General features: G+C 39.1%; 3 protein-coding genes across 3 annotated transcripts; 1 reads left to right on the forward strand and 2 right to left on the reverse strand.

Annotated features, from left to right (window-relative positions):
* Positions 1-36854: 36854 nt before the first annotated feature.
* On the reverse strand, positions 36855-40170 carry LOC126695082 (uncharacterized protein At4g28440-like). Its single transcript, XM_050391695.1, has 2 exons — positions 39739-40170; positions 36855-37345 (listed from the first exon to the last, which is right to left on the reverse strand). The coding sequence occupies exons 1-2, from the start codon at positions 40004-40006 to the stop codon at positions 37155-37157; spliced, it is 459 nt and encodes a 152-aa protein (XP_050247652.1). The 5' UTR covers positions 40007-40170; the 3' UTR covers positions 36855-37154.
* Positions 40171-42977: 2807 nt separating this feature from the next.
* LOC126696083 (uncharacterized) lies at positions 42978-45179 on the forward strand. The gene is made up of 7 exons (XM_050392863.1): positions 42978-43032; positions 43127-43464; positions 43609-43868; positions 44001-44136; positions 44241-44327; positions 44472-44666; positions 44826-45179. Exons 1-7 carry the CDS (start codon positions 42978-42980, stop codon positions 45177-45179), a joined length of 1425 nt encoding a protein of 474 aa, XP_050248820.1.
* A 5072-nt stretch (positions 45180-50251) lies between these two features.
* On the reverse strand, positions 50252-51139 carry LOC126696084 (uncharacterized). Its single transcript, XM_050392864.1, has one exon. The coding sequence runs from the start codon at positions 51137-51139 to the stop codon at positions 50252-50254; it is 888 nt and encodes a 295-aa protein (XP_050248821.1).
* Positions 51140-60987: the final 9848 nt, after the last annotated feature.

A 60987-nucleotide genomic window follows, 5' to 3' on the forward strand; every position in this document is an offset into this window, starting at 1 on the left:
GGTCTAACATTGAAAAGATTAATAATATGAAGAAGGAATTGTCAAAATAGTTTGCAATGAAGGATTTGGGAGTTGCAAAACAAATCCTTGGTATTAGAATCATTAGAGACAAGGCAAATGGTACATTTAAGCTTTCACAGGAAAAATATGTGAAGAAGATTCTCAGCAGGTTCAACATGAATGAAGCTAAACCAGTGAATACACCATTGGGTAGTCATTTCAAACTAAGTAAAGAACAATCACCAAAGACAAAAAAAGAAAGGGACCATATGAACAAGGTGTCTTATGCCTCATCTATTGGTAGCTTGATGTATACTATGGTATGTACAAGGCTATTACACATGCAGTGGGAGTTGTGAGTAGATATATGAGTAGGCCAGGAAAGCATCATTGGGAGGCAGTTAAGTGGATTTTGAGGTATCTGAGAGGCTCAATAGATACATGTCTTTACTTCACAGGTGCAAGTTTGAAACTACAGGGTTATGTAGATACTGATTTAGTAAGTGTTATTGATAGTAGAAAGAGTACTACTAAGTTTGTATTTACTCTGGGTGGTACAACTATATCTTGGGCTTCAAATTTACAAAAGATTGTTACTCTTTCTACTATAGAAGCTGAATATGTTGCAGCAACTGAAGTTAGAAAGGAAATGATTTGGCTACATAGCTTCTTGGATGAATTGGGTAAGAAGAAGGAGTTGGGCATTCTATATAGTGATAGTCAAAGTGCAATTTTTCTTACTAAAAATTCAGATTTTCATTCAAAGATGAAGCATATACAGATGAGATACCATTTTATCCGTTACCTTGTTGAAGATAAACTGGTAATACTTGAGAAGATTTGTGGATCTAAGAACTCGACAGACATGTTGACTAAGGGTGTCACTACTGAGAAGCTAAAGCTGTGTGCAGCTTCAGTTGGTCTTCTAGCTTGAGGACAGGAGGATGAGTTGCAGTGATGAGGGATTGTCTTTGGAGGATTGCCGTTGATGTTGGTGATTGAATTAGTCTCCAAGTGGGAGATTTGTTGGGCTTTGTGGAGCTTAGTTGTGTTTGATCCAGATTATAACTCGACCTGAAATAATGTTGTTACATTTTTTAATATGAGATTTTCTGACCTGACCCGAAATAATGTTGTTCCATAATTTTGGCTCGTTTTTGCAGCCCATTGTGAATCTTGTGCGCAGGATATAAAAACTGTTGTTTTGGAGATTAGGGTTTTGATGTCATTTTTGAGAGAGAAAAACTGTACTGCTGCACTTTGTATTTTTCCCTGAGAATAGTGAAATCCATTAAACTTCGTAGATGTAGGCAAATTGCCGAATTATGTAAATATTGTCTTGTGTGTGATTATTTCTCTTTGGCGTGTATTTCTCTATTTTTGCATCTCACAGGTCTGGGAATTTCATACATATTCCCATCATAAAAGACTATCACTTCCTTGCTTGAAATCCCTTTCACATGGCCTAAGTATGAATGCATGCAAGGACACACGCGTGCGCGCATATATATATATATATATATATATATAATGGACCATAAATATAATTTGACATTTTAAGGAATGTTTACCTGTTTTCTTTAAAAAGAGGGTTTTGAATTCAATCCGCCTTTAGGTCTTAACAATTAAAATTTGACCATTACTTGTATATATGAGTTTAGTGATGTCATAGCCTATGGAAATTGAGAAGTGTGGGACTCACATGAGGTACTGATTTGAAGAAGAAGAGAAGTAGAAACAACAAGAGCTCTTTCCATATTCGAAAAGTATGGTAAAATGGAAAAAGAAAAAGATAAATTTTTGCTACAAACTTGGTTGTAGCCTAACACTACAACTTCCACTAAAAAAATTAACATGACTATATATTTTGAAAACATAACCGTTAAATTGCATGTTCTTTATGTTCTTAATACACATGTCAAATTTCATACCAATCAGATGCTATTGACTATTCAATCCATAAACTTAATTTTTATATAAAATTTTAAACTATATAAACATGAAAGCATTTGATTGATGGCATAATTATTGATCTTTGATCTTTTGGAAATTTCGCAAGAATAAAGAATATAAGAAGAAAATGTAATCTAATCGTGGATTTGTTAAAATTCAAATTTAATAAAATAATATTGAGTAGGGTTGTAATCATATGCTACAACAAAATTTGTTGCCACTCTTTGTCCAAAGAAAATGTAGAGTTTAATAGCCCTCCTAGATCTTGGTAACTAGAATTTTTGACTTACTTTTTTATGTGTGATCACTGATGTCATAATCTCTGAAAACTAAGAAGTTTGGCAGCCCCCTCTGACCTAACAAGTTGGAGGGCATGGGAAAGAGAAGTTTGGAATACTGAACCCGTTTACACCTCTCTACTGTTTCACCACAACCAGTGATACAAATGCAGGATTGAAACTATGTACCCAACAGCTCTAGTAGGAAACCCATATTGGCTTAAGGTTTGTTTGGTGGTGCTGATGTTAGTGCTATTGGATAAGTGCTTTAAAGGAGAAAAAGCTCTTTTAGGTTGAGTTTGGATTGCACTGAAAAATGAAACTCTCTGCGTTTGGCATTTTTTCTGTGGGTCCCGTGCACTGTTCACGGGACCTACAAGTACAGATTTCAGCAAATGTTAAGTTAAAACTGGGTCCCACGACACTATTCACATATTTAAAAATTATTTTACTACAGTGTTTTCAGTTTTCAGCAATAAGCGGTATCCAAATAAACCCTTAATAGAAATGGTCAAACATTTCGTGCCAGGAAGTGGAACATCAGAACATGCCCCCATCTACGGATGGACGTATTCTACAAACCCAATCACGGAGAATTGTTGACATTGTGGGGTAGGTAGGAAAAATCCTATATGTATGTTCATCCTTGTATATGCACTTCGAACTTTGAAGCTGTATAAGAAACATTTGGCTGGGTTCGAAACATCTTGCCAGCATTTTGGGGCCACTTCCATAAAATTTCTCTATGTAATAACTCAGTGTGTGTGGGACGGAGAGATTGTACATGCCCAAGAGATTAGTCATATACTCGAAAAGGTTTGGATATCCTTATTTGTCAAAAAAAAAAAAAAAAACACTTGGAAATTATAAAACACCTGATATTGATATTATTGTCTCTCACCCATGTGAGTGCTGTTTTAATTAACTTTTAAACATCAGAGTAGCTATGGTTGACACTACCTTTCTTGTGTTTTGTTTGGCAAGCCTTGAAGTGCACGATTGGGATATGTAATTACTATTGTTGGACATCATCAGAGGTTATAATTGAAATTTGAAGCTTTTACCAAACATTCAAAAGCTTTCAATTAGGAAAATTATTGAATACTCCAGTAGTACCATAAATGCGTACTCTCCCCTCTCAAATGAATTGTGAGTCCCACCATAAATTTAATTAGTGGGACTCACAGTCATAGTTTTCAGAACCGAACCGGACCGGGAGGTCGGACCGTGAAAACCGGGAACCGGGATGAAAACCGGTTTTTTAAGCATAAAGAACCGGATTTTTGTTAATTCCGTGAACCGTTAAAACCGGGGTTGGACCGCACGAACTGGTGAGAACCGTGCGGTCCAACCCCTTAGCAAATTAAAAAAAAAAAAAAAAAAACAACTTAACACAATTTTATTCTACTTAATTAAATTATCCATCTCTTACAAGGAATAAAAAAAATTATAATTAAAATCCTTCAAAGATATTCAACTTTACTTCAAAAATTAATCATAAATTTTAATGTTTTCATGGTTATTATTTTATTTTATTAACTTTCTTATTTAATTATTAAATATATGCTTGAAAATCATTAAATTTCCCTCACATATATAGATATATTGTCAATTTTTCTAGTTTTATAAATTTAATATCTATATTTAGGCTTTAATTAATTATTAAATTAATTATGACGTCATCACGGTTCGACCTTGGTTCAACCTCAGTTCAACCTCAAAAACCTTGAACCTTTCCCTTTTACGGTTCAATGAACGGTCTGGGTCTGAAAACATTGCTCACAGTTATGAGAGATGGGGGAGTACACATTTATAGTACTCTGAGAGTACTTAATAATTACCCTTTCAGTTAAACCTCTACATTCCAAAACTCTATATATAGTTAAAACTCTTCTTATAATAGAAAATTCCAAATGGTCACCTAACCCTAAAATATATAGGGGAAAGAAAAAAAAAAAAAAAAAAAAACTAAAGAGAAGTAGGTAGCTAGAAGGACAGGACTCGGTATGTATCATGAAAGTCAGTAAAGCAATGCAATTTGCATTTTTCATTTTATTAGAGAAAATTAGTTTTAAAAACTTAACTAGGAAAAATTTTCAATAATATGTATCAAGCTCAGGTGTAAAAATAATTGTTAGGGTAAATTGTGGAGTTGCTTGAATTTTATATTTGAATTTTGAAAAATTGGATTTTACACATTGAAGTTTCCTCCCATTAACAAAAGCAACCCTCTGTTAATGACTTGCCTGTATGGCCGTAAAGTGACACAAAATCTAAAAAAATACCATTTATATCAATATATCACATTTGACTAAAAATTATTGGGTGTTGAAAGATTTAAATAAGAGAGGATCTTAATCCGATTGAGGAAACAATTCTATCTCGAACTAGCTAGTGGGAGCCAAGCAAAAACTAATACGTGGATCAGAAGCTCCCAGAATCCGAATTCCATAAGTTACATCAATGATATTGTGTAGTTTTGGAGGGGCACACTCTTCCCCACACTTACTTCTATAATTTGGTGGTTGGAGCCTCTGTGCATGCACCCTCTGAATTGTGATTTGGCCTGGCCTTGCATGAAGCAAAAAGATCCTAGGTTTGGATCAGGATGACTTCAATGCATTCACAGTACTGTTTAAAGTTTTTGATGGTCTTCTTCCTGTCTAAATGCATGAACTTTAACCAGTCAAAGTGGCCGGTCCTCAACTTAGCAATACATTTGAAAAAAAAAAAAAGATTAATTAGGTATATAGGGTGATGAGTTTTCAAAATACATGCAGAAGCAATAAATTGATCATGTTATTATTTGTTCATTTTGATTGATTAGTTCGTTTAAGTGTCACAGAGAAAAGGTCTGAGGGAGGCATGTGTTATTGAACCCAGGCATAGAATGTGTATCCAAAAGTTTCACCTTTCTTTAGGCTCATTGCTGGTATTGGCTTATAATTAACTCTAGCTTTATTATTTGTTTGACATAATGCCTAGCAACTTATAAAGGATGCAAGTTGTCTCAAAATAGTGAAATTTAATTGGAATTCTCTTAAACTCTCCATTCTTCTGGGTGGTTAAACTCAATTTCGGGACACATCCTAAAACAACCCAAGTATGGTGTATTAATTGTGAATTGCCTACTGATTGGTGAGCTTGTCTTTATGCGATATATATTTTTTATCAAATTAAAAATAAATAATCTATTATAAAATATTAATTATTTTAACATATATAATTGGTTTTAAGTCTATATAATATTCTGGTATTTTGTGACTTATTTTTAGGCGAAAAATAATATTTTAGTCTTTACATTAGAGCCACAATCAATTTGGCCCCTATATTTTGATAGAGTTCAATTCAATCCCTGTTAATATACAAATTACAATTAATTTGGTTCCTACCATTATCTCACAGATGAAAAACTATGTGGCTAACGGATTGCACTGATGGGATACTTGAAACTTATATTACGTGGCTAATAATGTAATAATAAAACAATTTTAATCATGGATGTTGATACCGTACCGTACCGGTCGGTATGGCCGGAATTCTTCGTACCGGTCAATGAACCGGTACCGAAACACCTTCAAAATGTACCGCTCAAGATACCGGCCTATACCGGACAATACCGGCCGTACCGGAGTATACCGGACGTTTCGGCCGGAAAAGAGAAATTCGGCCGGTACAAAAACTGAAAGGAAAAGTAGAAGAAATGCATGATTTGAACAAACCCCAGTGCAGCAAGTTGCCATCACATTGACATCGCCGATTAGATCTTCTTCTTCCTTTTTTTTTTTTTTTTTTCCTTCTTCTCGTCTGTTGTCCTTCTCCATTGCTCTGATTTCTTCTCTTTTTTTGCTGAACAATGAACATTGCTGTGGTATCTCCATCTTTGTTTTGTGCTATTTGAAATTTCTTAAGCCCTTTTACACGTGACTAGCCTTGGAAATGTTGAAAACTTATATTTTTTTAATAAAAGATGGGCTGAATGGTTCAGCCTTTTACCTTCTTTTCAGTTTTGAGCCCCACGTTATGTGATATTGTGATGCATTAATTGCATCACATCAATAGAAACTTATAGTTTTTTTTTTTTTTTTAAGTAGCAACTTTTTAGTTTTGTTTGTATGATGAATAATTAAGTTTTTTGTTTTTTATATTGTGTATTTTTTTTCCTATATATGCAATGAACAATTGAATTAATATTTTATGATAAACAGAAATTATTGAGGTAATGTTTTATGGTAAATAGAGATTTTGTATGTGTATATATTTATATATATATATATATATTAAATATATAAAATAACGGTAAACCCGAAACGGTACACCGGTATTAACCGGTATCCGAAATATATCGTACCGCTAGTCAAACCGGTACAGCCTCCGGTATGGTATTGACACCCTTGATTTTAATTACTATTGGAAAAGCACCATCAGCAATTTTTTAAGTACAGAAAAATAAACATCAGAAATTTTTTTTTTTTAAATTGAAAGATGAATTTAAAAAATATATATTAATTAAAAAAAATCAGCTTTTCTTGCACGTTCTTACTTCTTAGTATCCAAAATTGAGAGAAAGATTGCAACTTTAACAATTTTCAATAGATATCAGCACAACCCGGCCAGTTGAACAATCTCGTACATATATTCACACCGATATAATTAAAACAACATATATACAAAAGATTGCGTTAGTACAAATGCACTTTTAAGCATCTACACACACAAAAAAACAAATTAAAAAAAAAAAAAAACCCACAAAATAGGTTTTGGGCATTGCTCCGCAAATCTATTACAATTTACAATTATTCCCAAAAAAATGTAAAGAAATTCTTGATTTGTCTACCAAATCCATCATAGAAACCCCCCCCCCCCCCCCCCCCCCCCAAAAAATAATAATAATAATTCAATATCCATACGACTTTTATTTAAAAGATTTTGATTCCATTAATGCTCATTGCCAAATTTGTGAGTCCAGCACAACATGCGCAACAGGGACACAAACATGCAGCTCAAAACAGATCTGCAATTAATATTACCAAAATTGGTGAACTTATTTTATAGCAATATCTGGAGATTCCACGGTAAACATATGAACAAATAGGGAGAATACGCAAAATCAGTTTTGTTTGTTATATATAAATGGTCAATTTATCGTTTAACAAATAATATGGTCAATTTACAATGAGTAATGTTGTATAAGAAAATACAACATTTATACATCTATAATCAAATGAAAATCTAACTTAGAAGTAAAAGATCCATGTTGCCTTGAAAATCAACATACATAGACATTTCCAACTACAATGTCTTTGGTAATTATAAGAATGGCAGTATACAGGGGCTGATAATATAATAGCACGAGGGAAAAAAAATTCTGAAAACAATAAAGAAAAACTTGCTTTCAGAGACATGAATCAGAATACATAAAAAATGACATAACTAAGTCAAAACAAGAACAATCATGTAAATGGACAGAAAGGAAAAAAAAAAAAAAAAAAAATCCATCCACATGGACAGGTTAACTTTTTCTCCTTGTTAGAGATTATAAAAATACGAAAAAGAAAAGTAATGAAAAAATTAGAAAAAATATAGAGAGAAAATGGAAGAGAAAAATTCACCCAATAATCCAAACAACACATCCTACAAGAGATAAGAGCAAAGACACAAATGCAAAGGGCAGCCCTATCAAAAAACCCAACGGCCTGCACTGGCAATCTCCCATATTCTTAGTTTATCTTTCTCTTTTCTGCAACTTTTTATTATGAACCCCAAAGTCCTTTCCGGAAACAAAATCCTTTCAATTATTACTATTTTTCCTTTGTAATATAAATAACAACAGTCAACAGACTTTTTAATGGTTAGAGAGGAAGACAGAGGTTATAATAAGCAGTACTCTATTTTGGGTTCTTATCCTATTTCTGCCATGCAAACCTTTTTTTTTTTTTTTTTTTTTTGAGAAAAATTCTACCATGCAAACTTAAATTTACAGTGAATAGAATTTTGGACTAACAATATTGATGTTATCCTCTTGGATAATCTGTATGTTTCTAAAACGGTTGATATTTATTTTAATAAATCTTGTGTTTCTTTTTCCAAGAACGTACAGATTCATAAATAAATAAATAAAATGTGTTGAAGGCTAAAATTTCACATTCCATGAAAAGTAAAGAAGACCCAATTCAAGCAGCAAGAAGAATCAACATTAAGGCCCTATTTATGTTCAGATTTCCAGCAAAAAGGTCATTAAAAAGTCCAGCAAAATTCAGTGAAAGAACTGGGTTGGGATACCCAGAGGATGCCAGAGGGCCGGGATACCCAGAGACTGCCAGATGCCCGGGATCCTCAGGTAATGCAGGATAGCTACTGTAGGATTGAGACAACTCAAGAAAGGTACCACGAAATACAAGAAATGAAGAACAGAGATGTCTTTCTCAAGTACCCACTGGTGCAGCAAAGAATCAGAAAGTATAAAGCAAACATTCATGAACAAAGGAGCTGTACCACAAGGAACCAAGAATGAGAAAATCATACGTAGAAGTAACTGGAAGAGAACTTTCAACCCAGCAGTAAAAGATTCCAATTATTTGGGAATAATGACAACAAGGAAATAACACCGACAGTTAAGTCTGAAAAATGAGAAACCTTGAAAGAAGAGAGATTGAAGGCTAATTGCTGAGGACGCCTCGGAATGGAAAGTCAGCAAATGACTTTTAGAGAAACAGCAATAAAAGATGAAAACTATGAGAAAAAAGGGAAGAGACCAGCCCTTGAGCAACTGTCACAGCACGAGCTCTGAGGGGCAAAAGAGAGAAATCACTAGTACCATGGAGCCCTAGAAAACACACTATAAAAGGAAGAGAAAACCCATGTTGAAAGGGGGGAGGATTTTCAGTAGGAAGAATATCATAACAGAGTCATTAGAACTCTGTAAAATTTAAGAAAAACAGAGGAATGTCTCCCGTTATCCCAGAAACAGCCACTATAGCACATACTTGGATTCAAAAGGATTCAAACTTTGCAAGTTTTAGAGGCTTGAATAGCCATCAAAGTCTGTAATTTTTGAGCTTATTTGAACCTTGTATCACGTCTTAGTGAGCACATTTGTAATCCACAATCAAGAAAAATAATGAAATATCTCATATTGATTTGAGAATTTCTAACAATTACTTTGCATATTTCTTTACTGCTTCTTGCTGCTCAATACATATATATTCTTGCTTGTAAAGCTGAGTCCCTGCCCAAGCAAAGCCACTCAGACTTGAGTTCCAAATCCCACAAGTCTTGTGCAAAAGCATAAGTCTGTGAGAATTGGGGCCAGGATCCTCGTGGCTGAATCTTTCTTATGAAATTCATTTACATATATGTATATGTATTAATATATATATATATATATATATCCTAATCTAAGAAACTAACAATTATTTGAAGATATGTGCATTGTATAGTTGTTCTTGTGTAGGACCTATAGAGGTAAAAGGAAAGGAGAAGACTTCATTGCATAACAAGCATGGAGAAAGATTGTATAGTGCACAGAACCAGAGATTCTGTGTTCTTACAGGCCTAATACGCCCCGGGATCCCACGACAGTACGTCTCGGGATCCCACGACAGTACGCCCAGGGTACCAAGTGAAGGAATTCTTTAAAATGTTTATACGATAAAAGATAAGCCTTAAATATTCTATTTCAACCTTTTTCTCATTGTGAATATTATGAACATCTATTTTACTTATTTTGTAAGAGTAAAGGGTCATTTTATGATACTAAAACACTTATAATGGTATTTTATTGCTTAGGAGGAATCACATTTTTGCCTTGAGGAGATTAATGTGACTTGCGTACAACTTGGTTCGTAATCAGTCCCCCATTTAGCTGCGGTGAACCAAGCCCAGTCCACCAAAACACAACTATTTGGCCCAGGATCCTTGGGCCTGTGTGCTAAAGAAAAAATCACTCTCACAAAATGCAATAAGGAATTTATTAGGGGTGCATTTGGATACTGTTTATTTTGCTGAAACTGAAAACTTATTACTGAAAGTACTATAGATAAAGGTAAAAGTTAGTTGAAATAGTATAGTGGGACTCATGAATAGTACCAAAAAATATATGAACAATACTGTAGGACACACCATTTTTTCATCCCAACGCAATCCAAACGCACGCTAGATATTTAGAAATGCCAATGGTTTTTTATAATGCCAAAAACACTATGGGTATTTTAAATCTCTTCTAGCATTTGGAAAAATAATGGAAAAGAGGAAGGATAAGGATTAAATTACTATTATGTCATTATTAAAAGTGGGACGATAAAATATTATGGACAATGTAAGGACTCAATTCGTAACGACCCCAAATTGGTTTATTGGGTTCGAATGTTAAAGGTCAAAATAATAAATTTGTAGAGAGTGGGCTGAAAGGCTAGGCCTTGGTCACCGGGCAGTGGTTAGTTGTGGTGTTCATGGTGGACGCACAGAGGTGAACTATGCTTGCCCAAGAAGATCTTCTCCTCGGCGCGGCCTGGGCGGCTCTGGTTTTTGGCCCTGGTCCCAGGCCCCAAACAATAAATTTGTAGAGAGTGGGCTGAAAAGCTAGGCCTTGGTCACCGGACAGTGGTTAGTCGTGGTGTTCATGGTGGACGCACAGAGGTGAACTATGCTTGCCCAAGAAGATCTTCTCCTCGGCGCGGCTTGGGCGGCTCTAGTTCTTGGCCCTGGTCCCAGCCCCCCTTTTCCTGGATTGCTTCCTTCTCCTTTTATATTAGTCTTTACCCTCCCTCCAACGTCCACGTGTAGGCCCAGCTTTCTAGGGCTGATACTTGTCCTATCAACCCATACCCAAAGTGGTTGAGGGTGGTTGTAATGCTGAAAAACATTGCTCTGTCAGGCGTAGAGTACTTAATTGCAGTAATGACAGTCTTTCCCTTGTCCCTTGTCACCACACTGCTCAGAGGTCCTTTCCTCATTAATGCGGAAGTGTCTAACTTTTCCTTGAACTGCTCCTATACCATACTCGCCCTTTTTTCTAGGAGCGCCTTGGGATGCCGAGAAGAGAATTGTCCTCGGCTGTATCTTTAGGCCATCTGGACTTCCGTTGCACGTCCTTGGCAACGCCTATCCTCGGCGTGGGCCTTGGGCCCTAATGCAAAATGGGCCAGGATCACAAATTCTTTGGCCTCACAATAGCCCCTCAAAATCCTGCTGTCCGGCTCCTCGGACGGAGATGAGGATTTTGATGACGTCGGGCCTACGTCACGGCTTGCCAAGTCTTGTCCTTCATCAATGCTGGAGCTTTTTCGTTTACTTGGAACACGCTCCAGATTGTAAGACATTCTTTTGGTTCACCCACGCCGTGTTCCTGCCGTTTCGGTATACGAGATGCGCCTTTAATAAGGTCTCTTAACGAGGCGACGCAATTCTAATGGCTGAAGGCTGCTTTGGGAATTGAGTGAGACTTATCTTGTTTGCAGTTTTTCATGGAGATTTGTACAGATTTAAATGCCACCAGGCTTGCTCTCCATATAAGAAGCACGGTGGGAGGTCATTTCCTTTATGTACAGACCCTTCAAGCTTCTTAAATCCCTAACCCTCCAGTTGTGCTCAAAGTCCCCACTATTAGTGTGACTAAGCCCTAGGGAGTGATATGGTCAAGTCTAGGATGAGGGCAAAGGGACCACACCCTCTCTAGGAGTATTGGGCTTCTTTGGGACTCAAGATGGCCCAGTCAGGGCAAGGGAGACAAAGACTCAAGACACTTCTTGCCTTTGATAAGGCAAGAAAGGAGCCTCTTCTTCCTTCAGCCAAAATCCGAAGCAGGTGGAGGTCGCATCAGATTTTTGGTGCGACAGCACTGAGGTTTCTCATCGTCGGTACCATCTGCTTTCTCTCGAGCGCTGCTAATATGATGCCTGCTCGATTGTAGTCAGAGCTGGTACGAGAATTAGGCATCCCTGCTTCTTCCTCTCTTCCATCACTGGTGCCATCTAGGTGCCTCCGCTTTTTCTTCTCTTCCATCACTGGTGCCACCTAGTTGCCTCTGCTTATTCTTCTCTTCCATCACTGGTGCCATCCTGACGTGCTTAGTTGCTGCTACGACAAAATTTTGTAGGACTTATCGTTCCCCTGTACCTTTTTCTTTTTGCTTTTCTTTTTGTTTCTGTATTTAGCTTCTAGTATAGGCTTGTTTAAGCCCTTTATTGTACGCTGTACTACTTCTTTGTCTAATAAAAGATGACTTTATCCCATTTTGCGTGTTCTTTCTTTTCTGTCATAATTATTTTGTGAAATGGATGTGCTGGTGTCCTTTTCTTTTGAACAATACTTAGGGTCGAAACCCTTGTTAACAAAGAGCTATCACTTTGAACTTATTAAAACTGACGGGCATAATAATGCCGACTTGAAGTAGGTTAGCCACATGAGACTGTCCGAGATAACCGCTGAATGCTCTGTATTGCATATGGGGTGATCACCCGAGGATGGGTAACCTAAAATGAACTATCCGAGGGCCGCGCGGGATTTCCATTTTGTCTAGGACTTAGACCATTTTCTAGTAACTAGTTTCCCCATAGGTTTGAGTCCGAGGATCATGTAATACCTTGGTTCTGTCCAAAACTTATAGTTTTTCTTTAAAGTAGTTGGTTTCCCCATAGGTTTGAGTCTGAGGACCATGCAATACCTTGGTTTTGTCCAAAACTTATAGTTTTTCTTTAAAGTAGTTGGTTTCCCCATAGGTTTGAGTCTGAGGACCATGCAAGACCTTAGTTCTGTCAAAAACTTATAGTTTTTCTTTAAAGTAGTTGGTTTCCCCATAGGTTTGAGTCCGAGGACCATGCAAGACCTTGGTTCTGTCCAAAACTTATAGTTTTTCTTTAAAGTAGTTGGTTTCCCCATAGGTTTGAGTCCGAGGACCATGCAATACCTTGGTTCTGTCCAAAACTTATAGTTTTTCTTTAAAGTAGTTGGTTTCCCCATAAGTTTGAGTCCAAAGACCATGCAATACCTTCCAAAACTTAGATTTTCTTTAAATAGTTTTGAGGATTAGCCCTCGACCAAGGTGTGGGACGTTGACTTGATGTTGGAAGCCCCTAGAATTGCCCGTGCCACTGACGCTTCGAAGCGTAGCCCCTAGTGGAACTTTATATCAGGGCAACAACAGCGGGCTGCTGGAAATGATGGAGAGGCTTTTGCAAACCCTTGTTTGATAGGAGCTTGATCCTACCACGACTAACCACTGCCTGTGCCAACGCACAAGCCATTCCCACAGACGGCGCCAATTGTAAGGACTCAATTCGTAACGACCCCAAATTGGTTTATTGGGTTTGAATGTTAAAGGCCCAAACAATAAATTTGTAGAGAGTGGGCTGAAAGGCTAGGCCTTAGTCACCGGGCAGTGGTTAGTCGTGGTGTTCATGGTGGACGCACAGAGGTGAACTATGCTTGCCCAAGAAGATCTTCTCCTCGGCGCGGCTTGGGCGGCTCTGGTTCTTGGCCCTGGTCCCAGCCCCCAAACAATAAATTTGTAGAGAGTGGGCTGAAAGGCTAGGCCTTGGTCACCGGACAGTGGTTAGTCGTGGTGTTCATGGTGGACGCACAGAGGTGAACTATGCTTGCCCAAAAAGATCTTCTCCTCGGCGCGGCCTAGGCGGCTCTGGTTCTTGGCCCTGGTCCCAACCCCCCTTTTCCTGGATTGCTTCCTTCTCCTTTTATACTAGTCTTTACCCTCCCTCCAACGTCCACGTGTAGGCCTAGCTTTCTAGGGCTGATACTTGTCCTATCAGCTCATACCCAAAGTGGTTGGGGGTGGTTGTAAAGCTGAAAAGCATTGCTCTATCAGGCGCAGAGTACTTAATTGCAGTAATGGTAGCCTTTCCCTTGTCCCTTGTCACCACACTGCTCAGAGGTCCTTTCCCCATTAATGCGGAGGTGTCTAGCTTTTCCTTGAACTGCTCCTATACCATACTCGCCCTTTTTTCTAGGAGCGCCTTGGGATGCCGAGAACAAAATTGTCCTCGGCTGTCTCTTTAGGCCATCTGGACTTCCATTTCATGTCCTCGACAACGCCTATCCTTGGCATGGGCCTTGGGCCCTAATGCAAAGTAGGCCGGGATCACAAATTCTCTGGCCCCACAGACAATTTTTTACTTACCTTCTCATTATTATTATTTTCTCATCTTTTCTCCCCAATTTGAGAGGGAAAAAAATGATGGGCTAATATGGAAAACAACACCACATTAATTTTCACTCCTACCAAAAATGAAAAAATTATATATTTCCCTTTCTCTTTTTCTTCCTCCATTTTCCACTTTCACTAGTTTCACCCTAATCAAGTATAGTGTAAAGGTAACTATATACTTGTGCAGTTGTGCTTTTGCTGGACATTCCCTCATAATGGCCCAAAGATTATAGTGTTGAAACAAAAAAAAAAATACACATTAAAACAAATGTACCTCACCCAAAAATAAGGGTTGACACATTAAAAGGGTGAACAGTGCAAGTAGGCACAGTTCTGGCAAAGCTACAGTATTAAAAGAGTGAATAGTATTACAGAAATTATTTATTTATTATTTTCAATTTTTAACAAAATAAAGGATATCAAAACCCACACTAAAGTGAGAAAAATAAAGACTAAAGAAAGGGGCATAGCATTATCAAAAAGCAAGTCTGCCATTGTCCATTAAAAAAAAAGAAGAAAAAAAAAAGGGAGATAAAGAGTGAAAAGATGGCCATGGCAGGAGTAAATAAAATATTAAAAAAAAAATAAAAAGCTGAAAGTGGGTGATGGCATGAAAGTGAAAGAAGTTAATGGCCCCAAAAAAAAGTACTGCACTTCCCTTGCAGTTTTGGCCATGATTCGATCAGTTAACAGAAAAAAATAGGGGAAAGCGGTTTCCCGGTTCCCCTATAAATTAAAGGGGCCTTCTGCAAGCAAAAAAGAAGAAGCGAGATACACAAAAGGAGAGCAAGTACAGACACACAGCAAAGATATAGAGAGAAGCAAAAAAAAAAAAAAAAAAAAAAAAGGAAAAAAAAAATGAAAAAAAGAAGAAGAGAGACACGAACAGAGAAAGTAACATTAAGCAGAAGAGGAATACGCATCATAGGTTTGTATATGGGATTTCATCAGTCCTTTTTTTCTCTAAATCTCTCTCCCTCATTCTCAAATCTGAATTTTTGCTTGGTAATGCAATTAGGATCGGGTTTTATGGGGAGTTCCTAACTCCATGCATGAAGCTTTAGATACGAGTCTTTGACTCGTAAATCCTATGTGTACATTACCAAATAAAAATTCTCTCAAGTTGTGGTGTAATGTTTATTTTAATTGGAGTCCTTGATTCTACCCCATCAATGGAGTCCTTGACTTTATCAAATTAATTGGAGTCCTTAACTCTACCCCATTAATGGAGTCATTGACTCTACCCCATCAATGGAGTCCTTGACTCTACCAAATTAATTGGAGTCCTTAAATCTACCCCATCAATGGAGTCTTTTACCTCATTAATGGAGTCCTTTACTCTACTAAACTAATGGAGTCTTTGACTCTACTAAATTAATGGAGTTCTTGACTCTACCCCATCAATGGAGTCTTGACTCTACCAAATTAATTGGAGTATTTGACTCTACCCCATTAATGGAGTCCTTGACTCTACTAAATTAATGGAGTCCTTGACTCTACCCCTTTAATGGAGTCCTTGACTTTACCAAATTAATTAGAGTCCTTGACTCCCAAAATTATCTTAAGTGGGGATTCTAATTCCTTCAAATTCCAATATGACTAATTCTTTGGAATTCGTAATCACTTAACCAAGATTGGAATTAATAATTCTCAAAATAAATGACCATACAAATTGATTTAAGGAAATTTTCTAATTCCCAATGTTCACAAAAAATAAAATTGCTTCAAAGGAGTTTTTTTTCCCTTAATTAAATTTGGAAACCACAATCAAAATATCATTAAAATTCCTACAAAGAAGCAAATGAAAGAAAGGGAAAATTGCTTGGAACTTTAACTTCTCAAAAAGAGAATCCTTGATTCAATTTCCATAAAAACATGGTCCTTGACTTATCCTTGAGATTAAAACCAATTATCTCACCCAAAAGAAAAATTAAGTCGATGCTTAATTAAATACAAAGTATTTGACTTAAATGTCCATCATTTAAATAGGGCAAAATCAATTTGAGGATTTTGAATCTAAAACCTCAAATTAAGAATTACAAATTGGCTTGATCCCTGCCAAGGGTACGTAGGCAATCTAAATAAATTATTAGGTGCAGCCACAAATAAATAAAAACACATATTCCCTTAAACATAAAAATAAATAAATTTATGTACAAAGACAACATGATTGGAATCAAAGGGTCTTCCCTTGAAAAAAGGGATTGTAATTAAAAGATACATTTTCTTGAATGGGCACTACTCATATCAATAAAACTCATACGCCAAAAGGCCTATGGGTGAAATTATGTTTGATGAATTTGACTAATTTAACAATATTTGTTAAACATAAGTTGACAATTATTGTTAAACATTGGTTAACAATTTTTGTCAACATATAGTTAACGAGAAAAAATAGCACGATCCAACCAAACCAAAAATAAAAAAGGGAAAATTACACTTTATTACTTTAAACTATGTCTCAAATTACACTTTGCAACTAAACTTTTTAAATACCCGTTTTGCACCCTAAACTATGATATATATTCTGTGCAATTGTTTTTTCCATGCAATTGTTAGTAACCATGCTTAGGTTTTTTTTTTTTTTTGGTCTTTTTTTTGTTTTTTTTTTTTGTTTTTTTTTTTGTTTTTTTTTTTTTTTTTTTGTTTTGAGAATCAATAACCATGCTTAGTTAATTTGGTTAATCACATATATTCCGCATTAATTCCTCATTAATTGTTAGATTAGCCTTAATTTACTTTGCACTAATTAAAATTTAGTGTTAGCACGAGACTATATGGATATGGTAGTGCCAAGGATATTGTTAGTAATCAAATTTGGCCTTTGGTGAATTCCTACATAGACAAGTTCAATCTTGACACTTTAGTGTCATTTGTCGTACGTCTTGGTTGGGATTGAGCTAGTGACTTTTCATTGCAATTAAGAATGTTCTGGGAATTTTGAGCAACATCTAAGAGTGGAGGGAAGGATACTCAACGAAGTCATAGTAGGGAATTGTAAACAGAATGTCTATAATCATAATTAACATTATAGTTATTATGTTTGTTTTTATTTAAGAAATCGCTGAGCAAATCAACACTTTTAGTCTTTCACTTGTTTAACCCAATAAAACTTAAATCGTGACCAAAGTGTATATGTGTGTGCTCAGCAAGTCTCTCTATCACAAAAAAAAGGTAAGTTTTCTCTCTTTTCTTATAGTTTGTTTGGATTGAGGGGAGGGAGGGAGAGTAGAGTAGAGTAGAGTAAATTTGATCCCAAATTAGCCTATTTTTAGTCAACTCTACTCTACTCCCCTCCACTCCCCCTCCTTTTCCCCTCAATCCAAATAGACCCTTGGGCAGTAGAAGTGTTTAGGTCCCATCTTTTGAAGGAGAGTTTGTTCTCTTAAGGTAACAAGTTTACCTTCAGAGCTTGTGGGTTTTGGTTTTTCAGGGTTAGGGGAAATACATCTCTCTCTGTTGCTATTTTCTTTCCATTCAATACTATGGAGGAACTAGCAAATCAATGGAACAACCTTTCCCTCTCGGAGAAGGAAAGTACTGATTTCATACTTCAGAAGGATCAACGATCTGGGGAATTTATTCTCACTGCAAAATTTCTAACACCCCGGTTCCTAAATATGGAGGCTATGGCTCGAACTTTCAAACAATTATGGCGTTCCACAAATGACTTCAAGATCCAAAATCAGAGTGAACATAGAATTCTTTTTGTGTTTGATAATCTTAGTGATGTAGACAAAATCCTTCTCAATCAACCTTGGAGTTTTGATAAACATCTTGTGATGTTGCAGAGATATACTATAGACTGTCCTATCCGTGAATTGGTTTTTTCAAAAACCTTATTTTGGGTATAGGTTCACGATATTCCAGTGCGCTATATGACAAAGAAAGTGGCCAAGAACATATGTGAAACGATTGGAGAAGTGCAAAGATCGACTGGAGCAGTTGATGAAAAGGGTGGTCATTTTATTCGGGTAAGAGTCGTGGTTGATATTACCTTACCTGTGTGTTTGAGGAAGGGTTATTACATTGGAAAATGGAATCAAAAGTTGGGTTAAATTCAAATATGAGTGATTACCAAACCTATGTTATTGGTGTGGGCGACTGGATCATAACGATAAAAACTGCGATCTATGGATAAAAAGCAAAGGCACCCTATCTCCTGATCAACAGCAATATAATTCAAGTATGAAAGCAGCCTCATATACGCCCAATGGAAAGGATGTCATTTTTGTGCCAGGTTATTTTGTGAACAGGTTACCTTATTAGTGAAAAGCTTTACGAGAGGCAAGGATGGCGTTGAAGAAGGTGGTGAAGGCATTAATGTGACTGAGTTGTCAGTTACACAAACGAATGTTTTGGGGAAGGTGTTACACTTGGACTTGGTAGTTGATCCAATTCTGAATTCTACTCCACGTGAAACTCCTCCAATTATTTTTCAAGATTCGGTGGAGACAAGTCATAATGGGAATTTGTTCCCTTCATCCATTACTCCAGAAAACCTATTTGATATTCAAATACGTGAGATTGATGAAGACTTGGAAAAGTTTGACAAGCATTCGGATATTTTAGGAACAAGGGTGAAGGCTTTCAATGAGAATATTAATTCCTTTTCAATATAAAATTCTTCAAATAAAGGCAGGGGCACATGAAAGACAACAGAGAATTTAGTGGGTGGAGTTATTTACTTGGAGTTAAACTTTGCTACCCATTTAATTTCGAGTAACCCTAATCCCACGTCTTCTAAAAGAAAGTGAAAAAACAGGCTCACACAAAGGCTTTAGGGGTTGATCATCTGGAGTTACCTTCTAAGCATATATTGGTTTCAAAAGATGATGGGAGTTCTTCAAATTCAATGGTGGAGGTTGAGCATCAGCCCCGCCTATCGCAATGAGTTGTTTAGTTTGGAAATGTCATGGGCTTGGGAACCCATAGACAGAGAACGAGCTTGCTGACATAGTGCGGGCAAAAGATACCTCTGTTATGTTTTTAACCGAAACATGGGCAGATGAAATAAGGCTAAAAGATGTGTTACGAAGAATAAAGTTTGAGAATATGTTCATTGCCCCAAGAACGAACAGGGGAGGTAGATTAGTTTTGTTTTGGAGATCAACAATAGATGTAACGGTGAAGGGTTTTAGCAAAAACTACATTGATGCTATCATCAACAAGAATAAGGAGAATAAATGGTGATTTACTAGATTTTTTGGCAAACCGAAGACTCAAAAAGGGTTTGAATTATGGGATTTACTCAATGTGGGAGCCTTTTTTGCTTTGATGCTTTGATGGGCTAGGGCTCGTTCTACTACACCCAAGCCTATGGATTTATGGGTTAGGGAGTTGGGACTGGCCTATTATCCCAATGGGATTATACCGCAAGCCAACTTGTGTGCAAGTTAGGCATTCCCAATGCTTAGACGAGACAGAAAGTGCTATAGCAAACTGGGTGTCTCTGCAGACACAACAGATAATAGCATGGCAGAATAACTGATACAGCAGATATAATAAGGAAAATACCACAGCAGAACAAATGTTACAGAAATAATAGAAGATACTACAATGGAACAACTGACACAGCATATGTAATAAAAGGTGATGGTGTTACAAAAAACACCAACTCCTGAACTCGTCCATATGGCTCGTCCAATGAAGGACCGACTAGGGCGAACCAAGCACATGAAGTGATCGTCCCAAGCGTCCTTGAGGACCTCATTCGTCTTTGGACGGACGAGGTCCCATGAGAAGCTTGTCCATCCTTAGAATCGTTTGGACGGACAAACTCTACACGAAATTAGGAAAAAGTAAACGCACAAGGACGAGTCATCCCTAATAGCCTCGTCTGTCCTTAATAAAGGATGGACGAGTTCATTGGGTTGGATTACTATGTGCCAAGTTCTCCATTAACCACTATGGAACACAAGTCCAACTGAGGTAACTTCCATGACGGTTATGGAAGTTACCTCTAAATTCTCTGGACTCCTCGACAATAGGAACGGTTATTAAACAGATAACCGTTTAACACATGCTATATAAGCATTCTTCGGTGAGAAGGTAAGGATCCATTCAGACATTTTATTCCAGAAATTACTTCCTTCTTACTGGGAATTACAAATTCACTGACTTCATCATCGGAGGACTTTTGGCCAGTCCCCTCTGACTTAGTATTTGTTTTCAGGATTAAGCCCTAAGATCATCAGTGCCCAAGACTTATCAACCTACTGATTTCCAAGGAATCATCAGTTGGCGCCGTCTGTGGGAAAGAGATTGTTTTGCAGTTTTCTTTTCCATGACAAAAGGTTGATGGTTCGGACCAGATCGAGGGCTACTAGCCCAAGCCATCAGGGAAGCAGAGACGCTTCAAGCAACCCTCATTGCGATCGCCAATCTGCACCAGTTATGCAGACATCATCTGTCCAACATGTGCAATCTATGGCGGCCGTAATGGTGAAGTTGACTCGCCAAAACCAAGAGTTAAGAATGGAGATTAATCTGAGAAGGCAAACACGTGAAGAATGTGAAGGAGGAGGACAAACACAGAGTCATGATGATAGAGAAAATACTGAAATTGGAAGTCAGTTAAGAGGCACCATTTCACGAACGGTACCACACTTAAAAGAGGAGATGGACCAAATGAAGAAAGTCATGGAGGACATGAAAGAGAACATGAGAAGGGCGAATCTGATAGAAGATTTGGTCCACAGAATTGATTCTCCCTTTACGGCTTCCATCAACGGTCACCCTCTACCATCAAAGTTCAAGTTGCCTTCTCTAGATTCGTATGATGGAATACGCGACCTGTTTAATCACATTAACACCTTTAAGACCACTATGCATCTTCAAGGGGTTCCCGATGAAATAATGTGTAGAGCCTTCCCTACCACCCTCAAAGGCCTAGCACGAGTTTGATTCAGCAAAATACCCCCGAATTCGGTAAGTTCTTTTGAAGAGTCGATTCATTGGAGGACAAAGACACAAGCATTCCTCGTCCAGCTTGTTGACCATAGAGCAAGGGGAGAACGAGAGCCTGCGGTCATTCATCACTCGTTTCAACAAAGAAACCCTAAGTGTGGACGAAGTAGATGATAAAATTCTATTGGTGGCCTTTCATAATAAGGTGAATTCGGATTTATTTATACATAAACTCTATGAAAAAGAGCCTTAATCCATGGCCGAACTCGTCCATTTGGCCCAAAATTTTATGAATGCAGAAGATGCGATCATTGCTAAGAAGAGGAAGAGATCTGAGAGAGTAGAAGCAAACCCCAGTCGTCATTCCAAGTAAGGCTCTCGTCCAAAGAAGGGACGAACGGAAGAAAGGAAAGACCGAGATAATAAGAAGCCAGACTCTTCAGCACGGAATCAGCAATATACCCCTTTGAACATGCCACTTGAGGAGGTCCTTATGCAAATCAAGGATGATCCTTCCTTGAAGTGGCCAGAGAAAATGAAGGGAGATCCCAATAAGCGCAATAGGAACAAGTATTGTCGCTTCCATAGGGATCATGGTCATGATACAAACGAGTGTTTTGATTTAAAGCAGCAAATTGAAAATCTCATAAGGCAAGGGAAGTTGAGGAATTTCCTTGGACGAGACCACAAGGACGAGAAATTGAAAGGGAAGATGGAAGAATCATGGCGACCACTGCTCGAAGAAATAAGAGTCATCATAGGGGGAAGTTCAACAGGCCAGTCGTCCAAGTCCAAGAAAGCATACTTGAAGGTAGTGCAGAGCATCCAACTTTCTGGACGATCACCAAGAGCAAGGTCCATGGACGAACAAGCAATCACTTTCACGGACGAAGACGTTGAGAGAATTCATCACCCTCATGATGATGCTATTGTCATCACCTTACTTATTGCTGACTATACAACTAGAAGAGTGTTAGTGGACAACGGAAGGTCGGCAGGCATTTCATATTATCCAGCTTTTTAGCAGTTGAGGTTAGGACGAGACTAGCTCCGTCCAGTAAACTCCCCCTTAGTAGGTTTTGATGGAATGAAGGTACAACCTGTGGGTACTATTTCCTTATCAGTGGTAGTGAGGGCATACCCACGACAAATCACCAAGGATGTGAACTTCCTTGTGGTAAATTGTTCATCCTCCTACAACACCATAATTGGAAGGCCAACTTTAAATAGTTGGAAGGCTGTTACATCTACCTACCACCTATCAGTCAAGTTTCCAACAGAACACAGAGTAGGATAGGTACAAGGAGACCAACTAGCAGCAAGAGAATGTTACCTGGCCATGTTGGCCATGGATGAACAGGTTCAGACCATGAATATTGAAGAAAAGAGAATTGTAACAGAGCCCACCGAAGTATTGGAAGATATTTCCTTAGATGAAAATAACCCTGAGAGGTGTACTAGGCTTGGAGTAGATCTAGAGGAGAACATTAAGAAGGACCTTGTCCATTTTTTGAAGAAAAATATTGATGTGTTTGTGTGGAGTCATGAGGACATGCCAGGTATAGATTCTAGTGTCATTACCCACCGTTTGAATGTATGTCATTCCTCCAAGCCAGTGCGACAGAAAAAAACGGTGTTTGCCCCTAAGAGAGAAAATGCTATCAAAGATGAAGTTCAAAAGTTAATTGTGGTGAAATTTCTTCGAGAAGTGTACTATCTGGATTGGTTGGCCAATGTAGTAATGGTCAAGAAGGCAAATGGCAAGTGGAGAATGTGTGTAGACTTCACCGATTTAAACAAGGCTTGCCCCAAGGATAGCTATCCGTTACCACGCATTGACTAGTTGGTAGATTCCACTGCGGGGCACAAGTTGCTTAGCTTCATGGATGCTTTCTCTGGATACAATTAGATAAGGATGGACGAGGTAGACCACGAGAAGACATCCTTTGTCACCAGTCAAGGCTTGTTCTGTTATAAGGTGATGCCCTTTGGCTTAAAGAATGCAGGGGCGACATATCAGAGATTGGTCAACCACATGTTTCGTCCGCAGATTGGGTGGAATGTAGAAGTCTATGTAGATGACATGCTGGTGAAGAGTCAGGATGAGGGAAGGCATCTGGACGACCTGTAGGAGACATTTGACACACTTAGACAGTATCACATGAAGCTGAACCCTAGCAAATGTGCTTTTGGAGTATCATCAGGGAAATTCCTTGGATTTATGGTCTCCCATAGGGGAATTGAAGCGAATCCTGATAAAATTCAAGCAATATTGGACATGAAGCCTCTGCAAAATACCAAAGAAATCCAATCCCTCACTGGACGAGTTGCTGCACTTAACAGGTTTGTCTCTAAAGCCACTAACAAATGTTTACGATTTTTTAAGGTTCTTAAAAAAGCATTCGAATGGATCGATGAGTGTTAGAAAGCTTTCGAAGATCTAAAGGCGTACCTTACCATGGCTCCTTTGTTGAATCCGTCCGTGGTGGGAGAAGAGTTGTATTTGTACTTGGTAGTAACCCCGCATGCCGTGAGTTCAGCATTGATAAGAGAAGAAGACAAAGTGCAAAGGCCTATGTACTATACAAGTAAGGCATTGAGGGGAGTGGAAGGACAATATCCACAAATGGAGAAATTAGCCTTCGCATTGATAACCGCTTCCAGGAAGCTAAGGCATTATTTTCAAGCACATGTCATTAATGTCATGACAAATCATCTGCTCAAGAAGGTAATGAACAGACTGGAAGCTGCAGGATGATTGATCTAGTGGGCTGTAGAGCTTAGTGAATTTGACATTAGATATCAACCAAGGCATGCCATAAAAGCTCAAGGCCTAGCAGATTTCATTGCAGAGTTTACTCTAAATTATGATGAGACGGAAAACAGTAAGAGATGGGTTGTCCATGTGGATGGTTCGTCTACACGGCATGCAGGTGGAATTGGTGTGGTCCTACAATCCCCGGAAGGAGACAAACTGAAACATAAGGTTCGTTTGTAGTACCAAACAACTAATAATGAAGTCGAGTATGAAGCCCTTCTCAAAGGGCTAGAATTGGCTAAGTCTGTGGAAGCCAAGTCTATACTCGTCTTGGGGGATTCTCAGTTGATTATGGGGCAAGTGAATGGGATATATAAGGCTAAGGAAGAACGGATGAGGAAATACTTTAGTAGGGTGATGCGCCTTATAAAAGATTTGAAGAAGCTGACTTTGTTCAAATCCCAAGGGAGGAGAACGTGGAAGCTAATACCATAGCGAAAGAAGCCTCAGCAAATGAATCTAAGGACGAATTTGATGAAATTCAGTATATGCCAAGTATAGATATCCCAGAAATACAACAGGTGGGGAGTAGAGGAAATTAGATGACCCCAATTGTATCATACTTGAAAGACAGACGACTCCCAGAAGAGAAGGATGAAGCCAGGAAGTTGAGGGTAAGATCGGCTAGGTATGTTCTTATGGACGAAGTGCTATAAAAAAGAGGTTTTTCTCAACCTTACCTTAGATGCTTGGCTCCGGACGAAGCAAACTACATATTGAGAGAAGTTCATGAAGGAGCGTACGACAATCACTCAGGAGCCAGGTCACTTGTCCACAAGGTCGTCCGTGTAGGGTATTATTGGCCAAATATGCAAGCTGATGCTAAAGCATACGTCAAGGTCTGTGACCAATGCCAACGGTTTAGCAACGTCCCCAGACAACCATCAGAGTACCTCACCCCGATGATGGCACCGTGGCCCTTTGCATAATAAGGACTAGACATTTTGGGTCCCTTTCCGCTGGGCACAAGACAGATGAAGTTTCTAGTGGTGGGCATCGATTATTTCACCAAATGGGTGGAAGCTAAACCGTTAGCAAATGTCACACAACAGAATGTTAAAAATTTCGTGTGGAAGAACATTGTGTGCAGATTTGGAGTGCCCAAGGTATTGGTGTCTGATAACAGACGACAATTTGACAATGCACTCTTCAGGGACTTCTACGCACACTTCGGAATTCAAAATCATTATTCCTCACCCACTCATCCCCAAGCCAACGGCCAGGCTGAAGTTGCAAATTGATCCTTGTTGAAAATCATCAAGACTCGGCTTGAGGAGGCAAAGGGAGTATGGTCAGATAAGTTACCAGGTGTTCTATGGGCGTACAGGACGACAGTGAGAACCCCTATGGGGGAAACTCCTTTCAAGCTAGCCTATGGAAGCGAAGCAGTCATACCCGCAGAAGTACATATGGCCAATCACAGGGTGATGATGTATCAAGATAAGGATAATGAGGAGCAACTCCGCTTGAACCTCGATCTAATAGATGAGGTAAGGGCAGATGCAGAGCACAGGGCAGCAAGTACAAGAACCTCATGGCTAGGCAATATGATGCAATGGTGAAGCCAAGGCGTTTCAACATAGGAGATCTTGTCTTGAGAAAGGTATCTTTGGCAACCAAAAACCTAGCTCATGGGAAATTGGGCCCTAATTGGGAATGACCCTATAAAGTTATCAACTATAAAAGGCAAGAATCCTACTACTTGGAGGCCTTGGACGGGAGAAATTTGGAACATCCTTGGAATATGGAGCACCTGAGGAGGTACTATCAGTAAAAGTGAGCCTGGACGAGTATTACTATGGACGAGCTTGGAGCTTGTCTGTCTACTTATGTTCTACTTATGTTTGATGCTGTTTGTGTTTGATATTACTACTTTATTATTTATGTTGTGGTTATTTGTGTCGTGATTATGGACGAAGTTATGGAGTTTGTACTTATTAAATAAAAAAGGCATTAGCATGCATGTGCCTTATCTGTAAACGATATTTATGTTATGTACAAAATGTTGTGTGAATTTCAAATCTCCATGCTATTCTCGTTCAAGCTAACCCACAAGGGGACTAAAAGATTCAAGACGAATAAATTCTCTGGACGCAGAGAAGTAACGTCTATAAGCTTTCCTGAGTAAAACAAGGAAAAAACTTAGGCATACTCATCCAAGTCATGGACGAGGGAAAGCCTTATAAAGCATGATCGTCCAATTTAAGGACGAGATTCAGAAGCCAACTAAAACAATCCAATCCTTGGACGAGTGAAAAGTTAGGCAAAAGAAACTGGATAGTATGTAAAATCAGCTTACAAGTCTTAAGACGAATGAAGCAAAATGAAAATAATACCCACAAAGACGAGCTACATTAACAAAAATAATATAAAATATATATATATATATATATATATTTTCGCCATGGACGAGCCAAAGCTGGAGTTGTAGATAACAACATTCGTCCATGCAGAGATAGAAAATAAACTTTCATTCATTAACTAAAGGGTGGACATCTTACGTCGAAAAACCCTTGTTAAGTCAAAAAACTGAAATGATTGTTTAAAACCCCGTCCTAAAACCATGGACGAGGCAAGTGTACTTAGGTTACATAAAAAGGTCCTAAAACAAAGGACCGAACAAAAACCAAATGAAAGGAAAACAAATACAAGGATTGTTTAAGAGTAAAAGTCTCGTACTTAAGAAGAGGGGGCATTGGTATTGGGGTCGTCTTGGGGTGGCTGAGTACTGGCATCGTCTTCCACATTAACGTCCTCGGACCTAGTTTGAAGAAGAGAGCTGGTAGCAGCAGCAAGGTTAAGCTTAATAGAGCTAAAGTCAACTTCTGGGAAGTTTTCCATGACATCCGCTCTAAAGTCCTTAAAACCTGCTGCATAATTGGCATCCAGAAGATTAGTGTATTGCTTGGACTCCTTAAATTCAGTCACTGCATCCTCTTTAGCCTTGGACAAAAGAACACTCAGCTCATCGTTCTTCTTATATAAATGATCAAGACGAGTGCCTTTTTTCGCTGCATCAGTCTTCAACTCCTCAATCAATTTTTGGAGCTTTGTTGTTTTCTCCTTAGCCTGAGCAGCCACCCCAGCCCATTTCTTGGATTCCTCCTTCACCTCTTGGATCCTCATCTCTAGTAGGACTCTCGTCTTGTCCAATCCTGTAGCTTGCCTAGACGCTGCTATAAATTTTGACATAGCCTTAAAAAAAAAAAAAAAAGAGATGAAGATATATATATATATATATATATTGGCAAAGACGAGGAAAAATATAAAATTACTTACCTTGAAAAGATCGTGAACACTAGAATGTTCAAAATCCTTCAAGGACATGTCATAGCAAACATTTATGTCCTCATCTAAAACAGCCTTCTGAAAACGCTCCCAAGCCAGGTCTTCATTTTCAATGATATTTGAAGGGACCTGTTGAGAAGGCTGGGATGTGACAGGCACAGTCATCTTGGATGGAGGAGTCTTGGACGGAATAGTCCCAATTGGAGTGGATGAGTCCACATCGTAAATTTTGACAGGCTGTTGAGACGAGGAAATGTTGGGCTTAATTATTTGGGGTGACCTATGCTTGGCTTTTTTGCCTCAACGGTTAGGGAGATTTCCCAAATCAAGACTTTTGGACAAGGATCTCTTTTTGTCCCCAGCCAATGGACGAACTTGTGGCTGGGACTTAGGACGATCTTCTTCATTTACAATCTCTTTTCCCTTATTTTCTTTCTTGGTTGACACTCCTAAAGGTGAAGAACAATGACAATAAGTGAGAAATAAGTTGATCAGAAAATAAGTAAAGTGTTCAAAACGACATTAGGTAGAAACTTACTTCTTCTAACTGTGACTTCGTGAGCAATGGCCTCGTCTAAGGGTTCAGGGCTGAGTCCCCACTTGGCAAGACGTCATAAGGTGACTAAAGAACGAAAATCCCTATCGGTGAAAAGACGAGCTCTATGGACGCGATCACTGTGAAATTTTCTTAAAGACAGACGTTTAACACCTATTAAACAAATTGCAAACAAAAGTTAGAAACAAATAAAAAAATAAGTTGAAGGAAAGAAAGATGAAAAAGGGGAGGGACGTACTTTTAGGACGCAAGTTCCCTAAGTCCCCAAAGTAAGGAGCAAAAGGGTCCTTGCCAACGTCCACAAGATTCCCTACCCAAAAACCAGAGACAAAGATAAACTCTGTCTTCCAATTTCTGTCAGACGAGGCCAAAGACTTGATTAGTCTACAATCCTTTCCCCTGGCTGTGAATTGGTAAAAACCAAGGGATTGATTTATCTCTGAAGATTTGTAGCAAAAAAGGAACTCGTCCATAGTAAGGGGACGGTCCCTCCCAAATACTTCATTCCACAAAACTTGCATAGAGATAACTAATCTCCACGCATTAGGGTTAAACTGACATATACCTATACCTAACCTAACCAATAACTCTCTGGCAAATGCATTCAAGGGTAACCTAAAACCCCCCAAGAAATAAGCCTCATAGACGCCTACCCCAAAACGGGGGTTGCAACACCACTCTCCATGGACGGGCAACCTAGGGTTAAGCTCGTCCGGGATCTGGTACCATGCCCTAAGATTGTTTAGCCTTTGTTCATTCGTTTTAGAATGAACACCTATAGCACAACTGTAAACAGTCTCCTTTTTGTCCAAAAGACTAGACGGAGGCACATTGGACGAAGTGCCAGCCTTGGAATCAGAGGCTTTCCTAATTTGCTCTTGGATAACTTCTAAAGGAAGCTCGGGCACACCAGAGGTATACCCCTCGTCCGTAGAGCTCTCCCCACTACTATGACTACTATTACTTGAACTACCATTGCTGGTTGTATCATAATACTCGTCTATAGCTTTCTCTATACTATCACTAGACGAGGAAATAATAGTTTGAGACATTTTTTGGAAACTAAATACCTAAAGACGAGAAAGAAGAGAGTACCTGACTCTAGACGAGAGAGGGCTATAGACGCGGAGGAACTTCTAGACGAGGGCACTAGACGAAGAAAGATTTCAGAAATGTAAAGGGTAGGGGAGGAATTCTACTATTTATATACATCTGACCTGGGTATTTGAAACAGCACAACCAACCAGGATACGACACGTGGCCTACCCCTCGAAAAAATAAATTGACGAGACTAGACATCAGTTAAGTTATGACACATGGCATGTACAGTTTTAGACATTGAATGCACAAATCCTTTAGACGATCCATATGGACAAGGGGGCAATTAATGGTGTTACAAAAAACACCAACTCCTGAACTCGTCCATATGGCTCGTCCAATGAAAGACCGACTAGGGTGAACCAAGCACATGAGGTGATCATCCTAAGCGTCCTTGAGGACCTCGTTCATCTTTGGACGAACGAGGTCCCATGAGAAGCTTGTCCATCCTTAGAATCATTTGGACGGACAAACTCTACACGAAATTAGGAAAACGTAAATGCACAAGGACGAGTCGTCCCTAATAGCCTCGTTCGTCCTTAATAAAGGATGGACGAGTTCATTGGGTTGGATTACTATGTGCCAAGTTCTCCATTAATCACTATGGAACACAAGTCCAATTGAGGTAACTTCCATGGCGGTTATGGAAGTTACCTCCAAATTCTTTGGACTTCTCGACAATAGGAACGGTTATTAAACAGATAACCGTTTCACATATGCTATATAGCATTCTTCGGTGAGAAGGTAAGGATCCATTTAGACATTTTATTCTAGAAATTACTTCCTTCTTACTGGGAATTACAAATTCACTGACTTCATCATCGGAGGACTTTTGGCCGGTCCCCTCTGACTTAGTATTTGTTTTCAAGATCAAACCTTAAGATCATCAGCGCTCGAGACTTATCAACCTACTGATTTCCAAGGAATCATCAAAAGGTGCTATAGCAGAACAACTGATACAGTAAATATAATAAAATGTGATACAGTAGAACAACTGATGCATCAAATATAATAAAAGGTGCCATGGTAGAATAGCCAATAGTGTAAGACACTACAACAAAACAAATATCGATAAAAATGCTAAATAAGTTAAAAGAAACCACAGCAGGAAAATGGCAACTACTTTAGGCAAATAAGATGATGTGAGTTCACTGTCCCAATCCTGGGTCAAGTATACCATCAACGAAAAGTCCAAGAAGGGATCCAAACCCCAACACAAACAACCTTGTTATAGGCTTTTGCCATCAAAGTTGTTCATTCTGGAGAAAAAGTCTAAATGGTTATGGGTTATGACTTATAGAGTTCCAAAGAGTGGGCTTGTCAAGAAAAGGGAAAAGATTATTTATTTATGCATGCCCCTATTTCTGTTGTGTTTTCTCTCTTCCTTTTTTACCACTTTCTTTCTTTCTTTCTTTCTCTTAGTTCTTTTACTCTTAGTTTCTTGCTATTCTCTCACTGTGGGTTCCTCCTCTTTCATCTATGGCTACCTCTTCCTTTTATAGTGAATTGACTCAATGAGATTTCTCCTTTTTGTCCCTAAAGTTTCACCAACTGCTTTTGGTTTCTTGTGGGCATTCCTTCAGGATTGCCCACTAACCCTTTGGTTGCCTAGCCACTACCTCTGCTCAGAGTGTGCTTGCTACATCACTCCTCGTTCTGGAAAAAACTCTACTTTGTTTTGTTTCTCCCCTCACCTTTCCTGCCTTACCTGAATGGATAAGGGCTTGAGCTCCTCTCTCTACCTACCTCTATGGCATGCATCAGGTGGTCCTAGCCCTTTACCTACCTCTTTTGGGCAAAATGCCATCCCAGCAAGGCATTTTTCCAAAAAGAAGTCTTGGTAGGAACCCTAAAATAGACCATTTTTCCCCTTACCACAAAACCACACCCTCTAAGTCCCTTCACTGAGGGCCCACCTCTCCTGTATTAGCTAGGTACAAGTGGGTGGTGCTCTAGCCCTTGTGTGTGCGTTCCACTACCTTTTGCATTTGTCTTCTTTTACTCCCATGCCATTTTTGCATGGGCTTTTGGGCTTGTACTGTTTCCTCTTATTTCCCCATGGGCTTGGACATTGGCTTGGCAAAAGTCTGTGACCATCCAGTCCGTTGAGCTTTTGTCATTGTAACTTCTCTTCTTGCTATACCTATAGACCTACTAGTTGTCATTCTTGCCATGTTAGCCCTTTGGGCTTTTTGCCTCTTTTCTTGGGCTTCCACAGCCTATTTACTTTATTTTTACCTCTTATTATGCATGTGGGTCTGCTGGTTGTCATTCCTGCCATGTTGGCCCATTGGGCTCTTTACCTCTTTTCTTGGGTTTCCACGGCCCATTCACTTTACTTTTACCTCTTGTTATGCATATGGGCTTGATGGCTATCATTCTTGCCATGTTGGCCCATAGGGATTTTTACCTCTTTTCTTGGGCTTCCACGGCCCATTTACTTTACTCTTACATCCTCTACTCCCTTTCTCTTTCATCTTTCCTCATTGTTAGGCTTTTTCTGCCGTTGGACCTTTTGTCCAAAATGGGTATCAACACTCAGAAGTCTAGACCAAAAATTTCAAATTCCATGGTTATGTGCTGGAGATTTCAATGAATTGATTAGAAGCGATGAAAAATTTTGGGGGGGGGGGGTAATAGGAGAAGCCACAATCAAATGCAGCTATTTCGAGACACAATAGATGAATGTGGATTCATTGATCTTAGCTATTTAGGTTCAAAGTTCACTTGGAGGAAGCACTTTGCCAATGGTCAATCGATTTAGGAGAGATTGGATAGAACTTTTTGCACAAACGATTGGCTACAATAGTTTGGGCGACTAAAGTTTTTCATCTCAACAATAGTACTTCTGATCGTATTCCTCTCTAGATTGTTCCAAATGGTTTAGAATCTCCTCCCTTTTCTAGACCATTTAGATTTGAAGAGATGTGGCTTTTGGATAAGGGTTGTGGCTGCATGGTTAAGGCAGTGTGGAGAGACCAAATCCATTGTGATCCTGAGATACAAGTAATAAGAAAGGTGGAGAAATGTGGTGTTGAACAAACACAGTGGAGTAGATGACATTTTGGGAATGTTAGGCAGGAGTTGGTTGAGAAGAGAAAAATGCTAGATAGGGCTGAGCAATTGGCTATTCATTCAAGCTATAATCTTTGGGTTAGAGAATTAAACAAAGAGGTGAATGAGTTGATGTTCAAGGAAAACAAGATGTGGAGACAGTGGGCAAAATCCTTTTTCCTAGTTGGGATAGATAAAAATTCAAAATATTTTCATAGCCGAGCAACTCAGAGACACAGTTGTAATAAGATCACAAGCATATATAATTCTAGTGGAGAGTGGATTTCCAATTAGTAAGCTATAGCAGAAATTTTCACAGATTATTATATGTGACTTTTTACATCCACCAATCTGGCCATGAAAGAGGAAGCAATGAACCCAATTCTAAAGTTACTCATGGATGATATGAATGCTCAGCTGCTACAAGATTTTATGGAATGGGAAGTACAAGCAGTTTTGAAGTAGATGGCTCCACTCAAAGCTCCAGGTCCTGATGGTAGGCCTCCTTTCTTCTATCAAAATTATTAGAATTTGGTAGGTTGTGATATTACGAAAACCATTCTGCCATACCTAAATATAGCCACTCTTCCCCACCCTATCAATCTTTCATCACCCTAATCCCAAAAATAAAAAAACCCATAGTCTGTTTCTGATTACCATCCTATAAGCCTTTGTAATGTCCTTTTAATTTTTTTTTTCAAGGTGCTAACAAATAGATTGAATTTTTTTTTTACCTCTCATAATTATAGAATACCAAAGTGCGTTCACAAAAAATTTCCTGATCTCTGATAATATCCTTGCATCTTTTGAAACTCTCCATAGTATGAAAAATCACAAATCTAGCTAAACTGGCTATATGGCTCTCAAATTGAATATGAGCAAAACATATGATAGAGTGGAGTGGTTGTTTCTAGAGGAAGTCATGAGAAAATTGAGATTTAATGAGAGGTGGATAAACCTTATGATGATATGTGTTAATTTTGTCTCCTATTGGATTTTACTGAATGGCGAACAAAAAGGGCTTATTCATCCTACTAGGAGGATTCGTCAAGGCGATCCCTTATCTCCATTCCTTTTCTCTTCTTTACTGAAAGCTTGCATAGTCTTATATCCAAGGCGGACAATGATGGTTCTATTAGGGGTTTCTCCCTTTGTAGGAGGAGTCCAAGAGACTAACCCATCTGCTCTTTGCAAATAATAGTTTGCTTTTTTGCAGGTCTAATAGACATGACTATCAAAAGGTGTTGGAAATATTGGCGATCTATGAAAGTGCTTCTGGAAAGCAAATAAATCGAAGAAAAACTTCTATATTCTTTAGCCAAGTCCACCACAGAAGCAACAAGAATGAAAATTAAGGAAGCACTTGGGGTTCTTGAAATTATGCACTATGACAAGTATTTGGGTTTTCCATCACTTATTGGAAGACATAAAAAGGCAAGTTTTGATTACATCAAAGAAAGAGCATGGAGGAAATTACAGGGTTGGGAAGAGAAGTTGCTGTCACAAGCTGGAAGAGAAATCTTGATCAAAGCAGTGTTTCAAGCCATTCTAACTTACACAATGAGTTGTTTTAAGCTTCCATTGGGTCTTTGTCATGAAATTGAAGGTCTTATCCGCAAATTTTGGTGGGGGCAATGGGGTGATCATCAGGGCCCTTTGCTAGTTGAAATCCAAGATGCTACTATAAGTACTCTAATCAATCCATTTACGTGCCAATGGGACTCAACTTTATTGTCTAATGTGTTTAGCCCCATAGAAGCTAACCTTATACAAAAAATCTCATTAAGTCATAGCTGTTCAGAAGATGTTCTATATTGGCCCTATGTGTAATCGGGTCAAGACTCAATCAAGTTAGGATATTTCTTTCTTAAGTCTGAAACTCGTTGCCATGCTGTTCTGAATCATGTACAACCTGCTCACACAAAAACATTTTGGAAACGCATATGGAAATTTTTGCTGCCAGGTAAAATAAAAAATTTTCTATGGAGAGCAAGTCGTAATGCACTTCCTACCATGTCCAATTTGGTTCGTCGCTGTGTCATTAATGATCCAACATGTCCCCATTGCACAAACCAACATGAAGATGTGTTGCATGCACTTTGGAACTATCCAAGCTTATCTTCCATTTGGGATGAAGACCCTCAATGGAATTTTAGGAGAAATATGAGTTTTACAGACTTTCCACAGTTGCTGTCCTTTGTTCTAGATTCAGAATGCAATCCAAGATTTTTTTTCAATGCTTACATGGACTATCTAGTTTAGGCACAACAAGGTCATATTTTCTCTACCAGGTTTTCCTCTTGATCAAGTTTTGCAATGAGCAATTACTTCTCTTATGGAGTTTCGGGCAGCACAACCAAAGAAGCAGTCCCCAATCGCTAAACTGAGAGCAAGGTGGACAACGCCTATGTTTACAGATGAAGATAGAGCTAAGATTGGGGTTGTTATTCGAAATAGTCAAGGTATGGTTATGGCCTCTGTAAGGACCAGATTCGAGATCCAAGCCCAAAGTATGAATGGACTTAGGCCCAAAAAGCCCAAAACAATGAATTTGTAGAGAATGGGTTAGAAAAACTGGGTTTTAGTTAGCCGAACAACAAGTTAGGTAGGTTTGATGTCAAAAGAATGAAAATACACGAGTGTATGTTGAAGAAAAAACGTCCTCGATGAAGTCCGAGGACAATGGTTTTTATATAATGCTCTCAGGTAACGTTACAAGATTGATTCTTAATTGCTACAGTGTTTCTTTCCTCCTTTTTTTGATCTCCTCTTCTCACTCACTCATTCTCATTTTATATTGTCTTTTACTTTCATCTCCACCTTCCACGTGCATTCTAGACAATTGGTTTGGATACTTGTCCCATCAGCACTCCCCATAAGTCATTATGTAGTAGTTGTAAGGTTGAAATCCACTGTTCAGGCATCACCTCCACATTAATGCGGCCAGAGAGTTAGCTGCAGTGCATTTAATGCAGAGGCAACAGCTTTCACCTAAGATATTTTGGGACTTCTCCTTATCTGATGTCTCTGCAATGCTTGTCCGCTCCAACTGAATTTTTGGGATCGTCACTCTTGCTGATAAACCATCTCTTAGGATCTCGGCTTTGTCTAGCCGAGGACGCCTTCATCCTCGACACAGTCTCTTGAGCTATTACAACCAAATCCCACCTTTTTATTCATCAACATAGTCTCCTTTAACGAAGACTTCTCCTCTTCAGGTAGATCCTTGTTCTCGGTTTGGGCCACAGGCCCAATATACAGGTAGATAATGAACTTCTAGGCCCCAAGGCCCTACAGCCTCCATGTCTCATAATATTCCTCTTCCCATATCAATAGTGGAACTCGAAACATTGGCAGCAGCTAAGGCTCTAGAATTTTCCATAGACCTGGGTTTTGTTTCGGCTATTTTAGAAGGAGATTCAGAGATAGTTATGAAAGCTTTGATGAATGATTCGGCCTCATTGGCCTCTTTTGGCCTTCTAATTCGGGATGTAAAAACTTATGCGGAACAATTTCAATGTATTAGTTTTCACATGTTGGTAGAGAGGGTAATTTTGTAACTCACAACTTAACTAGACATGCACGACATGTCACTGGTTTTTTTGTATGGATGAAAAATGTCCCATTGCACACCTTTGATGTTTTTCAGACACATTTGTCTTTGCTTTAATAAGAATTTCAGTCTTTTTTCTCCCCAAAAAAAAAAAAAAAATCACTAAGGAAAAAGTGGCAATCTTTTATGATTTAAGGATCCCCATTTTCTATCACTCTCTATTAAGAGCGTGTAAGAGTTTCTCCTGCTTGTTCCAAATTTTCTTTTCCATTACCCTCAGCTGGATATTATGTATATCCTAGTAGATTGTAATATAAGAGTCCAATTTCATTATGTAACAATTCATTATGTATAATAATAGTTTATAATCAATTTTGGGAATGAGTATATATAATAAACTCCATAATTTGATTTTTTTTTTACAAGGTTTTTTTTTTTTTTTTTTTTTTTTTTTTTTTAAGAATTGATTATTATTTCAAGTTAAACTCTAATGTTTTAACTGCACAAATGGTTATTAAATGTTTTAAAATTTTTATTATTTAACCATTTTAGAGATAATTACAATATGCTTTTAACCCTGTAACTTGAATCCTTTCCCTCTAGTCCCTCAAGCATTATGTGCATGGAGATGTGTCAATTTAGTTACAAGGCCTTTGGCTATTTAACCATTTTATAATATTAATAGAAACCAAACATTAGCTATACTTTTGAAGTTTACCACTTTACCTAATTAATAAAAATCATATTATGAAATGGTTATAGCTCTTTGGCTATACAATTGCCAAAGAAATTGCCACAGGACCTGAGGCTATCCAATCCGCCAATTTAATAAATTTATAGTATGTTACAGCCAAACTTGTCCATGTAATCCAAAAGAGAGCGTTCGTTGACATCATTGATCGTTCTTACAAGTCCTGTACAGATCCAAAGAGGAATATATATATATATATATATATATATAAACTGAAAGGGAGGGGGTGGCAGGTGAGTTTCCAAACATAAGTCATACTAATTATATATATATATATATATATATATATTCATATGAACATAGTCCAATTTTATTTAACGTTTCTCATGATTTTAGAATTTACTATCCTTGGTTGATGTCGCTTGTACATAGTGCTTCATAGAGAGTGCAAATACACGAGCATCAAAATGATTCAAGTCTAAAAGACTAAAAGATATGAGAAAAACTCTGACCCAATGATCTTTAATCATATCAAACACTAGTTCATATTTTCATCATAAGCAGGGAGATCAGGCTGTCCCTGTAAATACCTAACAAAGCCCTACTTGTCATGGTAGTCATATTAAAGGGGGAAGAACACTAGTTCCAGTTTTAAAGGCATCCGTAAACCAATACCAAACTACATATTCCAAAAGATAAGATAGAACCACATATACCAGGAATTAGAACCAATCATATGCTTTAAAATTCTGAAGCTACTCTTTATCTCTAATTATCAGCTGCCCAAATATCCCAGTCACTCCTCCACAACATTCACCAGTTCATATTCAACTAGAGATAGATTGTTATCCTCCTTGACAACAAATTTTGCAGGCTCAGTGACCTCAACACGACCCCATTTGTCTACTGCTAGCCTCATAGATCCCTTAAACATATCAATCTTTGCATTGCGGAGAATAACTGTTGCACCGGGCTGCATCAAATCCACTGGGGAAACAACAAAGCCATCAACATTAGAATATAAAATGTTAAACCTAATAAAACCTTGTTAGTATAACCAAAAATAAACTAAATTTTACATCCATTACATTTGATTTTCTCTTAAAGTTGAAAAGAAACACCACAGTTATCTTCAGAAAAAGGGTATCATTTTTTTGTGTATATTAATGCCAAATTTCTCGCAATTAAAGCAGAATTTAACAGAGTAAGACTGATAATTTAGATTGTCATACTAAGTAAGGGGTTTAAATTGGCACAATTAAAAGAATAGAATATAATTTATCATAGGTATAAAAAAAACTATATGTTTTATTTTTTTGGACTTCTAAATATATTTTAATATCAGAAGAACTTAATGAGATTATGAAAAACACTATCTAGGATTCAAGTTTTAATCATCAGGAAAGTCTAAAACATGATTGCAATATCACCATCATACCACTATGATAATTAAGGATCAGGTTTGTTTGGCATACATGCCCCAAGAAAATTAAAGCAGAGCATGGAGGACTGACAGCAAATGAAGCTCTGTCATAAAGACATCTGTTGTTAACCCAAGAAAGCAGTGACAAAAGGAAATTATCTTTTATTAAAAAATATCCCATTTTCATTTCCACACCGCATCTCAATCCTTTTGTTAATGTGAGATTGCACATCCATATCAAAATGGTGGTTAGCAGGCACATAAAAAAGCACTCAACAAAATCCCAGAACAGTAAACATCTTTTCTGAATAACTAAGAACTACAGTTAGACAAAACACCGGGTACCTATTCTGACCATATGAATGCAATATTAAAAAAATAAATGGGTCATGATTTTCTAAGTAATTTCAATACCACCAAATAAGATATATTAAAATGTTCCATTAACATTAACAATCAGAGGGAAAGACTCTAGCAATCATATAATACCTAGACAACTACTTTAGATTGTAAATGGCTGCTCAAGGAAATGGGAAAGTATTTATGATATTATTAATTTACATAATAAATATTCGCTGTCCAGGATTGAAGACTAGGGAAAATAAGGCATAAGAACTCAAAGAATGTCAAATAATGTAACACAATAATTCAAAAGAGGAAATAGCCCCCACATTTGAAGACATCGATTATAGATTTATAGGTTTGTTTTTTACATGTAATAAATTTTATTAGAGAACAAAATGGGACATAGCCCAAGAACACAGGATGTATACCTATCCAATAGGCTAAGACCTAAAGTTACAAAGAGCTAAGAATTCCAAGATAGAAGAACAATTAAATAACCCCAACGCTCCTAAGCCAATCACAAAGATATCTTTTAAAATTCTAGTAATAATAATAAAACCTTCAATTGAAGTAACAGTGATTCCATCCCTTCAAAAAACCTAGAATTATGTTCCTTCAAAATGCAACACATAAGACAAAGAGGAATGGCGTTCCCAATGTCTAGATTTGGATGGTCCTTAAGACAAGCCTGCCAACAAGTTCGGAGTCCTTCACAGAGTAAGGCATAACCCAAGAAACTTGAAATAAATAGAGAACAACATGCCGAAGATTCATAGAACCCACGGAACAGTTAAAGGTTATCACAATTTAAACTTGTTTTTCATATTAGAAAAACAGCACAAATCCCTAGTACATGGGAAGTATACAAAAGAAAAAAATGCAACAAATTAAGACCTAAAATTATAAAGATTCATGGGCTCTAAAAGAGAAGAACAACAAACACCCCCCAACAATCCTCAACAAATAAAACAAATATCTAAGAAAGCAGAGTTTCAAATGAAGCAAAGATTACCACAATGGAAACTGTTGTTGTACTTTGCTGGAGTAAAAATTTAGACAAGGACTCAAAGAGAAGAGAGAAAAGAGGAATGGAGAGGGGAACAGAATTGTGGAGTGGAAATAAAGCCAAGAATCCATTATCTTGTCCTCCATTTTCTCACCAACCAAACAGTAAGAAATCATGAAACCAACCCCCAAATTTTAAAATAGACCAAAAATAAAACCAATTACAGAGGATACTTTATTTCAATCATTAAAATTCTTATACCCATTAAAATTGCATTTATTTTTCATAATCCCAAAAATAGAAATTCACTTATCAAACAAAAAAATAATCCAATCAACAAGAGACATAAAAAAAAAAAAATCAAACAAACAAACACCGAAGAAATGAACAAAAATCAAACTCAGGGTAAAAACTAACAATTGTACTATTGGTGTAAAAAATAATTGGTGCACACAAGAGCTTGTAATCAACAGAACTCTTTATAATCCAAACAACAATATGACTTTGCTCTACGCAAAACAGACAACATCTTCATTTCTCGGATTTTCTAAGCAACCAAACAGAAACTATCAAATAAAAAAAAAGAAATGAGTGAGAGAGAGATACCTTGTTCGTTGCGGGCAGTGAAGACGATGGTGGCAGTCTCATCACCGACGAGGCACTCGGCGATTCGAGTGTGGCGGAGGTGCTGTGAAACAGAGCGGCCCTTAGCCAAGACAGTGTTGGAACTGACGACCTTGACGACGAGAGTGTGGCCGGTGGTGCCGGGCTTCAACTGGTCGGCCTTCTTGAATTCCGGCTTCCTCAGCGCTGGCTTCGCATTGCTCTGCTGCTGCTCCGACGGTGGGGGTGGTGGTGGTAGTGGTGTCGCCATGATGATTTCTCAAACCCTAACCCTAATTCTGATTCACAACCCCAATTTGCAAAATAAGAAACTTGTGCGTATGTTTTCTCTCTCGCTGCTTTCGATCCCTTTCTCTCTTCCATGGGTTTTAGTATTTATATTTGATCAAATATTAGTTTTGGGTTTGGGTTCTGATCCGACGCTTCGTGTACAATGCACGCAATTACTGTATTTAGGTGCGCCTGTGCCTCTTTGATTGTCCACTTTAATCAATTGTTATTATTTCTCTTCGTTTTTTTTTTTTGGGAAAATTACATTTTATTGGAGTAAGTTATACTCTCATTTACATTTACCCCTGAATTTTAAGAATACATTATTATCATCCTAAACCTTAACTCATATTTTATTTTTCACCTTAACGTCTATTGGACCTTTAACTTTGACAAATAAACATGTCACATGCGACTTACGAAATCTTTGCATATGTGGCAGTGGTGTTCACCAAACTGCTCAAATCGTAAGACCGCACTCAAACCAACCAAAACCGCTCGCCAAATGAAGCAACCACATTGCACTGTAAGTTGTAATGAACTGCATCGCATTATATGGTGCGAAGTGCAGTTTTATAATAAGAAAATCGCTAAAAACCGCACCTATATATATATATATTTATTTATTTTATATTATATATATATATATTAATAATTTAATATTATATGAAGTAAGTGACCAACCTAATATTAGTACATTCCAGTTTCGCGTTAAAACAATTTTGTTTTGGTTAAATACAAAATCAAAAATTCAAAAGGTTTTTTTTTTTGGTTTTGTATATACTATTTATTTTTGGAACTTCTAGTTTACTATCAATCTGTCATGGATTTTTTTTTTCTTGTATATATTTTTGTTACTTTTTTGTTATACAAGTTCTATTTAAAAAAAAAAAAAACTGTCATATTGTCATAATTATTAATAGTAAATTAGAAATTGGCCATGACATTTTGAAAAATATACCATCCCAAAACTGACCAAACCGCACCGCACCGCACATATCACCGCAAAAATATACCATTCTCAAAGTGCCTGCTCCAAGTAAATTTCGGACCCACAAATCCTAAATCCATAAAGCTGCATTCATCAATTACATCACAAAATAGTTGCATATGACTGTGTAACCGAATCGCTCCCCCTACTTTTTCTTCTTGTTTGGTAATCTCATTAAAATCCCTCATGCATAGCCATGGAATATCCAGACGAGAATTAAGGACCTATAAAGTGAATTCAAGGGATAAGTGAATTCAAGCCCAGCAAGCCCAATACAATAAATTTGTAGAGAGTGGATGGAAGAACTAGGCTTTAATGAGTGTAACAACAGTTGGAGATGATTTAAAAGATGAACAAGTAAAACAAATATGGACTTAAGCAAGCAATTCAGTCTTCGGCACTGGTCTGAGGAGCTTCAACTTATATATTTCTTGAGTGACAATGGTAATGGTTACAAAGTTAGTTCAGATCGCTACAGTGTGTCTTCTGGTAAAAAATCTGATCCCTTTCCTTAGGGCTCCTTCTTCTTTATATACTACTTTCCTACCTCATCTTCACCGTACATGTGCAGGTCGGATCTGATGTTGTTGGTCTTTGTCACATCAACCTCCTCCCAAAGCTCTTAGGTAGTAGCTGTGAGTCTGAAAAGCCACTGCTCAGGTATCATTTCCATATTAATGCGGCCAAAGTGTTAGTTGTGGAGCATTTAATGTGGAGGTAACAGCTTTTCTTGGAATTGCTCTACCACCATGCTCCAATGTGCTTACTTTCTATACCTATCTTTTTCCTTGAAGTGCTTTGGAAGATTGTCTTTGTCGGTAAATCAATTTTCTTCTACCTCGGCTTTTGTTAGCCGAGGACAGCGTTGTCCTCTGCACGGTTTTCTGGGTCGCAATGATTACCACTGTCTTCTTCATACACGATTCTGGACCTCGGCATGGGCCTCAAGCCCAGTATGAAAGGTGGATGTATGTCACTGGGCTTTATGACCCCATAATAGTCCCTCAAAATTCTGCTGTCTGGCCCCTCGAATAGAAAGGAGAGTTTTGATGTCCTCAGGCGTATCTTGGGCTTGTTATGTCTTGTCTTCTACCGGCGTCAATGCATTTTTAATTGCCCAAGGCATGTTCCTGATGCTTCGGTATTTGGAGCGCGCCCTTATTAAATTCCTACGGCTGGTTGTCCCCCACGTTCTACGGCGCAATGGCGATCCAACGGTGGAGATTTTTTCCAAATCATGAGTGGGAAAACTCCCGCTGCTACTTCGATTTGGGTATAAATACCCATTTAAATCAATTTGCCTAAATTACCTTTGCATTCAAGAGCTCCTGCGCACATACGTTGAATCTACCAATCCTTCTCATTCATTCGTGTCTCTTCAAAAGCCTGTTCGAGGACACTTTCCTCATCCTTGTAAGTTATTTCCAAACTTTTCAAATTTTCTTTACTTTCCTTTTCCTGTGTCTTTCTTCCTTTGCCTCTTTTCCCGACTTTCTTTAGTTTCTCTGAACTTTTCTTGGGGATGGGTAGATTTAAGAGTTTGGTAGGAAGGGATGGAAAAATTTAGGGCTGACTATAGGATTCCACCCAATGTGGGCCTGAAATATTGTAAGAGGGTGAATGGCATTTTCTAAGGCAAGTGGGTGAGGTGGTGATTCCCATGATCGCCTTCATAGAAGGCGGCGTGAGAATCCCTATGGGGCCAATGATGAGGGATTACCTTAGGTTTGTTAGGCTAGCCCCCACTCAATGCATCCCAAACATCTTCAGAATACTAAGGTGTGTAGAAACCTTAAATGAGAAAATGGGGCTACGGTTGACCCATCACGATGTGAATTGGGTCTATAACCTTCACCACCTAAAAGGGAAGGGGTACTACCTGAAAACAAGGTAGCCTGAGATCAGGCTCATACAGTGCCTTCCCGAGTCTAGCAAGGGGCTAAATAAGGATTTTTTGATCATGTCTGGGGAGTGGCATGATGGCATCCCTTGCCCGACGGAAGAGGGGCAACCAGGTGGGGCTCTAGAGATAGGAGTAGGACTTGTTCACTATTTTATCACGATTTGTTTGGTTTGGCGTCTAACCCTTTGCTTTTTATGGTTCTGCAGACAGAGGCGCCATTGAACCAAATTTCAGTTTGGTTAACAAGGAGAGCTTGGACAACATCCTTAAGGCCGAGGTGTTTGTGAACAAGGACGACAATCAGCTCAGGGCGGCTCACCTGATACTAGGGTATACGCCTATCTCTCGTGCCTTCCAAGTGCCAAAGTGTGTTATCAAGGCCCGTGATCCACGTCTCCATAGGATCAGTGTTGCCATTGAGGGGTTTCTGCTCCCTGAGGGTGCTTCAGTACCAGAGGGCATACCCTTGGTTGGCTCTTCTTCCTCTTCTCGTCCAATGGTAACGGAAGAGGAAGAAAAAACAGAGAAAGAAGAAGTCGTTGAGGTAGGTTCGTCTAAGGACGAATTTGAGGAATTCAACCAAGCTTAGTCGTCTAAGGACCCTTATGGTAATCTCAATGATCCAAGCTACACTAAAGAAGACTTCCCTTCAGCAGAAAACCTTTTTGAAGACGATATGGGCATTTAGAGGAGGCAAAGTACAAGTTTGCTGGATTTGATAGAGTCCCAGCCGGGGAAGGGGACACAAGGGAGAGCAGCTCAGAGCAAACCCCCTTCCCCTTCTCAGAGCAAGCTCCCTCCTGCTCCATCCAAACTTCCTCCTCCTCCTCCCAAGTTAACCCTATCGCCGAGACTCGAGCCTTCCGACCCTAAACGCAAAAGGGAGTCAAAGGGCAAAGAGGTGGTAGAGGCTGAGAGGCCACACCCCGCATTGGAAGAGGATGCCCAGTGAGCTGCCAAGCAACAAAAGGTTGGGCATAGGGGACTTGAGAAGAGGGTCGATCCTCTGCCTGAGCCCCAGGCCTGGCTCCCGACTCCAATGTTTAATGGGGCTCTTTTGATGAACAATGCTTCCATCAGGGACTTCCAGGAAGGCACCGGCAGCCATGTGGCTGATGCTTTGGAGAGTGCTCTGTTGCTGCCCTCAGACATGGTCGAGTTGCAATCCTTTAGGAGGCAGGAGGTCTTCCTCAGCCTTAAGAGGTACTTGGGCATGGTAAGGTTTCCAACTTAGTTTAATTAGTTAGCCTTTTTTTTTTTTTTTTTTTTTTTTTTTTTGCCTTTGTTCCCTGTTTACCTTGCATTTGTTCTCTTTTTTAGGCTGTTCAGGCCATGTTCAGGGCAGAGGAGATAGCCTCCAACTGCAACAGGCAGCTAGAGGACGAGAGGAATAGGCGTGTTGCGGCTGTAGAAGCTTTTAACATTGCCGACTAATCTACATAGGACTCGAGGAATAAATTGAAGGACGAGGAGAGGGCGAGGAGGAGTGTGGACTTGGCTTTAGAGAGTACTCAGAAGTAAGCCGAAGACCAGAGGTTGCTCCTTTGCAAGGCCGAGGACCAATTGGCTGCTGCCAAAGGGCAGATTGAGTCCTTGAAGAAAAAGTTAGCAGGTGCAGAGAAAGCCAAGGACTCCATGGAGAAAGCCAGGGACGAGGCAGTGTCAGCTTGTGCGGAGGCGGAGAAGGCTAGAAAACTGGTAGAAGAGACCAAAGAGCGGGCCGAGCAGGAAGCTTACGAGATTGGGGTGGTTGAGACTGAGACTAATCTCAGAGCCTAAGTGCCAGGGGTATGCAGGCTCTACTGCTCCCAAGTTTGGGTTGAAGCCCTCAATCAGGCTGGGGTTGAGGCTTCATCTGAACTTAGGAGAGTAGAGAATGTGTATTACCCCCCTGCTTTCTGAGAGTCTGCTCCCGCCAGTTCTGAAGTTGATACTGCCCCCGAAGTGGCAGAGGCAGGTCAAGATAGTGCCACCAATGCTCCAATTCCTCTTGGCACACCTGCCAAGGAGACTGAGCGTCCTGGGGTGCTAGAAAAAGAGAAAATTATTGACCAGGAAGTACCCCAGGATGTGATAAAGCCTCCTGCTGACTCGCAAGCTCCCCTTGCCGATAAGGAGGCTCCTGAGAAAATGGAGTTAGTTTCGGCCTCCCTTGCTGTGCCTCTCAAAGTCACTCTTCCGAGCCAAGGTTTTGAAGCCTCAGACATAGCCTCTCAACAGCCTTCTAAGGACAAGTTGACTATAAAGCTGAAGAAATAGGCTGTGTCTGTTTATTTGTGCTGCTATTGTCGGTTTTTTTTTTTTTTGTAAGTGTACTTGAATTTTTGTAATGAAACTGTCTTTTTGTAATGAAATGTGTGCAGTTCCTTTGATGATAAGGCTCTTTGTTTGTGTGATTTGTGTTCTTATTAACATTTGAGTAATCCTAGTAGTGTAACTCATCTTTCACTGAACAAACAATCAAAAAATACTAAGTCCATAATATAAATTTCAACTTAGGCTTTAATGGATAATTGAGCAATCTCAGTGATGTAATTTACCTTCTATTGGGTGGACCATAAGAGAATTTAGGTTTATAATGTAGGTCCCATACCTTCTGAATTGGTTGCCACAATGGATTAGAGATGCTAAATTCACAGTATTTATGAAAAGAAAAAACTCCAACTTCTAGGCACATACATTATGGCAAGACATGCAAATGGATATTATTTAGAAACTCATTGATCTCAGGGAGACACAATAGTATTGACTATAAAGGAAAGATAGGCCCAGTGTACCTTGAAATGTTTTAAGTAATGCTCATGGATGGACATTTGTTTACATATTTCTTGAATAAGAACAAGGCAGGTGATCTGAGGAGCTAGGCTCCATTTAGGGTCCTGTTTATCACTTAGATAAATGTCTAAAGTAGTTAATTTCCTCAAGGCTTGTGGTCCGAGGATCCCTGCAATGCCTTGGTTCTATTTAACACTTAGATGGTCGCCAAAAGTTATTAGTTTCCCCAAGGTTTGTGGTCCGAGGAGCCATGCAAGACCTTGGTTCTATCTAATACTTAAATAGTTGTCAAAAGTTATTAGTTTCCCCAAGGTTTGTGGTCCGAGGAGCCATTCAAGACCTTGGTTCTGTCTAATACTTAAATAGTCGCCAAAAGTTATTAGTTTCCCTAAGGTTTGTGGTTCGAGGAGCCATGAAAGACCTTGGTTCTGTCTAATACTTAAATAATTACCAAAAGTTATCAGTAATAAATCAGAGTGCAAACAAAACTGCTTTCATTAATAATAATACATTCTTAGTTTATTTACATTCCATGGGCGGGGTACAGCTTTCTCATCTAAGTCTTCTAAATGATATGCACCTATTCCTGCTACTGAAGTGATGCGATATGGTCCTTTCCAGTTAGGCCCCAGCTTTTCCCAGACCGAGTTCTTGGCATTACCCAAAACTTTTCTCAGCACCTAATCCCCTGGTGCTAATGGTCGTAGCTTCACATTGGCATCATACCCTTGCTTGAGTTTCTGGTGGTAATAGGCTAGTTGGATCATTGCCTTTTCTCTTCTCTCTTCAATTAAGTCCAAACTTTTCCCTAACAGTTCATCGTTGTTGCGCGAAGTGAAACTACTCGTTCTTAATGTTGGGAAGCTTGTTTCTAGGGAGATGACAGCCTCAGCCCCATAAGTCATGGAAAAGGGAGTCTCTCCTGTTGACCGACGTGGTGTAGTCTGATATGTCTATAGGACGTATGGCAGTTCTTCCACCCATCTTCCCTTTACATCATCCAATCTCTTTTCAGCCCATTGACTATGACCTTATCAACGGCCTCGGCCTGTCCATTTCCTTGGGGGTAGGCTGGAGTGGAATACCCGTTTGTAATTCCCAGGTCACAACAGTATCTCCTGAAGGCCTTACTATCAAACTGAAGGCTGTTGTCTGAGATGAGGGACCCCAAATCGAGTGACGATATTCTTTCAGATAAAATTCTTAGCATCTACATCCCTGATGTTGGCCAGGGGCTTGGCTTCGACCCATTTGGTGAAATAGTCTGTGCCGACTAGTAGGTATCTCCTATTTCCTGCTACTTTGGGGAAAGAGCCTACAATATCCAAGCCCCACTGAGCAAACGGCCACGGACTGGAGAGAGGATTGAGGACCCCTCCTGGTTGGTGGATGTTCAGAGCAAATCTCTGGCATTGATCACACTTCTTGACGTATTCTTGAGCTTCCTTTTGCATACCTGGCCACCAATATCCTTGAGTGATGGCTCTATGGGACAGAGATCTTCCTTTTGTGTGACTCCCACAAATTCCTTCATGCAATTCCTCGAGCAGCAATTCTGATGCTTCGGGATGTATACATAACAAATATGGTCCAGAATAGGAGCGCTTGTACAATTTGTGATCCTCGGATAGCCAGAACCGAGGAGCTTTTCTTCGCACTTTCTCAGCTTCTGATTTCTCTTCAGGTAGTGTGTCATCTTTAAGAAAGCTCACTATAGGATCCATCCAGCTCGGACCCACTCTGATTTGATGGATCCGAACCACGTCCTGCTTGATTCCATCTACTTTGCACAAGTCCTCCATAAGGATGACTCGAGGTAAACCCTGTGCTGAGGAGGTGGCAAGAGTGGCCAATGAATCTGCGTGTGTGTTTCCATTCCTAGAGACATGTGACAAGTTGAAGAATTCAAAATCCGATTGCAAGCGCCTGACCTGACTCAAGTACTCTTGCATTCTCACATCTCTAGCTTCTAGCTTGCCCTTCACTTGGCCCACAACCAGTCTTGAGTCCGAGAACACTTCCACAGCCTTTCACCCTATTTTCTGTACCATGACCATTCCTTGCAATAAAGCCTCATATTTAGCTTCGTTGTTTGTGGCTAAGAATCCTATTCTTAATGATTTCTCTATGGTAATCTTCTCAGGGAATATTAGAACTAGCCCCACTCTGAACCCCCTTTCTGAACCCCCTTTGGTTAGCTGCGCCATCAACGTACATTTTCCAGCTTGAGGGTCCTTGCATGGAAATTGTGTCAACCGATTTTTCATCCATGTTTTACTCCCTACCCTTATTTCTATCGTGGGTTCGGCAAATTCGGCTATTAAATCAACGAGGACCTAGCATTTGACGGAGGCCCAGGGCATGTATTTGATATCGAAAGCTCTTAGAATTGTGCTTCACATAGCAATTCTTCCTGTGTAATCGGCGCCTCAGAGTACAGACTTAAGTGGAAGCTGAGTTAGAACAACAACTGTATGTGCTTGGAAGTAATGAGGGAGTTTTCGCGTGGCATGCACTACTGCCAAAATTGCCTCTCCAATGGTAAATAGCGCACCTCGGCCTCATGTAATGATTTACTCACATAATAGACTGGCCGTTGTATGCCACCATCAATTCGTATCAACACCAAACTTACAGCATGAGGGGCCACCGCGATGTAGGCGAACAAAACCTCGTCGGCCTCAGGGCTGGACACGATGGGTGGCCGGGATAGGTATTCCTTAAGTTGCTGGAAGGCTAAAGCACAATCCTCGGACCATTCAAATCCTTTCCATTGATTCATCAGGAGGTAAAATGGCTGGCACCTATCCGCAGATCTGAAAATAAACCGTTTCAAGGCTGCAATCATTCTAGTGAGTCTCTAGACTTCTTTGGGATTTCGAGGAGGCTGCAGATTGTGAATTGCTTTGATCTGATCTGGGCTTACCTCAATTCCCTTATGAGTTACCATATAGCCCAAAAATTTGCTAGACTCGACACCAAATGAGCACTTAGAGGTATTGAGATGCAGTTTGTGTTTCCTTAAGATGTCAAAAATGACTCCGAGGTCTCCTACGTACTCGGACACCACTTTGCTCTTTACCACCATGTCGCCTATGTAGACTTCAATACTCTTGCCCAACTGTGGCTCAAACATTCTAGTCATCATCCTTTGATAGGTAGACCCCACATTCTTCAAACCAAAAGGCATCACTTTGTAGTGGTAATTTCCAATAGGAGTCACGAATGCCGTTTTTTCTCGATCATCCAGGGCTAGTGGTATTTGATGATAGCCTTGAAAGGCATCTAAGAAGCTCATCCGAGGGTGGCCTACAGTTGCATCCACTAACTGGTCTATCTGAAGCATGGGGAACAGGTTTTTTGGGCACGCCTTGTTTAAGTCTGTGAAGTCCACACAAACTCGCCACTTCCCACTCTTCTTTTTTACAAACACAGTGTTAGCCAACCACTCAGGGTAGAACACCTCCTTGATAGCCCCTGCTTGTTTGAGCTTTCTCACCTCGTCCCTGATAGTGTTAGCGTGCTCCTTGGATGGGCGCCAAGGTGGTTGTTTTTTGGGAGTGGCTAATGGATTTACATTTAAGTGGTGGCAAATGAAGTTCGGATCAATTCCTGGGGCATCATAGGCATCCCATGTGAACACATCAACATTTTCTCTAAGGAACCCTATCAATCCCTCCTTTTCCCGAAGGGGTAGTTGAGATCCTACTTGGAAGAACCTCTCTGGGTCATCGCCAATGATCACCTTTTCTAAATCCTCACATTTTGCTTCCTTGGCTGGTGCATTAATAGGCAATGCCGAGGTCGTTGATTGCTATAAGCTTTCTTCAACACGGGCCGAGGACTCTGCTTTGGGCTGATGTGAGATGGCAGCCACCAGACATTCTCTCGCCATAGCCTGGCAACCTCGAATTTCCAGGACCCGGCCTTTGGAAGGGAACTTCACCTTCTGATGTAGGGTGGAGGCAACGGCTCCTAGGGTATGAAGCCAAGGTCTGGCCACGATGGCAGTGTAAGGGGAGTAAGTATCCACTACAATGAAGTTAGCCTCCACTATCTCCAAGCCGGTTTGCACAGGTAGTCTAATCTGGCCCTTTGGCATGACCATCTTCCCATCAAAAGTTAGCAAGGGGGAGCTGTAGGACGTTAAGTCTTCCGGTCTCAGCTTCAGCCTCTTATAGAGATCAGGGTACATGATCTCGGCCCCACTACCACTATCTACCATTACCCCTTTTTACGTCGTAACCCCCAATCCGAAAAGTGATTACCAATGTGTCATCATGGAGTTGGATGGTTCCAATTTTGTCTTCCTCGGAGAAACCCAAGACCGGATGAGGATACACTTTGGGTCTTTTTGGTTCTGGGCCAGAGTTATCGGTGGGTAGCCAACCTACAGACATCACCCTAGTAGGGCATGAGCCCGTCCTCCCCGAAGCGACAAAGATTACTCTTATCGTTCCTATGGGTGGTCTTAAGGAAGTGTCTCCCCGGGGCTCCTAGTTTACCTGGCCTTGATGGCCACTGGAAGGATGCAAGAGATGCCTTAGTTTCCCTTCTTAGACCAGTTGATCAAGGTAGTTCCAAAGGTTCCTGCAGTTTTCTGTAGTATGTCCGTGGTCTTGGTGGTATTGACAATACAGACTCCGATTGCGCTTCATGGAGTCTCCAGCCATCTTATTCAGCCACTTGAAGAATGGTTCATTCTTGATTTTCTCTAAAACTTGATGTACTGGTTCTCTGAATACGACGTTAACCGTTTGCGTATTGGTTGATCCAGATTGCCCTGCGAAATCTCTCCTCGAACGGTTATTGTTGTATCGGTCTAACCTAAAATCACTCCTCCTTTGTGGGATAACCTTCTCCTTTCCTTCCCCTTGCAGCTGGTCCTCTTCCACCCGTTTGTATTTGTCAATCTGGTCCATAAGTTGACGTACACTGATGACAGGCTTGCTAGTCAAGGATTTTCTCAAGCCATGCTCAGTTAGGAGACCGCTTTTAAAAGTGCTGATGGCAACATCATCAAAATTGCCATCCATCTCATTGTACATTTCCCAATATCTGTCCGAGTATACTTTCAGAGTTTCTCCCTCACACATGGATAATGACAACAATGAGCTCAGAGGCCAAGGAGCCCTGCTGTTCGTAATGAAGCGAGAGCTAAAGACTTGGGTGAGCTGCTTATAGGAATCTATGAAGTTCATCTTCAAGCCATTGAACCACCTCATCGCTACAGGTCCTAGGCTGGACGGGAAAACCTTGCACGTCAAAGCTTCATTCTTGGAGTGGACAGTCATTCTTTGATTAAACTGGCTCACATGCTCTACGGGGTCCGCTTGACCATTATAAATGGTGAACATAGGCTGATGGAACCACTGAGGTAGCCTAGCCCCTTCTATACTGCACATGAAGGGTGACTTAGAGATCTGATCCAGAGCCTTACTCATGACATCATTACCCAGACCCCTACTAGATAAGCCCTTTTGTTTTCATCTATGATGGTGCTCGTCTTCATAAGAGAATGTCTCGCTTGGAGAAGTTCTTGATCTCTGCCTGTAATTGCCGTCCTCTTCATCATTAGAGGATATGTCAGAATCGGAAGGAGATCGCCTCCGCTGTGCATGGCACAGTTTCTTTTTCAAGTCATCTATCTCCTGCTGCATCGCTTGGTTGTTGTTTTGTCTCTGGGATATGTGACTGCCCACTTGGGAATGGCTTTTGCTCGTCTGGGTGGTATGCACACTCCCCTCTCGATTCCTTTCATTTTCTCGATTTTGTTCAGGGTCAGGAAAATTACTCTGTCGCTGCGATCCTACAGGTTCTGTTTGTTGGGGATCTGCTTGGCATGGGTTTTCTTGGTGTGGACCTGATCCTACCATGTTTAATCGTTGTACTCACTAACACACAAGTTCTTTTCCACAGACGGCGCCAATTGTAGGGACTGGGTTTGGGCACTTTCCTAAGGGATAAGTGAATTCAAGCCCAGCAAACCCAATACAATAAATTTGTAGAGAGTGGATGGAAGAACTAGGTTTTAATGAGTGTAACAACAGTTGGAGATGATTTAAAGGATGAACAAGTAAAACAAATATGGACTTAAGCAAGCAATTTAGTCCTCGGCACTAGTCCGAGGAGCTTCAACTTATATATTTCTTGAGCTTCAACTTAGTTCAGATCACTACATTGTGTCTTCTAGTCAAAAATCCGATCCCTTTCCTCAGGGCTCCTTCTTCCTTATATACTACTTTCCTTCCTCATCTTCACCGTACACGTGCAGGTCGGATCTGATGTTGTTGGTCTTTGTCACATCAACCTCCTCCCAAAGCTCTTAGGTAGTAGCTGTGAGTCTGAAAAGCTACTGCTCAGGTATCATTTCCACATTAATGCGACCAGAGTGTTAGTTGTGGAGCATTTAATGTGGAGGTAGTAGCTTTTCTTGAAATTGCTCTACCGCCATGCTCCAGTGTGCTTACTTTCTGTACCTATCTTTTTCCTTGAGGTGCTTTGGAAGATTGTCTTTGCCGATAAATCAATTTTCTTCTACCTCGGCTTTTGCTAGCCGAGGACAGCGTTGTCCTCGGCACGGTTTTCTGGATCGTAATGATTACCACTGTTTTCTTCATACACGATTCTGGATCTCGGCATAGGCCTTAAGCCCAGTACAAAAGGTGGATGTATGTCACTGGGCTTTATGACCCCACAGGTTGCATTGATGTAATATTTATTAGATCCTTCAATCTTCAAATTAATGTAAGATTTCCAAAAAAGGACCAAACCACCACTTCTGCCTTCTCTTAGTACTACCCATCGGTGATCAAATTCAATATTGCGTTGTATTTTCTCTAGCCTTCTTTCATCTACCATAGTTTCGACTAAAATACGGCAGATGGATCTTTAGCCTGTATGAAATCAACAAGTTCCTTACCTGTATGAAATCAACAAACCATGTTTTTCCAACACAGCTGGATGAGTGTGTTGGAAAAACATGGTTTGTATCGCATATAAAACACATACAACGGAAAATTAACGAATCTACTTCATTCCCTATTGATAATATGTACTATGTAAATTTCAAAATTTAAGAACAAGAGAGCGTACCTTGGTGTGGTGAAATTCAAAACAAATGATTAGAAGTACTTGGGAACACTTTTAATCTTCACTCCAATTCCACTTTTGCCTAAGAAGTGTGGTCTATCAATCAATTTTCACATATGTGTTCAAGGGAGATGTGTTCACGTATGGTACACTCACATATACCATTTCCATAACTAATTATATGTTATATAAATTTTGTATGTTTCTCTCCTTATATATAACTAATTATCTAATTGGGCTAGCCTTTTGGGCCATTCCAATTGGGTTTTAGTATGTGGCTTGAAGTGGGACCAAAATGGACAAATAAGACACTAGCTCCAATGGGTTTTGGGCTTTTCTGTCAACTCTTGACAAGCCTAAAATTACCATTAATTATATTTAATACCACAATATAAATATAATTGTACTCTAGGCTTTATTAATAAATTATATCCCAACACTTTATTATACATTCAATCACTTCATTAAAATATTCGTAGTAAAATAAAGTTATGAATATTGACCGTCACTTTGAAGATTACTACATTTTAATCATTGAGTACCCAGTTTAATCCTTTAAGTTATTCATAATATATTTATGAAATTCAATTTCATAAATATATACTTTAGCAACTTCTTACTAAAGTAGTTAGGCCTAACATTCTGAATAACCAAACCCCTTAAACTTATCTCAATGGAATATTTTATATCTCTGTTAAGAGATTATGAATTTCGTCTTGAGAATATATGTTCCTTCAACATTAAATGTGGCTGCCCAACATACTGAGGTTTTGATCATGACTTTAGATCTCACTCCTGATATATCAAAACAACTTATACTTCATGATTAGGTTCATTATTCTATTAGGATTAAGAGTTGATGTAAATAGAGGTCATGAGATTTATTATTCATTTGACAGTCGTTAGTAGAATAATAAATCTCACAGCGGTCCAGTTCAATATGTCTTAACACTTAAAACATATCAACATATCAACTAGAAGTCTCAACTTCCATGATCAAGATAAATCATCTTAGTTGATATGTTATAGTCTTCGTAGATGAAATACCCAATTTTATCATCGACTACGAACTAAAATTCTGAGTTTACAAAGAACTTGTGATTTATATCTTCTATGACTAAATCACATAAATCACATAGTATGCATCTCATGGACTATATGATAATGTCCAAATATTCATGTTACCATTATTTTAGATAAAAATAAAACAACTTTATTAATCATAACATAATGTCATACATGGCATCATACAATAGGATTTAAAGGGCACATATCCTAATAGAGTGACACACCCACTAAAACTGAAATTAATGCTAAATGTGTCTTCAGAAATCGTATCAATAAGGGAATTAAAAATCAGACCTTATTAAAAGCAGACCTTTCTGAAATGGCCGTATCAATTCCTTGCTAACTACTCTGTTGTATTAATTGCTCCGGCATGGTGGGAAGAGATGTTGGGTGAGTTGGAATAGCGGCACCATCATGGTTCACCGTTACAAATTTATTCCCGTGATCAAAAGTTGGAGCAGAGGGTATCAAATTCTTTTTGGCAGAGTAGAATCCTAGAACATTGAGCGCGCTCTTTCTCGAAGGCACGAACACAGGTGCTCGAAGGTGAGGTCCGAATTGCCTTTGCTCAAGTTGTAAGGTGCCCTCACTGTTAATCCAAAAATCGTAGTCCCTATCGGCATGCGTGAGGTGACCACACCAATAGCACAAATTCAATAATCATTCATACTTGAATGTTATCCAAGTTTGCTTATCGTTATTTAAAAAGATAAGATGTATATGACATAACGGGAGTGACAAGTCAATCAACACCTTCATCCGTAGAAAAGCACCACCATTAAACTCCTTAGGCTCTAAAGGTCGAATGACATCCCCCACGACAACACAAATTTTCTTAGCAGCTTCCATTGTCATTACCGTAAGGGAATACCATGAATTTGAACCCAAAAATGAGTCATATCGAACATAAGATCTTGTATTGGTACATCTTTTTCGTAACGCTGCATCATGACTAAATGTTTATCAAAACACCAAAGCTCATTCTAAAGAATTCTATCAACATTAGGCTTATTACTAAAGTTGAAAAGGATTTTATAATCTCCTAAATTTTGGATCTTGAAGCCATTGCAAGCTCTCCACAGAGGAGTAAAGGTTCGGGTAAGAACATTGTTCGAGGGCCTTTTTTTGGTGCTCGGCCATGTGTTGTCTGTTGGAGGGGTGACCTTACTAGGCTCGAGTTGTGTTTGGGGAGTTACATCTAGAACTCAACATTGGGCCACGTGGTCCAATGGCTATTGGTACATCTTTTTCATAACACTACATCACGACTAAATGTTTATCAAAACACCAAAGCTCATTCTGAAGAATTCTGTCAACATTAGGCTTATTACCAAAGTTGAAAAGGATTTTATGATCTCCCAAATTTTGGATATTGAAGCCATTGCAAGCTCTCCATAAAAGAGTAAAGGTTCGGGCAAAAACATTGTTTGGGGGCCTTTTTTTGGTGCTCGGCCATGTGTTGTCCGCTGGAGGGTTGGGTTTGGGGAGTTGCATCCCGAACTCAACATTGGGCCACGTGGTCCAATGGCTATCGGCATACTTTTAAGCCTACAAAACCATTAAAGCCAAAGTCTAAGAATCGTGATAATGGTTAAATAAATATATAATATGCGTTTGATACAATAGCTTTGATTAGTAGTCATAATAGTAGTTAAAATAAAGTAATATGTATTTAAAGGTGAAGTAATCATGTACTCAATGATGTAAATTTAAAGATATGGAAGCAGAGTCACTTATCTTTGTATGGTTTGTAACTCCAGCTGTATAGTATCTGTGAGTTGATAGGATTCCAATAGAATGACTCTAACAGTGGAGAGGCAGCTTGCCATGATAACTTCAAGCTTGAAGGGGAAAAATAGGTGCAATTGAAGGGGTAGAGAGTATGTCCAGCTATGTGTAGAGGCTGGTTAAGCTTGCCCCTCTTATCATGCACTTAAATGAGTTTCCCCTTTTGATAATGCTCTTTTAGATATTGTGGAGCTATGAATAGTATTGCCTTCATGGAAAGGGATTTTGTAACATAGGTTTTGTAAGGTTGACTTTAATCAACCATCTTGTTGGCTTTATTTCGTGCCAAATTTGCTTGTAATTTAGCAATTAGTAACCTTGTATTTAGGTGGGAATCATGTAAGGGTAGTGTGTGAGAGATTGTGAAGAAATGCTCAAGACTGTGCAGTGAAGCAGGGACTCGCGGCTGGATCTCGCGGGTGGTAAGCCACCGGAAGATGCATACGAGTGAAGCATGCAGAGAAGCTGAATCGTCATGCCAGCTGTAACACTACAAGACAAAAAGTCCAGACTGGCCATTCAGTTAGCTCACGGCTTGAACTCGCGACTCAGTCAAGTCGCGAGGCCAAGTCGCCAGTCCACTCTGTTATGGAAAAACTGACTCTTCGCATTCCTTTCTCACTCCAGTATAAATACCCCTTATACCCACGAAATATTAAGAGCTTTTAGAGAGAATTTTGAGAGAGAAACCCTAGAGAAAACAAGATTGACTCATCCACAATCTTTACATAGTGACTCTTCAAATTCCTTAACTCTTACCCTCTCTATTGTTACATCCTTGAGAGGTACATTAGTCAAAACATTTTCTCACCATACCCATATATGTGAGAAGGCTATTTGGTGCTTGGGAAGCAGTTAGGAATGGACTAATTGATATTGGTTGATGTTATGGGTTATAGTGGAATTCGATAAGCTAAAGAAGACAAAAGTTCAGCGTAACCTCATTGGAGTAAGAAGCTTGGAGGGTCTTCTATTGTTCATGTATCCCAACTTCATTCTTTAGTGGATTATTTACCGCTTGGAGGGTGGCGGAGAGGTTTTATGTCGAGGGCTTCAGTTTCCTCTTCGATAACACATCGTTGTGTTGTCCTTGTGTTTGCATCTCTCTTCCCTTAATCTTTGCCTTTTAATTTCTGCTATGGATGTGATTTTATTTGGTTTAGATTATTTATCAATTCTGTTATAAGCTTATGTTCATTTTCCGCACATATATTGTTTGATATTAAGCTTGAATTGGTAATTTGTAAATTGGGGGTCTAAACGTTCAAGGTGTTTTATACACTATTTGAACATTCAGGTTTGTGCCTTCCATAAGAAGGGCTTTTGTAAGAGAGGTGGAGAAGAGTATTGAGAAGTGTTTATGGGTAGCAAAATAGTAGAATTTCTGAGTGAGAGAGTATGAGAGTGGAGTTTAGAAGAGTTTTAGTGTGTTAAATGTAATAATGTAGTAAATGTGTACGAGATTGTGTAAGAGAAGTGTAGAAAGAGATGTTTAGAGATATGGGCAGCAAGATAAATGTATTTTCAGGATATGGAAAGTGAGAGAATGAGTATAAGAGAGTAATGGTGCTAGGATTTTCTGCTGGAGGATGTATGAAGGCTTATGAAGGGTAGTTATGAGCTAAGGGCTGAAGAGTTTAGTTCCTAATTTGGAAACTAAAACTCAGAAACTCAGACCTTCATTAAGTGCTTAAGAAGATTATTAGAAGGAGAGAGAATAGAGAAGTTTATGAGAGAATTATTCTTCTCTATTAGTCCCCCCCTTTTGGTGTGTTGACGAGGGGTTCTATTTATAGCTGAGTTTAAGGGAGTATTTTAGTAAATAATCTCAGCCGAAATTTGTCCCAATCAGCAATGAATCTTCAGAAAATCCATCCTAAGATTTGACCAAAAACGGTATGTTTAGCTTTAAGATGTTATTGCTGTTTTGGGAAATAGCTGCTGGAGGAAAAAGTAGCAAAAAAGGAAAGTATTTTAGCAAGAAAAAGATAGTTTCTTTAGTTGGTTTTAGTTCTTAGCCAAATAAGGAGAATTAGTAATGTTAAGGCTACTGGGTCAACTGTCACAGCTGTTCTAAAAAAGTTGTCATAGCTGTCACGGTTGTCATAAGACAGTTGTTTCTTGGGGCAGAAGCAGATGAGGTCAAATGTCAGGCTGCTGGGATTTCAGTATTAAATGGCTGATGATATCAGTTTCAGCCACGTGTCAAGTGTTGAACACACTGCTGGAAATGTTTCCTTTTTGGGGTGTTTGTATTTTTGGTCCAAGATTCTACATTTTTAGTAAGTAATAGAATGATTGATTGATATTTAATGAAGCTTTAGAGATCTAGTTAAGGTCTCATTGTGTTGTAACTTAATCTTGGTGAGCAAGAAAAGCATTTAATGCTTTGTTCTAGCAGCTGGCAGAGGAATATTTGGTCTGATTGTGGCAGATAGCAGTTAGGTATTAGAGATATCATGAATATTTTATATGTTTGGAGATTAAAGATAGCCAATCAAATTAGGCCATGTGTTTGAGTTAGATTTTAGCTGAAAGTAGTAATAAGATTTATGTAGAATAATAGAATTAGGTTTCTAAATTTGCATAGCAACAGCTGGAGATAAAAGAAATAGTTATTTGTTTAGCATTTAGATGGCTAGAGTTTTTGAGTGTTTGTCATATGATGAATATTAAGTTTTAGGAAAAGAGCAATGGGGAGTTTTATCATCTTAAGTGCTATGTGATAAAAGATGCTTACCATATATTACCCGCTACACATGGACTCATTAGAGTACATGAAGTTGGAGAAGACACGCCAAGTAACATGTTTCTTTTATCAACTTTAAATCGCTAGAGCTTTACTGAACATACCTCTTGGCCCTCCAGACCACGACTCCCAAAGTTTCCCCAAAGAGACTTATGAGCTTAGATCATAAGCCAAAGATGAGATGACGTACCTTGGGTTTTGTTGTCATTTTGCGTAAACATGGGTTTTTGTTGAAGAAGTCGCTTGCCATGAGTGTAAGAGAGGTAATATTAATATAGGCCATGAACTTTGATTCATTGCTTGAGCCCAATCCATATGTTGATGTTGATGATGTCATGGGGTTATGATCCCAATTGATGAAGAGGAAATATGGACCATGAATCCACCTCTTGAAGTAAGGATTTTATGGGCCATGTGAGGCCAATCCATGAGATATAAGCATATTTTGGGCTTTAAAGAGATTTACTCAAAAAATCAATAATATGTTGATTTGGCATGGGTTACCAATGAAGTAGTGCCATGTGGGGCGAAAAAAGATTCCTCAACAAACATCAACATTTAAGGCTCGCTTTGTAAGAAACTTAGCCGCTATGGAAAAATCCAAGGAGCTCTTTTCATTCGTAAGGCATCACCTCAGGCCTTCCCTTTCAGACAAAGTTAGACGACTCCAATTTTGTGCGAGATCCTTCATAGGACAGAGGAAAGGCAAAAAACAACACTCTTGTTTCCTTGGACCCCTAAAAAAAAACCACTAGCCAAGGAATAATCTTGTTATTCCAAGGAGACTAACAACACCCTCGTAAAGAAGGGACAAGATATTCTACAGTGCGTGAGAAGTCAGAAGACTAACTCTCTATTGAGGTACAAATTTTCGAGCCTTAATTTCATTAGCCCACTCAAAAAAATATCCACACAGACCCATAAATTATTTTGAGCCCACAAATATTCTCTCTCTATATATATATATATTACCCAAATATTCTCCATGTTATTGGGCTTTCATAAATATTCCATACATAAGCCCCATAAATTTCCTTGGGCCCTCTCACAAATATTACCCATTATATCCCACATATTATCCTACTTGAGTTTTCACAAAATTACTCACCATATTGCTACCATATTAAGCCACAAAATTATACCATCTCTATAAAAAGCCCAAAAGCATTTATCTTGTGGGAAAATCCAAAAAGCCCAACAAAATCCACTCCAAAGGCCGTTACGATACGGTATCTCTAAAGCCCGTTACAATACGGCACTCTAAAGCTCGTTACGACACGGCATCTCTAAAACTCATTACAACACAACATCTCTAAAGCTCGTTACGATACGGCATCTCTAAAGCCTGTTATGACACTGCATCTCTAAAGCCCGTTACGATATAGCACTCTTAAACCTGTTACGACACGGCATCTTTAAAGCTCGTTACGATACATCATCTCTAAAGCCCGTTACGATACGGCAATTCTAAAACCTGTTACGATACGGCACTTCCTAAAAGCCCGTTGCTACACGGCAATATTTTTTACAAAATTCTACAAAGCCCAAATACTAATTTGGCACTTATTTTACAAAGCCTAAATATTAATTTGGCACTATTTTACAAAGTCCAAATAATAATTTGGCACCTATTTTACAAAGTCCAAATGCTAATTTGGCACTATTTTACAAAGCCCAAATACTAATTCGGCACCTATTTTACAAAACCCAAATATTATTTTGGCAACTATTTCATAAAGCCCAAATGTTATTTTGGTACATATTTACAAAACTCAAATATTATTTTGACACTTGTTTTACATATACTAAATCCCCTACTCATGGGAAATATAATTACTCATCCCTCAAGAAATACCTCTCTTACAAGATTTATAAAAGATCACCCATGGCAAAACTATTCATTTTGTAGGGATAACCAAGCCCAAGGAAGCCTAACTACAAAGCCTAGCTGGGCCAGCCCAGCTCACACACAAATCCCAGCAGCTAGAGATCACGTGAGCTGACCAGCTAAATTTCAGCACAACTAAACAGTTGGAGCCCATTCCCATCAAGTCCTAACTTGTCCAATCGGATCAGAAGAGGACACGTGTCCATCAGAGGTTAAACCCTTCCTTCACAAGCAGAAATTCCATCATTTCTCATGTGACATAAAGCTGAAGGTGATGTGACAGAAAGCTGGGAAGTTTCAGCCAGCTGTCACTTCTTTCTTCTCTAACCCATCTGGTTAAGAACTAGGAGCATCCATGACCAGGCCATTAAAGCTCCTGAAACAACTTGAAATCAATTCATTTTCATACTAAAAACCTATATTCATTGGTTCATGGACCAAGCACATGAACCCTAAATGGGGAAATTTAGGGAAATGTGGTTTGGAGGGCACCAAGGGGATCCCAGCAGAGTTCCCAGCAAAGGCTCCAAGGTTGACACCTGGCTTGGAGTGATACAATTTGCCCTAGGGAGCTCTCATTCTAGCAGCAGCATAACCAAAATCATTAGTCTAAAGCATGCTTTAATCCTATAAGCCAAGGCCAATCAGCATTCAATACTAAGTCAGAATCTCAGCTGTTATTACCGAAAATAGCAAAAACCTTCTAA

The sequence above is a fragment of the Quercus robur genome, chromosome 8, assembly GCF_932294415.1.
Source record: "Quercus robur chromosome 8, dhQueRobu3.1, whole genome shotgun sequence".
NCBI classification, from domain to species: Eukaryota; Viridiplantae; Streptophyta; class Magnoliopsida; order Fagales; family Fagaceae; genus Quercus; species Quercus robur.

Coding starts and splice junctions, on each gene's coding strand:
- LOC126695082 (XM_050391695.1), bottom strand. CDS start 40,006: ATGGCGACACCACTACCACCACCACCCCCACCGTCGGAGCAGCAGCAG. Junction 37,346..39,738: donor CACTGCCCGCAACGAACAAG/GTATCTCTCTCT, acceptor TTGTTTCCCCAG/TGGATTTGATGCAGCCCGGT.
- LOC126696084 (XM_050392864.1), bottom strand. CDS start 51,139: ATGAGTAAGGCTCTGGATCAGATCTCTAAGTCACCCTTCATGTGCAGT.
- LOC126696083 (XM_050392863.1), top strand. CDS start 42,978: ATGTCTGGGGAGTGGCATGATGGCATCCCTTGCCCGACGGAAGAGGGG. Junction 44,137..44,240: donor TTAAGAGGTACTTGGGCATG/GTAAGGTTTCCA, acceptor TCTCTTTTTTAG/GCTGTTCAGGCCATGTTCAG. Junction 44,328..44,471: donor GGAATAGGCGTGTTGCGGCT/GTAGAAGCTTTT, acceptor CTCCTTTGCAAG/GCCGAGGACCAATTGGCTGC.